Below are 71,768 nucleotides of genomic sequence, written 5' to 3' on the forward strand. Positions count from 1 at the left end.
AAAACTTGCTTTCAAAGCACAAAGTCACAGGAAAGGTTGACTCATCTACTCTTATTGCACGTGCACGGCGCGCTGACGGCCACTTTGAGCTTTGATTCCGTAATTCAAACCTTTGACGCACGAACCGCGGAAAGGAAGTCCACGTTTGGCACAGGATGACTGTGAAATGTAAAAATGCCTAAGTGTGTTTGTGCGACTTTTGACCAGTTATAACATCACTCACGAGGGTATATTTAAACTCTATATTTATTACAAGTTATTGTTATTAGCACCGAGAAGTTTCAGTGGCTCCTTTTGGCGGCCTGCCAGAGTGAGTCAAGGAGACATTATTTCAGCCGAGTCAACTTGCGAACAGTTGGGTATCGGCTGCTGTTAACTGGGAAGATCCTTTTTGCTCTATTTTTCGATAGCGTGATTGTATTTTGATTCGTGCGATCATAATCTCACGAGAAAAATCTCGGTTCTCCCCATGACGTCACGGTGGAAACTGTAGCGACGCTTCTGTTCGTTTTTACGGCCGATATTGTTCGTTTATTTTTCTTTCTTTATAAAGTATGCACAAGATATGTAAATTATGTTTATAATTGCGTTGACATCATTTTCTCGCTGACAATGAAAAGGCACATTACTATTGCAATGTTACTTTAGGTCTACGATACAAATATGGGCATGTTGTAATTTTTCCTGGAGCACGTTTACAACATTTGCTTGTTCGTTCCTCCCAGCTGACGGTATCTCACGCGGAATCTTTTTTTATGTTTCATAATATCCTATTGTATGTCTGGAGTTCATATTATGTGATTAGTGAAAATCTGTGATACTGCTGACCAACCTTCCTTTTTTCTATCTACATATATACCGGGACACGTGGGCTGGCTTGTGTGTACGTGTGTAGCTTTTATAACTTTGGTGTCGCTTCCAAGGCTGCCTCAGCGACAAAGCTACCGTGTCATCGATTTATAGGTTTCTCAATGTTACCTCTGTTACGTTTACCTCGACCACTAGTTCTTCCTGAAATTCCTTTCCTAGGTTTTCTAAGCAACTGGGACTGCTTTGAATTAGAGTTAATTTGCGCCATCAATACGCATGTATCTTTCATATATCGCATTTATTGCCCTATTCCTTCTAATTGCAGACTCCTCTCTGGTATTTGGTTTCTCCATAATTACGTTAATCATTTATGAACACAGGAGAAACGTATTCGTGTCAAATAATGCATGTACATAAACAGTCCGTGTGGTGAAATAGAATATCGGTAACAAAAACTCGAGAAAACGTCACACAAAGGATACATTTTTGGTTCTAGCTTTTTAATTATCTGTCACAGTTAGTGCGCTCACTTGTAGCGTGTTTATATCATGGTCTTATGACGGTGTGTTAACTGTGTTTATTTATTCATGTAATCATATGCACGACCCCTGTATAGTGCCTGCATGAGCCCTCAAAGAAAATAAATGGTGATGATGATGATGATGATGTTTATGGTAGTATATTTTTTTTTGCTCCCCCAGGGGAAAAATAGTTCCGACGCCACTGTCCCCGTGTACACGTGCACACCATGTCCCTGGTTTTTTTATGCGGTTTTAAGACCATCGGGAGCCTTGATAGGTCCAAATGTTTAAAGCATATTCTAGAGTTGTCATTTGGACACCAGTTTGGGTTGTCTTCACCACTGGAATGAAATGTGGGTAATTAGAACCAAACTCTGCATGCCAGAGAACAGTACGCACATTGCAATGGCTGCCAGATTGCAACTATTTACAGACCAGTGACACATTTGTATTATGACATAACATTTCTCTGCTGCAGTATGCAAGCCTGGTGTAAAAAGGTGACAGGCGACGAAGTGTACGTATTAGATGGATATTTACGCTTCGCATGAGCTTTTTCTAAAGAAAAACTTTTGCATCCTGTTTTCTGCACGTCGTCGGATTTGTTACCAGACTCGGCCTTAAATTTGGTTGCCGAAACAAACAAAACCTTATGTGGTACGAAAATCCACTATCTGAGAACTCGAAGGCTTGGAAGGTTTTAGTTGCGACTGCGCCTGCTGAACGCGATGCACGCGTACAACTATATGAGTGCCGGAAGGGGCCGACGGGGCTCTGGCTTGAATGTCTGATCGCCTGATTCTCGACCTCACAGCAAAGCAACAATCGGCCCGATTGTTCCTACCGTATTTCTCTATGTGGCTGTCTAAGTGACTAGTAAAACAACTTGTATAAATATGTTATTTTGCTGAGTAGTCTGCAAAACTAGTTCGTCAGGCCACTTTCCAAGTCTACACATCTATTTTCGTTCACTTCAACAATTAATGTAAAATGCCCTTGTTTGATGCATAGCACCGCAGTAATCCACTTCTGTCGCCGTGTCGCTTCCCAAGATCTCGAAGGGAAGCGGTAAAGTTTGACGCTTGAGTTACCTTCGCGACTGTGGCCGTCTTTCACGCACCAGTAACGACGTTTAGTTTGAGGGGGACTCTAGGAGTAAACGAGATGTCACAGGAACCCGGTGAGGTCATAGAGACGTGAAGCTGGGACTTACATTTACGAAAAACGGTTCCCAAAAAGGCTCATGCCAATCCTAAATGCCACGTTCACACGTGGTTTCTATATGCGCCCGGTGTAATATAGGCCAAAACAGTGGTGTAATAAAACACTGGCCTACCAAGTATTTTATTTTGCAGCCGCTAGATGGCGCAACGTGTAGTGCCAAACTGCATTGCAGGTTGCCCATAGATAAAGAAGTGCGCACAACCACGGGGGCTTCGAGCGACAAGCAAAGCGTCTGCGCACACGGCGTTCCACAGCCAGCAGCACGGTTTTGCGGGAGTCGAGAAAGGATGTATAGACACTCGCTATATGTTCAGACTTGTGTGTACGCGTCACGTCTATATGGTATCTAATGTATATATATATTGTGGGGGGGGGGGGGGGGGGCGATGTAATGAATTAACGAATTACCACGTGGCTCAAAGGGATCGATGGCCGTTGAAGGGACAGTATAAATCAGGTTCTTAAAGGGGTCATGAAACGCTTTTCCAACTTTTTCCTTTTTAGCTTTCCTCCTCAACTCATAAATCGCGCATTCCACCCAACAGTTCAAGAAGACGAAAAGAGGGGAGGCCCCTCTTGCTCGGAATCTGGTTTCAGTACCCGGACAGAGCCATTGTCCCCCTAGAAGATTAGCCCGTCGCTCAAACTTCAAACAAAAGTTGCTTTCCCCAACCCGTTCACCCCGGAGCCGACAGTGCTGTTGAAGCTACGTGCTCGTTGGGCCAGCCACACTTGCCACATGATCACGCTTCTCCGCGCATATCCAGGCGCAGAGATTGAGGTCAGGTGATAAAGGAAGGCGGCTGATTGGTTCGGCAAGCGCGTAGCTTCTACCACGATGTCAGCTTAGGGGCGAAGGGACTAAGTGAGGTCCGGTTCTGTGTGACGTCAGTTTGGACCCGATGATGCGCTTTTGGGACCGCGGATGTATTACAGTGAAAAGGCAGAGAGCTAACGAAGGGGAGGAGGTACGAAATAGTCCGCTGTGTTTTCAAATTTTCGCACTGAAAGTCAGGCTTTTGACTTTCTACCTTTTTTCTTTTGGCCCACTAAACGATGTGCTATTAGTAAAATCCCAATCAAAAATGATTTATCCCAACCCAAAATCTGTTTCATGGGCCCTTTAACGTATCGCGCTAAGATTTACTACGGAGGTGCCTGAAGTTGGGTAGCTTTCGCTAAAATCGTTGAAAGATTGACTCACGTGAGTAAATAAAAAAAAAGCTGAAACTATGTTTCTTTTTACTTTACATGTACGCAAAAATAAATATGTGTTACTGCGGCACCTATTTGAGCCAAATGAAGTGCAGAATAGGTAACTCAATTTTATTTTTCTTCCATTTTACAAATGTTTCAATTGCAATAAACGCCAATATTAGCCCCCAGAAATTTGCGTGGCGCCCCCTTACGGCAAACGGGGGTGACGTCACGGCGAGGAGAGAATTTTTCCCCGTAGTATCCCCGTCTCGCCTCGCTCGCCCTGTGGCGGCTGTGACGATGCTAGCTGTCGGCGCGCGCGCTTCTATTTAATTTTTTTCTGGCGTGTTTTTCGTAGGAAGTATAAATGTTTATATGTGCCTTTATTGAGGTATGGCCTTTAGCTACAGGCGAAACTTCAACCAACATGCATGGTTGACAGGGCAGGCAACGGATGAATCGCAACTGGTATATGGAAATAAAGAAATATGGCCACAATTGCAGGAGCATCACTATAGATTTACATCTCACACTATAAATGCCGCTGATGGTCTGAATGAATTGGCAGGTACTAATTACCCAAATAAAGTTGTAATCGAAAGTTACTAAGTTACTCGGAAAAGTAGTTAAACTACAGTAGTTTGAGTAGAGTAATTGAACTACGTCCAAGTCTGGGGTGAAGTTCTCGTACCCGTTGCGTTCGAAAACCTACCCGCGTCCAGCGTTGTTGCGTCTGTCTTGTCACGTAACTGGATCCACCGGAAAAACTCGGCGCCATTCCAGTAAGATTCGAACGCAGCCCCAGAGTGCCCATCTGCTGACCGCGATCTGGCCAATCTAATCTGGCCTAGAGCACTATATAGCTCCTACGGAGCAGAGTAGCGCCATCCTTTGAACCCCGTGTTTTGCCGACAACTTGGCCAACAGAGCGGCTCGGCGCGAGTCACGTGGTACTCAGGGTTCCAGGAGGCGGCCCCGCCCTATGGGAGAATACATGGAGATCGACACAACACGGCTGATAAAAACATTAACGGCGAGTTCACACTTTTAAAAACTAGTCTGTCGTGAAGTTAGTAAAGCGCTAAACACTTTATCAAAGTTTTAATAATATCGGATGCGTGTGCAAATTTTGAGAAGGCAATTTCCAAGGCAATGGCGTTTGAAGCAGACGATTTTTGCTCGCAGCGGAGATGGGCTTTTAGGGTTGGCCGGAGCGGGTCACGTGAATGGTGTGACGTCGCCGTGTCGTCTGCTGCATGATGCCGCTCAGGCAATTTTTTAAAAAAAGTTACGTCCTTGCGTGGCACAAAACTTAGCGCAAATTATTCTAAAATGTTTCATGATTATGTCAAAAACAATTGCCATTCCGTACATCGCCACAATGCAGAAGAAACAACGATTTTCTCACGCTCTCCATGCATTTCTCACCGCAGTTGAAACCTCCGGGCGTTCGCCGCTAGTCGCCGAAAGACGGCGTTCTAGATTGCGCTTCTGTGCTCTGGCCCACGGTGCAGCCTGTCCCTATGGGGAGGAGTGGTTCCCTAGATACCTTGGAAGACGGGCCCTTCCCGACATTTGCAAGCTGAGATGACGTGCCACGTCACTGCCGCATGTCGTAAATAGCGCGGACCTTAAATCAGCAACGGTTGTCGTCTACCAAGTTAAGCGAATTCGAAACTAAACTGTACACAGAGAGCTGGAGTCACGGCTTGTGGTTTGGGCGCCGTGGGACTCGGGAAGGCAGGAAGCCAGCCTTTTGGGGGGAAAGCGTTTTATGGACTTCTTCCAAAACCGACGCGCCCCATCGCGGCAAAATACCACGCAGTGCACTCTGGGAACTAGTTGGCCACTCAGTTTCGGTTTCGAGTGAGCAGGTTCATATCATGATATCACGCCACAACCGAACGCGCTGATTGCGTTTTCGATTATCTGACTTTTTACGAATGTACAATACACTCATTCTCGAGCGATACAAAACGAAGACCGGGGCACTTTCCTTGGTTCCCGAAACACCGGATATTAACCATGTTGAATATACCTGAGACTGGGGTAGAAAAACATAAAAGTCGAAGAAACAGAACGGGACAGGACGACGTCTCAATTCAACATGGTTAACATCCACCAGCTCGCCTGCACCCTTACTATTGTATACCGGATATTGTCCGTGCGTATATAAACATAGACGTTTCTTAGTCACCTCACCCCACGAGTGCATCTTTGAGATCATTGTTAGTAATCCCGTATAGTACCAGTGAACCACAACTGAAATTTGGTCACCTTGAGCCCTACACGTATTTTGTTGGCCAAACGTCCGCTTCTTGTTACTTAATTGGGCGAAAAGCAAGCCGCATCTTCACTGGATTATCAAAGTTGAGTCCAGCGTTGGCGCATGAGCTTTTAAGGAAACGCAATAAATTCGACCTCACTACTGCAAAAAAGTGACTATGATGTCTTCCTCGTGTCATCACATATCTCCCACTCAAATTTTATGCTGATAGAAGGTATAAGTTTTCGCAAACACTGAGATCAGCTTGCTACGACGGAGGCCCTAACAAGCGTCCCCTACTCCTCACTAAGCCTTTTTAGACGAGCTTTCCCTGACGCCCAAGATCTGTGCCTGAACGGTGTGTCTGAAATTATCTCGGCATACTCAGTCAGCAAGAAAGCAAACAAACATATCAAACATAACCAATATTAGAGCCATTAGCAACCGTCAAATGCGCTTTGAATAATTTCGTTCGTTTGGCGCACCGCATAGGGGTTCATGCCCGTCCGGCGCACTTCCGGCGAACGGTGCGACATTCTTCACACAAGTGCTCGACTTCTGCTTTCTTAAAACGGTTTGTATGTGCGAATGTGCTTATATTATTTCAGGATAACTTTATGCCCATACGCGATGTTGACTGTTAGTGGAATGCAAGCGGGTGGAAACTTAATTCACTTCGTGCAGTGCTGCGGGGCAGTACAGATAACAGATGAGAAGTTTGTTCAAATGGAGCTTTTCAATGGCGCCTCCGAGATTTACCTCGCGTACTCAGACGCATTAAGAAAAACAGTAAGCGCAAAAAGTTATATTTCGTCTATAGACGCACGAAACAAACTGATCAACAATACTAATGTAAAGGCTCGAGCTCGATGTATGCATACTTATTGGTTGCTACAGCTTGCTGATTCGCACACAAGCAAGATCCCCGAGCTTCGCAGCGTCGAAATTCCCAGCAGTGGCTTGTCCACATACCTCGAAACACTAAAAGAAAGGCCCAAGTACAAAAATACAACAAGTATGCTTTAATACAAGCTATACGTCTCGGGCTTGTGCTAAAGCTTCGAGATCTGGCCATTTAGGTTAGTTTAGAGACCACAAATGACGCTCTCGGGACCAGAAAGCATGAGATAATAATCCGGTAATATTCCACGCTCTGTGTGTGACCTCTTGTCGACGTGTCGATCGAAACCGAAACCAAATCACTCTCCTCCCTGGCCAACTAGTTCCCAGAGTGCAACGCGCACCGTGTTGCATGCAGGGCTTTATGGAAGTAGTCTATTCCGGTTCGAAGTCGTGCTTGCACCAGCTCCAGCCCACCGCGTTCCTTTTCTCTCTTCGTGCATCGTCTCCAGCCTCGGTCCTTTCGTCGTCACTTCGTCTTTTTCTCGTCGCACCAATCAGCGCACACCACGGGTAACAAAAATATAACAATCACGAAGCCCGATAACCCGTCGGCGACGGCGCGCGCTGAATCCGCTGCCTCGTGCATGCCACATGCATGACAGCTGGTATGAAATTGAGTCCGCCGAAACCAGGTGGCCGGACATTGTGCTAACCTCTACACAGGTTAGCGTACCCGACCGTACATTGGGAGGCCTAGAGTTCAAATCCTGGCTCCGCCGCTTTTGGCTTTCGGCGGGTTCCTGAAAACTTTGATTCTTTGACGGTTCATTCATCTGCACATATTCGTTTATATATATATATATATATATATATATATATATATATATATATATATATATTATGGGAATGAGTGTAACTCTGCGCAAGTAGCCCTGGGAGTGCCTGCGACCCAGGTCAGTGTGGAGCGAGCCTTTCTGCACTGAAGTTCATTTGATCGTCTCAGGGGCGCCGTCTTTCCCCGGATATGCTTGACGACGTCCTGCTTCTTCGGTCAGCTGCCTGACACTGAAGCGCGCTTTCACCCGCGTGCCGAGGTGCACCAACACTAGCTCGTTCGTTCCACACAGTAATGCGAGACTTTGCTTTTTATATGTACCACTTTTATAAAATATGCATAGTCTATCCTTTGCAGTCATCCTTCGTTTTTGTAGCATATGGGTGCGAACCGGTTCGAACCTTTATTTTTTCACTCCGGAGTTGAAACGGAGCTGAACCGGTTTCTCTGAACCGGAACGAAAACCGGAACGAAAAACATTTCGGTTCCACACCCTGTTTTAATCTACAATCTTTAAGACGATGCATTTAGTTCCCGAGGTAAACTATTCCAGATACTAACTCGAAAAAAAGCGACAGACCATTCATTCCGAATCCTGGTCATTTAAAAACAAGGTGATGGTTTATTGATCTGAGCTCCGAATCCTTGATATAAGACTCCCGCACCGATACGTATATGTCACAACATAATAATATTAAACAGCGTTGTATGTTGTATGTCACAACATACAACAGGTGATTTCTAGTTGGCTCGGGATTGAACCTAGTGGCCAGTAGCTATGGCTGTAGTTCATCGCAGGGCAAGACAAACTATGGTGAAAAAACATGTATGAGTCATTTCCCATATGATTTATATCATGACGAAGATTAAGATTGTGACAAACAGGCGTCATGGTAGCGTTGTATGTGCAATAATATCTTGGGTTGGAAAATGTGGTTACCTATAGTCATGATAATATTAAACGGTGCAGCTACATTCTACTATAGAGCAGAAAGAGAAATGGCGTGTTCTGTAATTTGTGGAAGAGAGGATGCGCAGTTCCCGGGTCATGGAAGTACGCTAGAGACACTGGCAAAATAAGAACGTAGGGGCGTGCCTTTCGAACGCCCGGCCTCCAGCACGTGCTTCGTGCCTTCCGTCGTGCTTTGACTGCTGGCGCACGCTCAAGGTACACGAGTGTTGTCGAAGGTAACAAGCTCGCTCTAAGACTACGAAACACTATAGAACATATCGAAAACAACTGATTGGTACTGATATTTATTTGATCTCGGAGGAAACGCGACTCAGCAGAAAGGCACAACGCCGGTACAATGAAGCCCTGTGGCGCCGCGTCTAATAATAATATAATTCAATATTTACTCCTTCGGCACTAACCAGTTGTTTTTACCACACTGAATAAAAAAAACCACAACAACAACAAAAACACTTAATTGTCATTGGAGGGTGAACAATGCAAACTAATGCAACCTAAAGCAATAGCTGATCAAACACAGAAGACAACAGTTTCGGGCAATTTCATCACATATTGTTTCCGTAACACCAGATTTTCAGCTTGTCTCTAGTTTATTCATAGGGGATAAACAAACAAAGTAATTCATGTATTTGAGGTTCTTATCGCGTATATTGATTTAATTATATATAGTTCGAAGATAACATAGATTGAGAAATCTGCACTCTTAAACATGTTTTTAAAAACAAACAAAAAAATGTTTTTAGAATATTATGTAAACTCACACTGACACCTCGAAGCCCCAAAGGTATACAAAAAACAGTGCTTTTTTAAACATTTTCAATTAACTAAGACGGAATGCATACACATCTGCCGTGCTACTCCACGCCGATCGTTTTCTTAGTAATCGTTCAAGGCACCCGTGTTAAACGATAAATTAGACATTCCTTTAATTAAGTGAGCACATTACAATAACTAACATGTTTACGAATTTTCGAATGAAGTGCATTTTTTCATTTATTTTTTAATTCCTTGAAGTTATATATTTAATGAAAGATCTTTATTATTTATGCCAGGGGTCGGCAACCTACGACCCGCGGGCCGCGTAAAGCCCGCTGGGCACTTTCATGCGGTCCCCGGCACAACCCCAGAATATTCCCCCACCTCCCCCCCCCCCTCCCCTCCCCTCCACCCCTCCCCCCCACTGCAGCTTCCTCACAGACCCAAGAAGCCCACGGAACTTGGGACCACAAATGGGGTTAGACAGGAACAATGAGCAATTCCAATTAGCATTGTCCGACATCCCCATACTTGGGCAGAGAAGGTCTTTGATTTCGTTTTGCTTGTTTTTTCTCTCTGCACTTCGTTACTTCGTCTAAGTTGCCTCGAAAAACGTAAGGAAATCGTGTCCAAGCTATTCCTTTCAGGCATTCACGCGAATAGCTTGGTGAAATTTTTTTCTCAAGCCTGGTTCATTTTACGAGTAACTCCTGAGAAACAAAATCAAACGCGACCATCGCGGCGAATGCCTCGACGATTCCTGTGCGCGTACGGCTTGGACAATTCGGGGTTTTCCGATTGCCTATTTGAATAATAATTTTGATTACTGTGTATGACATCATCATCGGTATAAGAAATACGTGCCGGGGTTCTCTGAGAGTGAATATATATACTGAACTTCGATGGATTACTGAAGAGATGCAAAAAGGACTGGTATCTTGAAGTTCACGTCTTCATCAAGCAGCCGAGTCCAGACACTCGCTCATTCGACGACAATTTGCTTGGCTCTTTTTGGGAGTTGCGAATTCTTCTCTTCAGCTGAATCTTCCAACGATGGCTTCATATTCTTTCCAACCTCACCCAAACTCCATCCTCGCAGTAAGCTAGAATGACTGGTGCAATGTAGTTGAGAGTCCTCTGCAAGAAAACCAATAAATACGATGAATTTAACCCTCTCATGCATCACGTCCACACATGAGGACCGATGTTTTTAGTTTCTTTTTCTCAACAGAATATGTTCTCATGCCTTACCTTCATGCATGGTGTCCTCAAATGAGGACAGAAAAAGCTTTTCTAGACGGCCGACAGATGGCAGCACTTACCGGATCTTGCACAGAGGGCATCGTACCTCGTCTTTATTCATGGAGAAGCCATATGCAACGGTTCGTAAAAGTAATTATTTTTTACTAGCAAAACGTTGTAATAAAATTGCAAGGAAAATTGTTTTCAGATTGTTCTAGACACACTTTATGTATTAGCAATCAAAGTTTTGAGATAGTTTCTCCCGATTTTTCCTTTTGGTGCCCGCTATATCTGTCCTCAAATAGGGGCACCATGCAGGAACGCTCCTTTTCTCTCATTCCGCTTCACGGGCTTTCCGGCATTTGCGCGCGAAAAACTTTGAGCTACGCTTGCATATTTTTTCTTAGTAACTCTTCAGTGTCTTTAGCTGAATGAAAAGTTCTCGGCAGAAGTCCTCTCCTCTGCAGCCAGTGAAAAAACGGGCCAAGCATGACGTGCCACTTGAGAAGAGTCTTGACGGTGGTGCACATTACTCCAGAAAAATGATTGAAGAATGAGGAGCGCTGTCGCAGTAAGAACTGTCGCAGCAAGACGCGGTACACCAGTGGGCGTTGCGATGTTCCTTTCCGTCCTGAGTGCTTTGAAGATTTTCAAGCCTCTTGAGATGTTCACTTTCGCCTTTTTTTAGCTGAGAGCTCCTTCGTTAGCATTGTGGAACAGAAATTAAATAGTATTAACGTGTTCTAGACCGAATATACTCAATATTTTGATTACAATGACCATTGCACAAATACCAGAAATTGAATCACTTGACCACTGGAATGCACGTTGTCCTCAAATGAGGACATGTAAGTTCTGATATTGTAAATAGGGTTGAATTTTTTATAGACATTTTTTGACATCATTGGCGGTTCACATGAATGCCACAACACGGTATAAAATTTTTCTGACGTAGTGATCATAACTCATGCATGAGGGGGTTAAAAGCGGCATATATTCAGTTTGCTCTTAAAACTAAGACATTTTGAGCGTGGCAACTTTTGAGCATCTAATTATCACTCTGGAGCCATTCATACCGCTCCAGCAACTAAAAAAAATAAAAGTTAAAAACGAATCACAGAGCCAGCGTGAACATAATGCCTTGGGTTCCTCAAAGAGACACTGACACCCCCCAAAAATGTTTTTGTTATTTTTCGCCAGACGATAGATTATGGTGTCGGGAGACTAGCCAACAATATTTTGCTGGAGAGTCACGTTTGGTTTTAATAAAGCCAAAAAACGCGACTGCTCCAAACCGAAACACGAGCACGGAAGCTCATGGCCGGAAGTCACGTGGCCACACCCGACCAAAGTTTGTTCCTCCGCCTTTTCGGCGCGTGAAGCAGACGAGGACGACGACGATGAACTTGCGTGTACCGTTTGTAGAACACATGTTTCGCACTTCTGTCCCTTCCGCTCGATGTTCTGCGCTTGACGAACCGATTGGCCGGTACAACGAACGACAGTTCCGAAGTATCGTCCCTACGTCCGTCGCAACGTTGGTCCGTCATTCACAGAGATGGCGTCGTCCAGCCCACGGTACGTCGCCATGTTGAGAATGGCGTGTACAGGTTCTTCCTGTAATCGTCTTGGAGGCCACGAAAATGGAGTTCATATTCTGTTCTATTTTTAATAATAAAATGTGTGCCTTTAATGACCCACGACTTTGAGTATACTATCTAGTGCACATCGTTTGAACGCCACATAAACATGGAAAAGAGCGTGAGCGCAACTGAAGCCGGTTAATTCGCAACCGGCTGTTGTCGGGCGGAAAGAAAACGATGTTCGAGCCGAACATTGTATTCTGGATAGTGGGGTTTTAGTCACGTTTAAATAAAAGCTCGGCGAGCTTAAATACCCTGTCAGTGTCCCTCTAAGCTGTGATTCATTGTAGTTAGGCTCATGAGCATTATGGGGAGACATCGCACGTCCTTCTCAGTAGCAAAGCGGAATACTGGGAGTGCACCGCACGGTAGTTTTGAAATTCCCGGCTCCGATCGAGAAACCGAAACCCTGTTTTTCGCCGCGTACAAATAAACTGTACGCATCGCAGAACGCTGAAGCACCACGAGAATGGGTCGCTGTAGTTACGTAAAATGAATACTAAAGTAAGAACACGACATTAACTAAATCAACAAACGAAAAAAAAGCAAACTTTTTCTAAGAGCCGACGTCCACCTAAGCCTAATATTAATCAAACAAGGATATTGCAAGATGGCGTGAGTAGCATTTATTTTAGTAAAAGTACTTCGTCAGCATCGCACTTTATACTCTTATCTATCTTACCGATAAGTTGATTTCAATAGAGGAATGCGACAGGCGTCGGGTGACGTGACGTCAATTTCCACGCTATGTTTGGCGGGAATGCAAGGACGCGCAGACAAACGGACGAATTTTAGTGACTATAGTCACCGACGGAAACGCAGGACGTGGTGAGTCCTGGCCATCTTGTTATCCCTCCGCAACGAATGAAATTTCGTCATTAAGCGACACAAATACCGAAAAAGCAATCATGAAGCAAGGTGTAAAGGGCCTCTGACACGCCAAAAACATTTTTTTTTCATGCTAGGCGTTGAAATGGCATGTCAGGCCTAGACATTACAACAACAAAAAAAAATTTTTTTTCACTGTAGAGTTGCGTTTTTTTTTTTATAAAAAATAGAAATACGAAGCCCAATTCAAAGTTCCCGCCAGTGCACTGTGACGTAACAGCGTACCGCAAGGTGTCGGGGCGGTCAGAAGGGAGGCACCGACCTACGTCACTAAAAGTGGGTTCGCAGGAAGTCACGTGAGTTTCACTCATCGTGCTCTCCGCGACCGTGCCTACGACTTTTTTTTTTCTGCTCTTTGTACGAGCGATTGTCAAAAACGAAGTTTCAGTTCCACTAGCTCTTTATCGCTGCACCGTTGGTTAGTTTGCGTGATGTAAAAGTTGAGGACGAAGAATCAGTGGATTGACGTGATGGAGGTCAATGATGAAAGCGTTGCGAGTACAAGCCAGTGTACGAGTGCATGCCGTCAGTCCGATGATACAGAGCTATACTGGGCACAAAAGAAAGAAGCTATCAAGTTTTGAAAAAAAAAAAAAATAGAACGCTCGCAGAGATTAGGATTGCTAGCGTACGACACGCCAAATTGCATTGCTGAAAGTTCGGACACTGAGGTCGTTGAATAATCGTATACTCTCCAGGCTGAAGATGCCTGCTGTCTCTCGGAAACGCATGCAGTGTGATCTCTTCTTCAGTTGCTGAAACACCGGGACCGTCCCTCACACAGCACCTTCTAGGCACTGTAGTTGATCACGTCAATTCACCGACTCCTCTTCTTCTACCTTTACAGCAACATTAAGCGATGAAAAGCAAATAAAAGAAACCTTGTATGCTTGGATCGCTCGTGGAGATGCGGAGAATAACAAAAATATAAAAAAAAAATATTACACGCGCTCGCGGTAAGCACGAGGAGGGATACAACTCATGTGACTTCCGGCGATGCCTCCCTTTAGGGTGCCTAGATTAGAGTGCCTTCATACACACGCGCGCTTTTGCTTGAGTGGTGACATCTCAGCCATTTTTCCACCCAATCGTTCTTTTATGCATTTTGGAGCGCGCGCAATCTGCTGTCACTCAGCTCGAGCGCGTAGCTTTGGCTAATGCATAGACGCCATTTTACCGCCCAAGTCACGCACCGAGTGCGCGAGAGAGTCACGCGCTGGCAGATTCAGGGCAACAATGGATGTCTTCACCCTGAGACAGACAGACATGTAGGCACCCTAGCCTAGATGTCTGTCTGTCTCAGGGTGAAGACATCCATTGTTGTCCGGAATGTGCCAGCGCGTGACACTCTCGCGCACTCGGTGCGTGACTTGGGCGGTAAGATGGCGTCTATACATCAGCCAAAGCTACGCGCTCGAGCTGAGTGACACCGGATTGCGCGCACTTCGAAATGCATAAAAAAACGATTGGGCGGAAAAATGGCTGAGATGTCACCACTCAAGCAAAAGCGCGCGTGTGTATGAAGGCACTCTACCTCCCTTCTGACCGCCCCGACACCTTGCGATACACTGTTACGTGACAGTGCACTGGCGGGGACATTAAACTGGGCCTCATATTTCTATTTTTTAGAAAAATAACTACGAACCTCTACAGTGAAACAAATTTTTTTTGTAATGTCCTGACATGCCATTTCAACGCCTAGCATGAAAAAAAAAAATTTTTTTGGCATGTCAGAGGTTTTTTAAACAAATTGAACCACACTCTGCGTTATTTTCTTCTTCTTTTTGATGTTACTGACTTCAAGTGATACCGTTAAAGTATAGTGCCTTGCTTTAAAATACCCCCAGAGATTAAAACTGACTCACCTTTTCTGGTTCGTCGCAGAGATGCAGCTTGAACTTGGCCACAGTCTTGGCAATGACTAGCGAGAGCTCAAATTCCGCGAACCGGGATGCGGGGCAGTTGCGAGTTCCGATGCCGAAAGGGATGTACGCCATTGGCTCAATCGTCGACTTGTTTTCGGGACTGAATCTGATGATGAAAGAGGGAGAGGTGACGAGAACACGCGGGGCGACGTTACTGGAATTATTGGCGGGTAGGAGCAACATTGGGTTCCTTTGTCTCGAATTCATGTCCGAAGGCGAACGCCGACCTCCGGCGGTCAGCCTTCGCTTCCGAACAGCGAGTGGACAGGTCGGTTTCCTTTTGGCCAGTCTACCCGTTGCTGCTGTGGTATCGAGTGTTGGGTTCATAGTCATGGGCTCCGGTATACGATTCTTGTCGGATTAATTGTGTTTAGAATTTTGCTATTTCTTTTCAACTGAGAGCGTAAGACCGTCTGCTGCTTGAGCAGGGGTTGTGGTGACGTCGGAATGCCGAGTTCTGATTGGCTCCCATCAGAAGTATGGTGGGTAGATCTCAAGCGAGGTAGCCTCGAAGTCTACCCACTATATCCCTCCGTAAAAGCTAATGAGAGCTTGGCGTTCTGATATCAGTGCAACCACACAGCGGATTCGTGCCATCTTCCTTCCCAAAGGATCAATAAATAAATAAAATGCGTTCTTTTGTGCAGATTTCCCGCTGAAGTACGATCTGCACATTTTGTAACCGTTTTCGTGGTGTTCCGTACACAACTCTGGCACGAAGATCATGATACCGCAGTCAGTTGCACTCCGCTTCAATCCGAGTCCGAGAGCACCCGACGCGGCAATCTGATGGAGCCGATCCAGTAACACCAAAAGGACATAATCGCGGCGCTCGTGGTCTACGCTCGTCTGGTATGAGCAGCTAAACCAATCGCGCGAAACAAACGTTTCTTGATCTCGCGTTTTTTGGGGGCGAAGCTCCTTGGGGTCCAGCCTTGTCCGTCCGGCGTCCGTGCTCACATCGATTGCCATCTAATCTGTCTTCTTAAAAAAAGAAAAGAATGTTTGCGCAGTCGACACGGTTCGAACCTGTGCGGGGAGACCCCAATGGATTTCTAGTTTATCACCTTAACCACTCGGTCACGACTGCGGGATGAGTGGGGGGGCTCTGAGATGTGGTAGTAACTCAAGAGCTGGGGTTTCTGTCATGGATGAAACGTTGCATGTAGCCGCTCAACGTCTATACCGGAGAGGGCGCTGCGGTCAAATGCGTATATCATCGCGTTAAGCTTTGCATGCGTTGGCTCAACGTTTATAGACGAGAGGACGCTGCGGTCAAATGCTCAACTGCGTATATAACCACGATCCATACCACACATTCTCTTTCTGACATGGACCGTTCACTTAAGCGCTGGAGATGCGTTCCCACGGCTTCTAGAGGATCCAAGTTGATCCGCTAAAAGAACCACTGGCTCTGAATTTCACCGACCATAAAGCAGTAATAATAAAGTCGAAACGCAACCCGGAACTCAGCACTACCTATGAGCAATAAAAAAAAAAAATCAGCACCACCAGCACTATGAACAAAATCAGTATCATCAGCACCACCAGAGCTTTGCCCCAATCAAAGTCATTCACCACGTAAAGATGCGGTCATTTTTTTTGTTTAATTTTTTTTTTTTTTTATGCGCGATTGGTTTAGCCGGCGATAGCAAACGCACGAAAGAAGCGAACACCGCGACTATGCACTCTTGGCGCTGCATGACTGTCTCGATCGAATAGTAGCGTTGGACACGCTCGAACTTGGAGTGAAACGAAGTGAAACGGAGTGAAACGGAGTGAAACGGAGTGAAGCTGGGTATTCGGGTGGGGAGGATCCTGATTATTGGGACAGTGATCCGTGTTCTTTTGTGCATGATGTTCCGCGCTGCGGAACGTGCATCCATGGTGCCTCCAATTGGAGAAACTACACCTCAGCGCATTCATTAAAAAAACACAAACACACACACACACACACAACGATAGAGAAGGTGAGGTTATGCAGAGTTTAGAATACTTCACGGTATACGACACGGCCGGAAGTTTATATCCCAGCTCTGGCAAGCTTTGTTTCGGTGACTTTGCAACCTCCGTTCCCAATTCATCGGTACGTTTTATTCGTGTGCACGTTTCTTTTTGCGCAACTCGTAAGCTGCGACTTGTCTGTACCTGCAGGTAAAAACGGCTCATACTCCTATAGGCCTGCAGCTCTCACGTAATGAGCAGCGCCCCTAGCGAGAAAGCAATTATTTTTAGGTCGCGTTTCTGTTGTGCGTCGCGTAGCGTCCTTTGAAACGCTCTGGTTCGTGGACAGACGCCGAGGGACGCCGAAAGAAGCTTCTTTGCGTCCATGAATCGTGCCAGATGCGACGCTAGGACGCCGCTTCACGTCAGCATTAAACGGTCACGCCTCGTTGACGCTACAGCATTTTGTGACCCAGAGTAAACAGCTTTAGTCAAAGACAGCAGCATTATAAAAATGCTTGTGGACATTTTACCTGTCAGGGTTGAATTTCTCGGGGTCCACCCAGTATCTTGGATCGTGGTGCATCACGCGTACGGGAACTACGACGTTCGTGTCCTTTGGAATGCGAAAGCCGTTGAATTCGAAGTCCTTCACGCATCTTCTTGTGACGTTTCTGCATGCCAGAGTTGTTTGAAATATTCAGTATGCACTCAGATTTTCGGCACCCCCGAATCTGGAAGCAGCCGACGCTATTTGCTGGTGGTACCAATCCGACATGCAGCGTCAAAAGCGAACTCGCATGGTGCCTATCTTATTTATTATTTTATTTAATTTCACGTGCCCGAAAACAACTATTCGGGTCTCCTCTTTGGTGCACAAATGAATAAATATAAACATAAAAAAATAAAAAAAGAAAAACACAATTGCAGGTTTCCAACAGAAAGGAACAACCACACAATATTTAAAGTTCGGCAACGAGCACTTTAGCAGCGTTTCTGAACACCTTAATGACACTGTGTATATCAAGTTCGGCAATTTCAATAATGGTAAACAGAGATTGTATCCGTAACAGAGGAAATGATTTACAGATGGTGGGAATGCTAAAAGTATTGCGGGTCCTAGTGGAACGAGCAGAGATATGAATGATTACAACACGCAAAAAGCGAAACACTCTCAAATACGCTAGGTACAATTGTGTACAGAAAAACTAAGTCGCGCTCTGCTCTTCTATTGGTCAATGGTATCAACAAAATCGTATTAAGAGGAAAAGTGTTGTCAAAATAGAAACGATCTAGAAGTAGCGATCATAAACAATACGCATTAGTTTGTGTTGCACATTTTCGATGATCATTTTTTTGTGTCCTTATAACCAATTTCAGGCCGGAGAACCGAACTGAAGCTTAGACCTAACTGGGGCACAAAATAAACGAATAATGGAGGCCGGGGTCTTAAATGGCTGAGTAGTGCGGCATGTAATACCCAACATTCTCGTCGCCCTACCAACAATAAATAAACGACACGTGAGCAGTACATTTGAGTGCAACAGCGAGATACACGCCAACGTATTTTACAACAGATGCACGCTCGATTGTCACTCCGTCTATAATGTAATCGTAGTGTAGTATACTGCGACGCCTGCAGAAAGTCAAAACATTTGTTTTCAAGCGATTCAGTGATAAGCTATTTGCTGAACACCACTGGACAACATGTAAGACATCATGTTGCAGAAGATGACAGTCAGCGAAGGAGTTTACACTCATAAAAAGCTTGACGTCATCAGCAAACATCAGTAAGTCAGCCCTCTTTACACAGGCCGCTAGATCGTCTACGAAGATTAAGATCAAAAGGGGGCCAAGAATAGATCTTTGAGGGACACCATGTGTTGAGAAGGTCGGAATAACTGTTATGAATACGAACACTGTTTGGACGAGAGGATAAGTGGCTTTTGAATCAGTTATACAGCTCTAAATAACAACCGTGTGACAATAATTTGTGTAACAACAACTCACGACTTACTTATCGAACGCTTTTGACATGTTAAAATTAATACAATCAATTTGGCCTCTGTTTAAAACAATGGGGGCAGAGTAGTTTAAAAAAAGAGCAAATATTGGTTTCAACCGACCGTCCTTCCAAAAAAGAAAACAAAAAAACCATGCTGACAAGATACAAACTTTTGGCGAAACTTTTGCCGGGCCCGTTCAAAAGCTTTAGAAAATTCCGTCAATAAAAATATGGGGCGATAATTACTTGTGGCGGAGCTATCGCCTCCTTTTAAGATCGGTACCACAACCGCTTTCTTCCATAGTGATGGGAAGACATCGGAACTCAGAGAGAGGTGAAAGATGTGGATTAGAATGACTTCGAAAACGTCACTGCGGCCCTTTATAATAAACGACGGAATACAGTCTGCGCCTGTAGATAAGTTTGGTTTTAACTGTTTAATTTTTTCTTCGCTTTCTGTCGTATTTACTTTGGTACCAGTCAAGAAGTCATGGCATTTGGTTTTCACCCCTACAGGCGGAGCAATACCCCGGCTGGTTAAGTAACACCTATACACTAAAGTAAGTAGCAAATATATTCGCAACTTTTAAAGGAAATGTAACATAGCTGGCATCGTTATCTGCACGCAAACAAATGCTGTGGTTAGAATTGCGAGTGTGTTTTTTTACAAATCGCTGAAAGGTTTTAGGGCGCCCGTTTCAGCTATACTCTGCTTGGTCAAGGTGTAGACGCTTGCTTCTCGAATATAATTTTTTCGCTAAGTCCCTGCATATACAAAACTCAGTTTAACACAAGAAAGAGCCCGTTTCTTTGAAAAGTTGATGAAAGTGGTCTTTCTTCCGCATGTACGTTTTCAACTCTTTAAAAGACCACTCAGGATATCATATATTGAAGGTTTTTCAGTGTGTTGCGGCACAAATGTATCAATCCCGTCTTTAACCACCAGAGAAAATGTTCGTTAGTGAAAGTGTTCGTTCAGATTCTGTAAGAGTTATGCCATCGCTGAACTAATGATGTACATGATGTAAACAAGTTCTACTCTTCTACACGGGAGGGAGCCACCTTACCGAGAGAGAGCACGAGTATCGTGCAAACGGCTTGGGACCGTTGACCAATGAGAGACACACACACGGCAAGCAACGTTAGCTGCCATGTCTAGGCAAGCTCGTCGAACTCGAACTCAGTACTCGGACTTCTCAGTTGTATTAACTAGTCGTTAATAAAAGCTTTCATAACATGGTGTCAGAAACGGAACACGAAAACGCTCGCACGTGAAGTCAAGACCGATGTGAGTCGCACGGCGCAAGAGTGAAGGCAAGCGAAGACCGGCAGCGCAGAAAATGGCGGAAGAAAGCGGCACCGCTACTACGCAGCAGTCGGGCGGGAGTTCGAACGTCCAACTTCCCATGCCGGGAGGGGTCTTCGCAAGTTTGCTGCCTCCTCCGAAGCCACTCGACATGTCCGGAGACCTGGAGACATCCTGGAGAACATGGTGGGACGAATTTAAGTTGTTCTCAACCACCACTGCTCTGAAGTCGCAAGACACCGAAGTACAGGCCGCGACGTTCCTAGTCGTCGTAAAGAAGACGCCAGGCGCGTCTACAAAACGTTCACGTTCGAAAACCCAGGTGACGAACTGCGCGTTGAGAAGATAGCGGAGCTTTTTGAAAAGCATTGCAAGCCAGCTATCAACGTGAGCTATAGGGACTTTGTATTCGGCACACAGAACCAGCATGACGGCGAACGATGCGATGACTGGCTTACCGAGCTGCGCACGCTGGCGAAGCAGTGCGATTTTGGCGAGCTACACGACCGCATGTTTCGAAGTCGCATCATTCTTGGAATGACCAACAAGCGACTGCAACAACGCCTCATCAACGACGATCCGACTTTGGAACAAGTGATTCAAAAGTGCCGCACGAAGGAACATGGAGCCCTACAGTTCAAAGATATCCAAGCTGGAGCATCGCCTGCAGTTGTACATGGACTCAAGCCCGAGACATGCCCTCAATGTGGATACTCTACGCACACAAGCGGAACATGTCCTGCCAAAGGCACGAAGCGTAAAAACTGTGGTCGGAGGGGACGTTTCGCTCGAGTGTGTCGCGCGGAGAACGACCCACCTAAAAATAGAGCATCACCACGGAAGAGTGTTCGCAATGTTGAACGATGCAAATCTCCAAGTTCCAGCTCCGAAGAAGAGAAGTTGGTTTGTGGTCTATCCAACAGTGTTGGTGATGAACAGTTCTGGAGAGCTGAAGTCAGAGTTGCAGGAAAGGCAGTTGACTGCAGGGTGGACACAGGAGCAAACTGTTCTGTTATGTCTGCAACGCAACTGCGACGAGTCACGAAACAGAAACCGCAAGCAGTCGCTACGAAAATAGGTTCGTTCTTTGGCCATGTCAGCAAAGCGGAAGGCCGCATTATGCTGCCAGTCGCCCATGGCAACCAGAGTACCGACGTACAGTTCTACATCGTGAAACGGGAAATACCCACAACGATAAGCGGTACCATTGCGGAACGACTGAACCTGATCAGGCGAGTGGCGTCAGCGGAAAAGCACTGCAACCAGACAGTAAAAGAACACGAGGACGTCTTCCATGGACTTGGTGAAATCAAGGGTGTCAAGTATCACATGAAGCTCAAGCCAGATGCTCAGGGTGTTACGCAACAGCCACGTACAGTCCCAGTAGCCATCCGAGACCAGCTGAAAAGTCACCTAGATGACATCGTGCAACAGAAGGTGATTGCACAAGTGACAGAACCAACAGAGTGGGTCCACCCAATCGTGGTTGTGAAAAAGAGGGACAAACTCCGACTGTGCATAGATCCACAAGAGCTCAACAAGGTTCTCATGCGAGAGAACTACTGCATGCCTACACTGGAGGACATAGCAGCACGACTGGAGGGAGCCAAGTTCTTCTCGACACTCGACGCAGCCACGGGGTTTTGGCAGATCTAGCTAGACACACCAAGTTCGTACCTCTGCACATTTGCAACACCTTTCGGGAGATACAGATTTCTCCGAATGCCTTTTGGCATATCGTCAGCTCCCGAGGTGTTCCAGAAGACTATGCATATGGTGTTTGAAGGTCTCGACGGATTTGAAATCATGGTCGACGACATTCTTATCTGGGGAAGGACGGAAGAGGAGCATGACCGTCGACTGCAAGCCGTGCTGCAGAGGTGTCGTGAGGTCAACCTCAGACTGAACAAAGAGAAATGCAAGTTCTCTCAAAGCCAGGTCAAGTACTTGGGACATATCTTGTCACCTGAGGGACTCTCGATTGACCCGACGAGAGTACAAGACATCCTTGCGCTCCCAAGACCATCAAATGTGGGGGAACTGAAGAGCTTCCTAGGAGTCGTGAACTAGCTTGGCAAGTTCATCCCGCACATGTCTGACACAAGTGCACCGTTAAGGCAACTCTTGAAGAAAGAGGCGGCCTGGTCCTGGACAGAGGAGCATGATAAAAGCTTCACAGCACTTCGAACAGCGTTGACTGTCGCACCGACTCTGCGGTTCTACGACAAGAAGAAACCAGTAACTCTGTCAGTGGATGCAAGTTCCAGAGGAACGGGTGCAGTGTTGCTTCAGGAGGGCCAGCCAGTAGCCTACTCATCGAGGTCGTTAAATGACGCCCAAAAGGACTATGCCCAGATCGAGAAGGAGCTGTTGGCGATTGTCCATGGATGCAGCCGATTTCACGACTACATTTTCGGGCAGACCGTTACTGTGGAGTCGGACCACAAGCCACTAGAGGCGATCTTCAGAAAACCTCTGAATCAATGTCCTCTCAGATTACAAAGGATGAGACTGACTTTACAAAAATATCACCTGCTGGTGAAGTACACTCCTGGTAAAGAGCTGTACATTGCAGACACGCTGTCAAGAAACTCTTCGAAGGAGGAAGAGGCTGAAGCCTTCGAGGTGAATGTCTTGGAGTGTCTCCCTGTAAGGGATGAAACACTGGAAGAGTGTCGTCAAGTAATCAGCAGGGACAAGGATCTGAGTACCATGCTGCAGTATGCAAAGAGCCAATGGCCGAGCAACAAAGAAGACATTCCAGGCCCGTTAAAGACATATTGGCCGTACAGGGATGAAATCCATGAGGAGGAGGGCTTACTCTTCAGGTCGAATAGACTCGACATTCCAGAAGAAATGAAGAGCACCATCTTGGCAAGGCTTCACAAAGCTCACAGCGGAGTAGAGAAGACACTCCATCGTGCTAAAGAAGCTCTCTACTGGCCTGCAATGCAGAATGACATCAAGCAGGTGGTAGAAAATTGCAGTGTGTGCAAGGAGCACAAGCCGAGGCAACAGAAGGAGCCACTTGTGAACCATCCAGTGCCAACCGCACCCTGGCAGATTGTTGGAGTGGACTTGTTTCAGCACTCGGGACACCACTACATTGTGTTGGTGGACTATTACTCTTTTTTCTATGAAGTGCAACAGCTTCAAAGGTCCACTGCCAAGACGATAATCAAATGCTGCCTGGCAACGTTTGCCGTGCATGGTCTACTTGTCAGGTTGGTTACTGACAATGGACCACCATTCAACAGCGTTGACTTCAAAGAGTTCTTGCAGCACCGAGGAATTTCACATGTGACATCCAGCTCAGTCAAACAAGATGGCTGAGAGAGCGGTGCAGGAGTCGAAAAAACTCATGACCAAGTGCAGTTACGGAACGCCAGACTACTACGACGCCCTACTCGATATGGGCATAGTTCTTTTGGGCGTCATTTAACGACCTCGATGAGTAGGCTACTGGCTGGCCCTCCTGAAGCAACACTGCACCCGTTCCTCTGGAATTTGCATCCACTGACAGAGTTACTGGTTTGTTCTTGTCGTAGAACCGCAGAGTCGGTGCGACAGTCAACGCTGTTCGAAGTGCTGTGAAGCTTTTATCATGCTCCCAGGGATGGAGTTCTAGGACCACCAGTTGAAAGGCTCATGAACAGACATACCAGGACAGAAATCCCTATTCATCCATCTCTACTGCAAGGGACAAGCGCAGACCCAAGCAAGGTACAACAGCGGCTGAGAGACAAACAACGAACTCAGCAACGGTACTACAACAAAGGCGCCAAACCTCTACCTGAATTACACGCGGGAGAAGACGTCTACCTTCAAGATAAAGAACGAGGAACCTGGAAACCGGCCGTCATACTCGCTAGAGCCCCGCAGCCAAGGTCATACATTGTTCAAGACGACGAGGGCATACAGCGCTGAAGGAACAGCATCGCTCTTCGCAGGAGCCAGAGAGCGAAACAAAAACCAGCCCGCTACCGCGACACAAATTTTATTTATGAGTGAAAAAGGGAGATGTAGACAAGTTCTTTTCTTCTACACGGGAGGGAGCCACCTCACCGAGAGAGAGCACGAGTATCGCGCAAGCGGCTTGGGACCGTTGACCAATGAGAGACACACACACGGCAAGCAACATTACCTGCCATGTCTAGGCAAGCTAGTCGAACTCGAACTCAGTACTCGGACTTCTCAGTTGTATTAACTAGTCGTTAATAAACACTTCATAACACATGAAAGGCCCAGTGACTTGCGCTTTTTATACTGTTTGATTGGTCCCATTATTTCAAAGCCTCGGCAGCGTTCAGACATAGGGTGGAACGAAGTAGGACTTAGTTTACTAACAAGAGAAATCTAAGTCGGTTGCGGATATATTACTCAAAAATAACTATAAAATACTTCGACAGGACTTCATTGTATTCCAAAACTAAAAGTTGGTTCTAAGTACCAACATCCCGTTGAAATTGTTTTATTAACATTGTTGTTATTTTTTTTAATGTCCGGAGTATTTGCTCATTTGGGCTATGTTTTATTTGAGCAACGTTTTTTTTTATTAGTTCTAATATTATTTTTGCTGCCGAAATATTTTTAAATCGTATAATTTCGGACGCTGGTAAATAAAGAGCTGAAATTCAATTGGGTCACAGTACCCTGGCTGTGCGGGATAGAATCTTGAGGATTCTGCGATGACTTGTTTCAAGTACTGCAGGCTGAAGAGATTGTCGTAGTTGAGATTTCCCTGAAAAAAAGATTAACCAAGAAACAAATTATTGTTAGGATTTGGGGGCACACTCAAAGACACTTACAGTGATACCCAAAAGATCGAATCATAACTTGTGAGAATCATGACTTGTGAAAGCCTAAAGCTACACACCCCCACCAAAAGTCATCGGTTCATTCAAACATTTGTGATCTATTGAGTTGAGTGGATTGTGCTCTTTTGTATCCGCTTAACACGCTGGCGCAACCTTTTGGGAAGCCTTAGAGAACTCCAGACTTATACATAACAAAACTGAATGTTTTACATTATTTGCAAGGTTGAATGTACATATACAGCATGTAAACTAATGCTTATAAGGCACTTTAGAAGACCCGCAAAAATGGGTGCTCTACGTATCGCCCTGCAATTTAGCACAAAGGTGCACGCAGGTGGTGGAAGTCTACCGCGAAAAAATAAAGAAATAAACTTACGTCGTCCAAAAGAAAGAAGAGCAAAACAGGGAAACCTCTTCTGGACAATCTACGCCGCCACTTCGCAGACGATGCACCCACAGTGAGCAGAAGTGCCGAAAGATGGCGTACGCCGCGTCGAAAGAGCGCCGACCGATTCGGGTTATGATAGCAGACGATCCCGGCAAAAGAACCGCAATCGGCCAGCGCTCCCTTTACCAAGCGTACGCCATCTGTCGGAAGCATTTCTCACTGCGCGTGCTTGGAATGGCCAGAACAGGTAGAACAAGTGGCGGCGCAAATTGCCCAGAACAGGATTTTTTTTTGAACGGGACAAGATTTTTGTTTAAATATTTTCTTTGTAAACTTTTACCACCTGCTTACACCTTTTTAGCAGCTTGCGGCGCCATACGCTGAGAAACCGATATTTGTGGGTTGTCTGGACTCTAAAGCGTCTTAAAACGTTAGTTTAAATGCTGTATATGACAAGTGGTCGCCGATAATCTTGTGATAATTATTTCATGCCTAGGATGGAAGAATGATGCGTAAACAAATTCATTATAATATACAGGGTGATTCAAGGAGAGGCCAGGCTCTTTAAATCGACCGCAAAATTCGGTTTCTTAACCTATCGCGCTACGACTTTGTGCAGGGTTGCCCACAGATGGTGTATTTTTTCTGTAAATTTGCAAAGAGCGAACTTATCTGACTAAAAAGTAAAGAAAGAAAAAGGCTTAGCTCCTATAGAAACGCAGCGACGCCGCCGGTCTTCAAACAACACGGCGCAGCTTTGTACGGGAGACGAGAGATGGCGCAATGAACGCTGCCAACGAACGAGCATACGGCGCCGATGGCCGGCGTCTTTAGCAGACGAGCTTTTCGACTCAAAAGCGGCGCGCGTTCCGCAGGCGGCGACAGTCGCAGAAACAAAAACAGGCGCGGTAACAACAAGGAACTATGGTGCTTGGAACGCGTCTCCGACTGGCGTGTTTACCGAGCCCAAAAAAGCGGTCCCTCGATTTCCGCCTCATGACGTCATAGAAGTGTCGTGCTTTCGCCGATCGCGATCCTGGCGGCGTTCCAACAGCTGTTGTGTGTGTAGCAGACGTCTGTTTTGCTGCACGTCGCTTTCCACTGTGACAGTTCCCGGAAGATACAGCAGCCGGAAGTTGGGACGCCTAAGACGCTGTGACGACAGCGTCACTCGCGTTCGCTCGTGCTTTTCGCCAGAATTTCTACGGCCAACCGTCAGGATCGCGACAGGCAACAGCATGACACTCCGCCTTCTGTGACGTCATTTGTTGCCACCTGGGGACCACTTTTGATGTATGGACGGCATAGGACGCTAAACACACCAGTCGGAGACGCGATCCAGGCGCCATAAAGGAACTGCAGTTCCTTGTCTGTTAAAGACGCCGGCTCTCGGCGTCGTATGCTCGTTCGTTGGCGGCAGTTGGCGTCGCGACCGCTTGCGCCATCTCTTGTCTCCCGTGCGAAACAGCGCCGTGTTGTTTGAAGGCCGGTGACTTCGCTGCGTTTCCATAGAAGCTAAGCCTTTTTCTTTCTTTACTTTCTCCTCAGGTAATTTCGCTCTTTGCAAATTTAAAAAAAAAGCACAATTTGTGGGCAATGCTGCACAAAGTCGTAGCTCGATAGGTTAAGACACCGAATTTAGCGGTCGATTTAAAGAGCCCGGCCTCTCCTTGAATCACCCTGTACTTTGAAAGTGCTCCAGAGCTAGCGGATAGATAGAGCCGGTGTGCCAGTGTGCGAATCGCTAATCGGGTCATAATAGAACGCCCCCCCTAGCCTTCGACACAAAATAACGAACCTGCGTGAACCAGTCTTAATTCCGGACGTGGTACGACTTCTACCGAGCGAGATCGAAAACAGAATCGCGTCCTAAATGTTTCCCTATATGGCCACGGACCGCAGGGATGGAAGAGGGTTCCAAATACAAGGCCATGAAAAACGTATTTAAAATAATTGGGCTATTTTGAACGTAGAATATATATATATATATATATATATATATATATATATATATATATATATAGGGTGGTTGAAGTCACCAGGCTCGATGTAAAATGGACCGTAAAAATCTACGCCTCCACGTAGACACCTAAACTTTTCGTCAAAGGTGTATTTCACAGGTAGTTTTTTCTTGTAAAATTACAAAGCGTAGTTCTCTTTTAGTAAAAAATAAGGCCAAGAAAATTGCCAGGATCTACGGTGGGTGGTGACCCAGACGACCAAGTCCAGTAGCGAGCTGTGTTTGCCGTTCGTATTGATGGATGGCGCCTGGAGCAGCAAGATGGCGATGAAGATGAAGGTCACAGATCTTAAACAGGAGCTTAAAGCAAGGGGAATTTCAACGGTTGGTTCTAAAAACGAGCTATTAGAGCGACTACAAGCTGCCACAGAAGTCTCTAACGATCTGCTAACAGCTGTACAGTGGGAGGAGACATCACGAGGCAGCGACGGCGAGCTGAGCGCGGATGCGGTGCTGCCGGTGGGCCTTCTACCTACCTCAACCGACGGCAAAGCTGGTGCTAGCATGCTCAATGACTGTGAGGGAGCGTTTGTAACGCCCCTAGAGACAATGTCTACCTCTGCTGGGATTCAGGACAGACCGCTGCCATCTACTTCAGAACGGGCGATGGTCGAGGTGACGCAGCGTTGACCGAAGGACAAGATTCCTAAGCAGGCTTCACAACTAAATGGGCGGAAAGGTGCGACGAAAGGGATCCCCTCATAAGCTGTAACAGGTGCGGACGGTGGGCCTAGATTTCAGAGACTGAGTTTGAAACTCATGAAGAGATTGAAGATGCTCATTTCGTTTGCAGAACATGCAAGGCCTTAGATGGGATACACAAGTCACACAGGAGGATGATGGATGAGCTGGCAGACAGTGTGAACGTGATTATCCAGAGGTTAGAAGATGCCACTCCTCAAGGTGAACCAAATAAAACAACCACAATCCGAAAACTTCAAGACCGAGTGGCCGAATTAGAACATCGCGTGGAAGAGCTTCAAAAAGCCTTGGACAGCCTTCTTGATGGGGTTAGTTTGACTACAACTGTAGTGAATTGTGAAAAGAACAGTGAACGTGACGCCGGAGACAATAGAAGGGAGGATCATGAGGACCTTGCAATCTTGACACAGTACAAAGACTTACTGTTGCTCAGGAAGGATGGAAAACAGCAGGACATAGTGAACAGGACACGTTTAGAAACAGTGGATGACTGCAGTCAGACTGTCTGCAAACTAAGTGCAGAAAATGTCACAACTTCGGAACAAGGAGAATCAAAGGAAGTGCAGGATAACTCATGCTCGCGCAGTAAAAGCAGCCCGGCGAGAAAGGGAACGACGAATGCTGGAAAAGTGAAGGACAGACCTCCACGCGGAGTTAAACGAGAAGTAGTGCTTGTGGGGGACCGCAATATGGAGAGAATTGCCCAAGCTTTTATCGAAAAGATGGACGATAAGCGAAGCGTTGAGGTGTTGCTCAACAGAAAGAAGACAACTGAGGATGCCCATAGCATGATTGCGGGATACGAATGTCAGGCGTGGATGGTCTCCCGCATGTATATTTTGCACGTTGGCCTGAATGACATACTGCGAGGAGACCAACCTGACCATGTTGTGGAAACCATCAGACGAAAGTGGAGCAGGCGTAAAGCATCCCTGGCTATCTGTTCCGTCCCAGAAGTCACCAGCAAAGGCAAGGTGGTGCAAGCGAGCGTGATGTTGCTAAACGCCAAGCTAAAAGTATTATGCAAAAAGATTCATGCTAAGTTCGTGGATCTCAGCAGGGACCTAGCTGCTAACAACGGCTTACAGAAAGACGGACTGCTCTATGGGCATAAGGTTATTAGTCTAGTAAGCCATCGCAGAGCGGAGATGGCGAGCCTTTTTTTAGACAGACGAAGGGGGAGACGGTACGCCGATACGGGAAAACAAAGAGGAAAAGAGCAGGGAACCAGCGAGACGCAGAGAGGCAGGATGAGTGCGCAAGATCAGTCGAAGACAATGCCTCACCATCAAAGATGGCAGCATCAAGGAGTCGCACCGATGTCGTGGACGCCTCCGGTTCCATTACACGAACAAAGGGTGCTGGATGGCACTCTCTTCCTCTCTACAACGGGCGCATTGCCAGCACCTCCACGGCCAAGACATCAGATGCAGGACATCGGCTCAGCAGATTGTTTCCGGGCACACGGGTACGCAGCGCCGCCACGAGCTCACTTTCTTGGCAGAGAGGGTCTTCCGCATCCGAAAGGATTCTCGCACCCCAGACTGATGGACCAAGTGGTGTCAGTGTGTTCGCCGAGGATACCGCGACAAGAAGCTGGCGGATTCCCGGGGCTTATCACGCCGATGCTACCACAAGCGCCACCAACGCAACATACCAGGCAAGTTGGTAGACTGACGCTGTCCCCAACTGCCCTGCATGCAATGGTGACAGAGATTGTGCGTCAACAGCTGAAGGACAGGGAACAGTGGTAGGAGGCATTGGCCCACTCCGGTCCCAAGTGGTTGAAGACGGGGAAAGGGCGGAGCGGGGTCATGGAGTAAGGCGCAGACGACGGGGACGCAAGGGTGAAAAACATACACCTGTTAGAGTGGGGTTTTTAAACCTCCAAGAAGCAAGGAGGGAACAAAAATGGGAGGAATTGTATAGCGCACTCGAGTCTGAGGACATTATCATTTTTGGCGTGACTGAAACACACTTCCTGGGCTTTGAAGAACCGCCGGTGCACCAGGACTGGTGTTGGGAGGGGCGCAATCGTGAAGAGGGGCAGCGACGTGGAGGAGGTGTAGGAGCATTGAGCAAACAGATCATCCAGGAAAATTAAGGACGGCGGACATACGTACTGTTCTTGGCATTCGCTCCAGTGGAAAAGATGCTTCGAGGAAGTTTTGGAGCTACATAGAAACGCTGGAGGGTCGAGAGCAATCGACTCCCGTCCTCGATGAGTGCACAGGACAAGAAGTAGAAGACCTGGGTGCACACCTCACGACGTAACTGAAAGAGATGTTTTCTTCCGAGTGCATGACCACTGTCAGAAAAGCCGAATGGACAGCCGAGTCCCCTTCCGACGGCAGCCGGTGGGAAATCGGTGAAGTGAGTGTAGTGCGTGCGCTATTCCACCTTAAGAAGAACACCTCCCAAGGCTTAGATGGTGTCCCGGCAACGGTACTCAAAGCCTTGGGAAAGGACGCCCGACAACAGCTCGCGTCTATCCTAAACGACATTTTTTGTGGCACAAAATCTATACCAGATGATTGGAGGCTCGGCAAGGTGGTCTTGATCCCGAAAAAAAGGAATGATCGCCAACGTCTCCGCAGCTACAGGCCTCTGACGGTTACGAGCACGATATACAGAGTATTCGCATACATGCTCAAGGAGAGGATGGTTGCATAGGCAGAAGAGGCTGGGCACCTTACTGAGCTACAGGGAGGCTTTCGTCGAGGGCGTCGACTTGAGGACAATCTGTTCACAATAACTCAGTGTATCGAGGTAGCCAGATAGGAGGAATGACAATTACTGTGCTGCTTTCTGGATATTGCCGAAGCGTATAACAGTGTCCCTCATTCACTGCTCATTCAGTGTTCGGAACAACTACACCTGCCACCAACAGTGTGTTTATGTAGTCCAATCTCTTTATAAGGGCAATAAGGTGAGGGCAGAAATGAAAGGGTTAGAATCCGAAGACGTGTTAGTGACTAGGGGCCTTAATTCGACCAGGGGTGTCCACTCTCCCCGCTCCTCTACATGCTCTACGTGGCTGGGATGGAGGAGAGGCTAATTCAGTCAAGAGTGGGCTTCTCTTTAACCCACCTAGAGGATGGCGAGGAGGTGAACTGGGTGCTTCCAGGGCTCACGTTCGCCGACGACATCGTTTTAATGGCTGAGACAGCGGAAGATATGCGGCGGCTATTGGATATATGCACTGCGGAGGCTGCTGTGCGACACCTAGGCTTAAACGCAAAAAATTGTGCGCTTGTACAGTTCTCAAGGGTCGAAGACACGCTTTGCTGTACACTTAAGTTGGGTGACGAGGTGGTGCCACTTGCGGACTCGTACAAATACTTGGGTGTCGTCCTTGCCAATACGTCGGAATACCTTCGAGATCATTACGCTCGTCTTCGCCAGTCAGCAGGGCGAGGGGCCAACGTCCTCCGAAAAAGAAATCTCTGGAGCTGCAATAGGTTCCTAGTTACACGGGAAGTGTGTAAGGCAGTAATGGTTCCGGGCTTGACTTTCGCGAATGCTGTAGTGTGCGTCCCTGGTGAATTACGAGAATTTCTGGAGCGACGACAACGAGCAGTGGGACGACAGGCTCTGGGCTGCCACGAAAATGCGGCTAACGAAGCCGTCCAGGGAGACCTAGGATGGTCTAGCTTCGAAGCCAGGGAAGCCACCAGCAAGATAAGCTATGATACACGACTCTGCCACATGGATCGAAACCGATGGGCCAAAAAAACTTTTTGTACACACTCACATGACTGGGACAAGAAGAAGGTGGCAGAAGCGCCTTTATGAACTCCAAAAAAGTATGGCTTCTTTGCAGAACCCTTAGAGGTAGTGAGGGGCGAGAGGTTGGAGTCCAAAGTGAGAAGCAAAGTACGTGAAAGGGAGGTCTTCCAGTGGTTTGAAGCTGCTCAAGCGAAGCCAACGCTGCTGGTGTACAGTAAAAACAAGCAACTGATCGCGGCTGAAACCCTGCTCTGTGGCAACAGCTTGGGGAGCCGCCTTCTGTTCGAGGCGCGAGCGGGCGCTCTACGAACTCTGGTATATCGGGAGCGGTTTGACCCCAAGGTGGTTTCCACGATGTGCCGCGCGTGCAGAGAAGAACCTGAGACAGTTGAACACCTAGTGCTCTACTGTGAGTGCCTGCTGCCAACCAAACTGGTAGATCGCCGGCTTCACTCAGAGGCGATGCTAGCATATGCACTGATTTTTAAAACGACGGCTGACTCAGACAACCACTATACGGGCGGAGCAGACGACCATCCACAAGACAGGCATGACAATTCTACCATGCAGTGCGTGCGAAGAACGAAAGCGCGTCTGGAAAACTGGTGGAAGAAAATTTAGAACAGATAGCTTATAGATTTTTTTTTTTTTACTAGGGCATGAAGACTCTTCGAGCTGGCCCGGTATAAAGGGAAAAGCCACATCATCATCATCGTCATCATCATGAAGGTGCAGCCGACCGGCGAAAGATAGCAGACGACACGCAGACGAAATCCGTTGGCAGCAAAAGCGCCGCCGTTATGCAGACGCGTTTTTTTTAGTTTAAGTTTTGCTTTTATTGTTCGCATTTATTTTTTAACCAAAGGTACATTTCAAAAAGATTATATTCATAATAATGAACCACGGTGGTCGCGAGCCCTGGCGATTAGGAGGTAGCGCCATCTATCAATACGAACGCCAAACACACCCCACTACTAGACCCCTGTCGTCTGCGTTGCTGCCCACCGTAGGCCCTGGCAAGTTTCTTGGCCTCATTCTTTTACAGAAAGAGAGCTACGCCTTGTAATGTTACAAAAAAAAAAAAAAAAACGACCTGTGAAATACACTTTTGACGGAAAGTTTAGATGGCGACGCGCAGGCGTCGATTTTTACGGTTCATTTTAGATCGATCCTGCTGACTTGAACCACCCTATATATATATATATATAGAGAGAGAGATTCCTGACGAAGGCAAGAAATAAACCTTCCGTGTTTTTGTTTCTCTGAGTTGGGATTTTCAACTTTGTATATATATATATATATATATATATATATATATATATATATATATATATATATATATATATATAGGCAAAAGTAGGCTGCGCGGACGCAGCAGCCGTCCGATGATAAAAATAAAATTCAAATTTAATGGCGAAAGAAGTCACGCTAGAAAAAAAAGGGTGAAGTGCCGAAAAAAAGTTGTGTGAGTTTACGGGAAGAATGAAGGCTGGGCACAAGAACGCTGGTTACGCGGGAAACAAACTTGAAAAAGGACAGTATAAAAGTCAAAGTTTAAACACAAGAACTTACAAAGACAAATTGTTAAATGGAAAAGAAAATAAAGAATTAAAAATAAGAAACAAAAAAAAAGAGAAAAAAAGAAAGGTGCCTCACGTCCGTTGGTGTTTCGGCAGTGCCACTGTCTTCTTCAGAAAAATGAAGAAGCCACTGCCAAAGCGTCGACGGTCGTCACGTCCCTTTCCCATTTATATTTCTTATTTTTTTTTCTTAATTTTTTAATTTTATTTTTCATTTAACAATTTATTGTTGTAAGTTCTCGTGTTTTAACTGACTTTTATTGCGTCCTTTTTCAGGTTTGTTTCCCGGATAACTAGCGTTCTTGTGCCCCAGCCTTCATTATTTCCGTAAACAAATACAACGTTTTTTCGGCACTTCACTCTTTTTCATTGCGTGACTTTTTTCGCCATTAAATTAGAATTTTATTTTTATCATTCTACGGCTGCTGTGTCCGTGCACCTTATATATATATATAGACATATAAATTGGAGAATGTATTTCTCACTCGTACTGAAGTACTGAACATTCAGTATTTGAAATCCGTGATTTCAAGTACTGCCCAGATACGATTTTGGACGCTCTTCTCTTAGCGAGGCATGCACAGAGCACGAGATGCGTGCTCTTTGAACATAATAAACTTTGAATAGTGAAAATAAAGAGTAGTGCAGGGAATAAGCGAAATGGGTGTAATTGCTGATTTTTGGTTGAGTGTTCATGTTTTTGATTTTTTTAAGCGTTCGCGATATGTATTTGTTTCATGCACTGAGACTTTGAAATTAAGTAAGCCCTAAATACAGTGTATTGTACCCGATACACCCGCATCCCTCATAAAAAAAAAAAAAAAAACATTTTTTTCTTGATGCCCAATTTTATTTAGGTACTTGTTTCTAGGGGCACTGTGTATTCTTAGCACGGTCTTTTTTTTATCTTACTCCAGGTTACATTTAAGTTTCAGATGTTTGAAATGTAATGAAAAATGTATTTCTAAACGTGTTTCAGTTGATAAAACGCACTTGTTGTATTTAAGTCTCTTATTTAAATAGATGAGAGATCCTATCCGTACTGAGAAACTTCAGTCCTACGACCTTGCTATTTAAAAGGCGTTGGCGATACACGACGATGGCACGTATACAACTTAACTATGCAAGCAGATCTGCGTGCACAGTTGCTCGTTCCGGTACAAAGTGAAAACATTTTTTTTTTTTTTGTTATTACTTCAGGTTGCTGCTTAGCACGTGGAGAGCTTGGTGATATCTGCAAAGCAATTCCAGGGGCTTACGTCTTTCTCGAGTAGCAATTTCACTTCCGCCCTCAGTTTGTCTTGGACGTCTTGATGCTTGGCCAAAAGGTGGGCGGTGAAAGACAGTGCCGAACTGACCGTCTCAAGCCTGGAACAGAAACTGAGTATAAGGGCCCGTTCACGCGTTTGCCTTTGTCTAGAACCGGGCTCTTGTGATCTCTTACGATGAGGCTGAAGCCTAGATTAAAGAGCCTAGATTGAAGAGCCCAGACTGAAGAGAGTGTTCATCTATGACCGTGTGGAGCGCTCATCGCCTTGGTCGCTTGCCCCCGTTGCTATCACGCGCTTTTAAGCTTTTGACCCCAAAAAAGAATCTTAGCTCCTTCAATCCTAAAAAAAGACTGAAAAAAGAACGCCATCAAGCGGTTTGCTTCGTCACGCGACTGACCGAGCGACAGCGAAGCGGGTCGCCGGCTCTTGTCTCGCCGCACGCCGCATCGCTTACAGACGGTTTATTGACCATTCCATTTAGCTACAGTGTACTAGAAGCTCTCTCGGCGCAGTGCCATTTTGTTAGAACGCGGCGCCCTCTCCACACATTCGGGAAGTTCAGCAGGGTCGGCGGGGTAAAACGAGAGAGAGGGCACGCGCCAGACTCCGCTAGCAGACGACAAACCGGGAGGCTGCCGTTCTCCATCTTTGGGCTGTATCGGCGGGCTGTACCGAACATCGAACTCTCTCGCTCGTGGCTGCTGTAATGCGCGTTCTTAGGATATTTATAGCTACTTGAAAATGAGCATATAGCGCTCCGTTGTTTTCTTCCAGTAAATGATCAACTAGCGTATCTTTGTTCCGTTATATCAATAGCAGTGGAGTCAACCGGTAGTAGTATACCCTCAACCACTGCGTCTATAGCGTCAGGACCAGCACGTTTTTATTTATTATTCCAGACTTCCACTCATTGTCGTTAAAGGCCTACACTAGTACGAACTTTGTATAGTAAAAAAAAAGCTACAGCAACCCGATTTACTTTTCGCCGGAGAGAACGGCCACACTGACACAGCTTTCCCATTTTTTTTTCTATTCGCAAGCAAGAAACAACGCAATTGGACCAGGTTAGTCTTTTAGGGGCGAAGCTCTTTAGGGTCTAGCCTTGTCCGTCCGTCCGTTCGTCCGGCGTCCGTGCCCACATAAAAAGAAAAACATGTTTGCGCAGTCGACAGGATTCGAACCTGTGCGGGGAGACCACAATGGATTAATAGTCCATCGCATTAACCACTCGGCCACGACTGCGGGACGAGTAAGGGGCTCTGATATATGGTAGTAACTCAAGAGCTGGAAATGTTACGGATGAAACGCTGCATGTATCCGCTCAACGTCTATACAGGAGAGGCCGCTGTGGTCAAATGCGTATATATTGGCGTTAAACTTTGCATACATTGGCTCAACGTTTATAGACGAGAGGGCGCTGCGGTCAAATGCTCAACTGCGTATATAACCACAATCCATACCACACATTCTCTTTCTGGCATGGACCGTTCACTTAAGCGCTGGAGATGCGTTCCCACGGCTTCTAGCGGATCCAAGTTGATCCGCTAGAAGAACCACTGGCTCTGAATTTCACCGACCATTAAGCAGTAATAATGAAGTCGAAACGCAACCCGGAACTCAGCACTACCTATGAGCAATAAAAAGAAATCAGCACCATCAGCACTACCTATGAACAAAATCAGTATCATCAGCACCACGAGAGCTTCGCCCCAATCAACATCATTCACCACGTGGAGATGCGGTCATTTTTTTTTATCGAGCACAGCATTACACCTATAGCTTGCATGTCGAAAATCCGCGCATTTTCGCTGAAAATTTCCAAAATGACGCGATATTAAACAGAGTTTGAACGCCGGCCGGATGTTAGGTACAGGCACAGCCCACTCGGCGGAGCAGACGACACATGGGGGGAGAGGGGGAGGGTATTTTATCTCTCTCCGCTTTTCCTAGTGGAACGGTCTATAATTTATGTACAGACGTAATCTCATTCATGATGGAAAAATGTACGCCTAAAACATGCCCGCAGACCGTTTTTGTACAACCATCGAGACAGGATTGTGATAGAGGGAAGAGACACGACTCATGACAGTCTATGCAGGCTGTCTTTTGTATGGTGTGTAGGCGGTGTGACCGCAGCTATGTCCTTATGCCCCTTACGTGAAGGTATACCGTCGCCAACGTATACCACGCCGGAAGAGTTAGACAGTCGTCTGTAACCCTAAAACAGCGTGACGTTCCGTGAGGTCATGATGTCGCGTGGCACCCCTGCCTCACCTGACGCCGGGACAAGCACCTGACATTTTGACTTCACGTGGCGTCGTGACGTCGCGTGTACGTGACGTCACGACGGCGACAATGCCGAAACATACTGTATGTCTTGGCATTGTCATTCGCTGAGTTGCCTCCCTAATTTGCGGGGATTGGATCTCGGAGTGTTATGCGGGAAAGTCGACGTCGACGCATACGCTTTAATGGGAGTGTATACAGCATCATTTCGAGTGGAGGGAAGAAAACATAACAATTATCGCAGCAAAAAAAAGACAACGATAAATTGTTTTTGTTTATACAGTCGACTCTCATTAATTCAAACTCGAGGGGGGCCGAAAATTTGTTTGAATAAAGCAAAGTTTGAATTATCAGGAGTTTCTTCCCATAGAGACGGATAGGATGGGACCTGCACGTTAGTTTGAATTATCCGAAAGTTTGAATTAAGAGATTTTCAATTAACGAGAGTCGACTGTAGCTAAAGAAACGAAAGGTCTGGCTTATTGCGTTAGGGGTCCTTGCTTCGCGATTCGTTCATCTGTGTTTTTATTGGATAATGCGACAATTTGATTGGTTGCGGGACGATAATAAGACGCTCTTAATTGGCCACATCATGCGCTCCTTAAGCTGTAACTCAAGCTAAAAAACATACTGTTACGTTAAACGACTGTTACTTAAACACCCGCCGGCAATATGAAGGTGAACACCTTACCTGGTTTCTTGCCTGTTTTATGGCTCCCTGAAGCTATATTAACTCTCTACGTCTCAAATGGTACGTGGCTTGGGGTCTAAACTTTGCGTTCTAGCCTTCCTCTGGAACAGAGCTTGTTCCAAATCTTGCAGGAGCGTCAAAAACAAGAAGAGAGCTGTTTACCTTCATATCGCTCATGGGCGTACCTTGGTACCCTGTCACTTATTCGCGTGTTCTGTATAATATTTTACGCTAGACCTCACCCTGAAATCATAAAAAGTTCGGCATTGGCGACTGTTGCAAACGGTGTCATCCTCGGGACCCTACGTGGTGTGTGAGCTGCAACAAAAAGAAAACTGAATCAGTATATGTGTAAGACTACCGTGAGATGTAGGTTGTAATACTCAACGAGTTACCGCAGGATTAAATACTTAATAAATTGGTCGACAAAACTGCCTGCAATCTCGGTCTCGCGGTATTTTAGGAGTGCAAATTCCCCAGGACCGATATTTTTTATTTTTTATAATTTTATTGTTAAATGTATTGATAAGACTTGGAGCACAGTAACTGGAAATAAAATATTTGATTTAGGTTTTATTTCGCAGTGTTGTTCTATTTATTTTTATCTTGCGAGTTTAGAAAAAAAAATACTCTTAACCAATGTTGTCTTGTTTTGGCGAGCATAAGCATAAGAAAATGACACAAACAGAAATGACTAGCTGCTCAATATTCCACGCATTTTCTTGGCTTTATATCTATTTCTCTTACAAGCCCTGCCCTATAGACAAAATATAATCACCAAGAATATGGTGTCTATCGCGCCTCCAAGTTTTGCATCAAAAAAGATGGTCCCCCGATTTCTGCCTGATGACGTCATGAAAGTATCACGCTCTCGCCGGCCGCGATCCTGGCGGCGTCACAGCAGTCGTGGTAGATTTGTCAGACACCTGTTGTGCTACACGTCGCTCTCCAGTTTGACAGGACACGGAAGCTTCAGCAGACAGAAGTGTGGACTCCGTGACGGCAGCGACACTCCCGTTCGCTCGTACTTTCTGGCCGGGACATCTTGCACCAACCTTAAGGATCGTGACATCCATGATCCAACAACATGACAGGCGGACTTCTCTGGGGTCGTTTGTGTCCACCCCGGGACCACTATCGATGCATGGGCCGGACAAGATGCTAAACGCACCAGTCGAAAACATGTGTCACGCACAGTACCCAAAGTTAAGTCATCGCAAATACCTTGTGGTATACAAAATGTGCTACACAATAAATACCCCAATTTCTATTTCAAAGTGTTGCAATGTTTTCTTCATCAACATCAAAATCGGAAAACATTTGCTGTCCTCCAGTGCTAAATACATTTAATTTGGTTAGTTATTCCGCAAACATTTGGTAGAGCCAATTGCTTCAATCTACGGAGGCAGCTAGATGAATGACGAGGCTGATTATTTTACTTAATGATTCAATCCATCAATTTTATATACAATAAGCACATAACACAGTGCACAAACACAGCTGAGTGCGTATCGTCCTTGGCTAGTCTTGGATCTATTTGAAAAGTGCAAATGTTAGACCTAAAAAAAAAAAAAACAGTCTGCTCTGTGGCACTGAGCATGTTGTTTCAGTGTACTCAGTGCAATAAAGCAGACTGCTCCTTTAGGCATTGACACAATTTTAGCATTGAATTTTATACAAACAAAAAAAAAAAAGAAAATAAAGAAAACACGGACAATGCGAAGCAAGATTGGACAAGACGGGGCGCCCTTTCTAGATCTTCCTTCGCATTGTCCATATTTTTAGCATATTATCAGGTGATGAGGAACCAACTAGCCCAACTTGCCATCTTGCTATTTTTGGCCTCGCCATCCACCGAGCTCTCTTGTTACATTGCAACGACTGGTTTTCCCAACCTTTTTTTCCGGAAAAGTGGATTTCTTATAGCGTGTGCTTTATGACGTCGCCTTACCACGAGCCAGCCTCTAGGCTTGGCAGATATTTTAGCAAACTTTGTCGTGGCTGTCTCTCGACTACGCCATGCCTCAATTTCTAGTCAAGAAGAAATAGCCTATTTTATTATGCTGCCTACATTTATCCGGCCCACAAAACGCAGTCACCTAGCGTGTTTTCTATCGCGAGGTTGACCGAGCCTGGGGTGCTATTCTGGTCGCAAACGGGCACCTTTCGAGTTGTGACGTGTCGAGAAGGAAGGGGCGGAGCCTCAAACTAGAATGATTCTTGTTCGAGGCTCCGCCCCAGCGTTCGGGCTCACGCACGCGGCCAGCTAGAATCTGACGATCCCCCTACGGCATGCTGACGTGTCCGCACAGTTGGGGCGCAGAAATCCCCACATTTCCCCCTGTTCCTTTTGTTCTTTCTTTCCTCCGGAAGTTAGAACGAGCGAATAACGGAAAAAAGGCTACCTTCCGGAAAATGGAAGGAAACAGAGAAAAATAATATCCTTTTCTAAAATACGAAAGATTATTTTAATAATTATGATGTAAAGTAAATTTAGCTAATATATCTCTACAACGAAAGACTTCTCGAAGTCTTTCGCTACGGTCTTTCAAAAGAAACATGGCGAAAACCGCGGTAACAACCTTGTGGTGTTTGTGCCTCGCTTGTGTCGTTGCTTTCCCTGTTTCTGCACGATACGGATGGCATTACGAGAATAAAATATTATGAGAAGGCACGCTGCGACACCGATCATCTTTTGTGAAGCTGTCGTGAATATAAGCTGCAGATGAAATGTCCTGTTTGCCTGTGAAAGAGATTCCAAACGGATACAGCGCTGACGACGACTCTTTGGTAATTTATGACAAGTCGTGAGATCGACGCAGAGTGCACCGGTTGTGAATACACTGCGGATGATGCAGAAAAGTCTCTTCGGACAGTTTTAACAATGCTTTGCTCCCTTTGCTCACTGCAGTGATTACGACGGTAGTCCTCATAAGCCATGTTATTTTCTTTCGGCGCTGAAGAAATGCACGCGACCGCATAATCTCGGGCAGCCTTTTTTACTTACCTTTTTATTTGCAAAAAAGCTCGTGCGAAAAGAAGAAAAAAAAAAAGAAACGGATTTTGCGTTTCTCCCCGTCCCTACATAGGTACTGTACATCGATATCCCATTGGCTTCATTGCGCGTGACGACTCGACGCTCTTTGCCATGGGAACGTTCGTGAAACTAGAAAGCTTCTGTTTGCCGCTAAAGCGTGTTTCACATGCAGCGATTTTGGCCCTAAAGTGGCGCGATTTCTCCCGTCGCGGCGCTCGTGCCACTGAATTGCTGGTGCTGGCCAGAGCGCCGCGACGGCAGAAATCGCGCCGCTCTTGGGCCAAAACCGCTGCATGTGAACCAGGCTTGACAGTCGCTTTTCGAGTTCGGGTTGTGACGACAAAATGACGTAAGTACAAGAACGCACGGGAGCATTTGCATTGTTTTAACTCGACAACCGTACCCTTGGCGTCATGAACTCGAAAGAACATGGCCGCGATGCTCGTTAGATCGACCGCGGCTGGGGTTTGACATGCGATCGGTAACTTGAGCAACGCGCGCGAGAATGATTTCGTGCTGTTGGATGAGTCCATTCGGTGGCAGGACCGGATTGAAGAGCACGGTGAGCTGGCGTTCATTGTCTCCGGTTTAACACTTGGCGAGATGCAAAACTTGGCTTCTATTTGTGCCGGTGTTATGAAGCTTAAAAGTTGTGGTGTTGTTGTGGCTCACAACGGCAGCCTTGCTGAGATTATAAAGACGGTTATAGACCTTCATTCAGCGTTGCCATGCGTCAAGAACGCTTCCGCGAGCACGGAGGCACGAGCCAACGGTCTGAGAAATAATTGTGCCGCCGCCACGACCGCCAGTGATCGCCCCAACGGCAAGAAAACAAACGACAAGCTCATTGAGGTTTGTGTAACGCTGACTGCTGATTCGTCGGACGACAAAGGTGGATGATATAAAACGCAATGTAATTTTGCCAGCGTTTTGCAAAACTAAAGCGTTTCGTTGAAAATTTAATTTGTGGAATTTGTTAACACCTTGAGAGTTTGGCGGGGACTGCATTGTGAAGGCAGCCTTCACACAAGTGTTTTCTGAAGTGTGTGCTTTGCCTGCATGCATATAAAGACAGAAACACTGCCTATATGGTGCATTAAATAAAGGAAATTTCGCTTATTCTGATAATGTTAACTATATATTGAGTGCCATTGATAGTAGTGGCGTAGCCAAGAACTTCTGAGGGGGTGAGTGGGCAGGGAAGTTAAGGTGACAGGGATGTTCATGACTTGAGGGGGGGGTGTCCAAATTTGTGTGCATATTCCAGGGCCCGCCGGATTAGGGGAGGGGGGGGGGGCAGAGCCCCATAAGGTCCCCCCCTGGCTTCGCCACTGGATGATACCATAAGGGGAGCATCCTACATTCACAGTCTGCCATAAGCGTGTGCATAGCCACTGCGTTCGTACCACAACGGTAAGATAGTTGCTGACATTCTTCACGTAACGTAGCGATTCTTTCTTTAGTACATATGCTCGATTTTCCTTCACACATCTACTCTGCTTCAGCTTGTCGTTTATGCTTGATGGTGACAAGTTAACAGTGCTTATTTGCTCTGCATCACAAGCAAATTTCAAAAAAATGCAGTTCACACTACTCTTTAATTTCAATGAGTTACTGACACTTTTGAAACGACAATCTATTTAATTTGTAGGATAACCTTTACATTAAACACACGCGTGTTTAATGTAGGACAATTGCATCTTTCATGTTTTCCTTGGTCACGGAGATGACAACTATCCACAAGATAGCACTGGCTAAATTTCTCGTCTACAGTGGGTAACATTGTTACCATACTCTGTCAGACTAAACTCCTGCAGTCTAAACAACTAACGATTCATATTAGAACACACCTGTTCGTAGTTCATTGCAGAGCATCGAACAGTGTTTCTTATGACTGTCCGATAACTGACATGCAATTCCAGAAGCTTGGCATGAAAAGGTAAAATATCTCATTAATACACTAAAATGCCATCAGCAACCCATCCAGATTTTATTGCGTGATTGACAGTACACAAACCGCAACCAATGGTCAACTGTAGACATAGGTACTAAGCGTGCACTAACTTCGAAACGGTAGAAACCCTGAAGCTTTAACGTCAACTTATCACCACGTTGTTAATGGCAAAGTAATGTTTGCGGCAAAGTGTTGGAGTCCTTCAGAACGATGACGGTCTCCTTCAGACCCATGATGATGGTGACGAAGGTTCAGTTAGATCCTAGGATCAGTCAACGCACCCCACGACGTCGGTGTGCTTGTCGTGGTGGCGGAGAAAGCCATCTTTCGCAGATGCCTCAGCTGCCTCGGTCCGGGGTTTTGTCGACCCAACCGTCTCTTTCCAGCCGGTTGACAGCGACGCTCACGACGGCCGTCACGGCTCTGATTACCATCCACTGGGCATTAGCTATGTGATCATCGGTGGCAACCGCGCCCTTGTAGTTCCCCGTTGCGAAAAATCTCAGTTTGAATCAGTAGCTGCTGTTCGACGATCATCATCTCTCATCGTCGCCGTCTCTCGTCGCGCAGCTGGGGGGCTATGTTGCGCTTTTTGCACTCCCAGGAGACTAGGGAGAGGGAAGTGACGTCAACAACGCAGCAAATGCAGATTGGATGTTGATTTTGTTTTCTTCTTTCAACATCCAATCTGCATTTGCTGTGTCGTTGACGTCACTTCCCTCTTCCAAGTCTCCTGGGAGTGCAAAAAGCGCAACATAGCCCCCCTGGTCACACTGCGATCACACGGTGTTTTTCGACGAGCGGTATTGTCGTCAGAAACAGTCGTCGTGCATCGCGAAGGCTACCGGGTACTCGGGGAAGACCCGTCATTGTGCGCGTTGGTCGAGCCATCGTTGAGCAACAAGCATCGCCGCCATTTTCTACGCTTTACAATCCTACCCAAAGCTTCTTCCCCCTCGTGCAATCGAGAGATTAGTTAAAAGCACGAGCACATCACCCTGAACGATGCTTGCACGAACGTTGGCTTCCAGTGCGCAAGCGCGCCTGCTCGACAGGGACGTTGAAAGCCCGGTGCACGTTCTTGTAGCTCCTACACCCGCATTAGCTCGCACTCATAGTGAAACAGAGAGTAGGGTGTTTCGAGTAATACCGTACTTAATCTAGTTACGCGACTTCCGCTATGTGCTACGTAGGTCGGACCTGGACATACGTCACTTTGTCGTCACGGTCCGTTCTCGAAGAGCGACAGTTACGGCAGACGGTTGCTGTCGTGTTTCGCGAACGTTCCCATGGGAACCGCGTGGAATTATCACGCGCGCTGTGGCCAATAGGAGCGCGCGGTTCGTAGGGGGGAGGAGTTTTGGAGAAACACGAACGTGACCGTTTGTGACCAGAATAGCACCCCAGGTTTGAAGAAATCAGTGTTGTCGTCCGTCGTGAACTTTGCACTCTACTTCGTTTCAATCTATCTGCGAGCGAAGCCAAAGCTAGAAGCGCGAGACCAGCACTTTGTGCGTTTCTCCCCAGCTTGCGCGCTCGAGCAAAGCCTGAACGCACGGAGCTTCCGTGCTCGCGCTTCCAGCTTTGCCTTCGCACGCGCATGAGTTGAAACGAAGTATAGAGCCACAAAAAGGTAAAAAAAGTTGAGAGAATTGGGACTTTGTGGTCCGATTATCTTGCGGCCGCCTTCATGTTTGTGGTTACTGCAGCATTCTCAAAAATTGGCATTAAAAGTTAAGAAAAAAAAAAAAAAAAGCAATCTCCGACTCTATACATATGGTGTCGGGGAGCTCAGCCGATATTGTCGCGGATTAAAAAAGGTACAAAAACGTAAAAATAAAAATAAAACTTAATCAGAAAACTTGTTCCAGAAAAAAAGAAAAAAAAGGAACGAGCGTCGAGAAAGCAGCAGCAAGCGTGGCGGTGACAGCGCGTTAGCGCGAGAGTCTTTGAGTCGGCCAGGCCACGCTGGGCTCCTTATCTACTGCCTAAAATGTTCGAACGTCGAACTAGGACGGGATTCACTCGGCAAGGACATGCTGACCTCCTCATCTTTTACACTCGGTGTCTCGAACGACATGATTAAAAACAAAGCAAAAGACGGAACAAAAGTAGAACTCAGAACGGACGCTGCCCTCCTGTGTGCTCCTTCTAACTTTGTCTCGTCCTTTTGCATTGTTTTAATAATGTCGCTCAACAGCAAACTAGCCCAGCAATCTACCCTTTTAAGGCATCGCGAACATTCGTCCAAGAACGTTCGGGCGTTCCTCACATTAGGGTTAAGGCTAAACGCGAATCGTCTAGACTAGAGTTATGGGGTAACGTTCCCACTGAACACTGCACGCGGCAATATTGTTTCTTTTTTATCGGTCACGGACGGTTTTAAAATTTCTACAGGGCGGAAAACAGTTTTCTGAGATTTCAGATAAGGCTTTAGATAACTGGTGTCAAGGAGTTTAAGCCCCAAGATGGCTGAAGTGTAGTTACTATGAAGCGTAGCGAATTTAGTGACTATTCGGGACCAACAGCAAGTGGGAGCAGGGTCCGCCGCAGGCACGTAGCCAGGGGGGGGGGGGGGGGGGGGGGGCATGGAACCCGCCCCCCACCCCTCCTCCCCCCGATACAAAGTCCTGGCTACGGGCCTGGTGCGCTGAAAGCTACAATTTCAAGCATATTTGTTTTCCCTAAAAAGAAAATGGTAATATGTTTATGCCTATTCTCAGTCTGATATTCGAATTTAGGTGACAAAAATATAGACAAAGCCGATCCCAACTCATTTTTTTTTTTAAGTGCTCCATGCTCCCTTTAGAGCCTGCTATTTTATTGTTTTGGTCACTGCCTTATTGCTGCTGTTTCGTCCTTGGTATTGAGAGCAGTCACTATAAAGCAACGCAATTGGCATGTTCACAGAAAGCTCAGAGCAGAGCTTAGTGTTTGGTTCTTCGGCGTTCTTGTCGGCTAATTCTACAATCTCATTGGCTGCGGAGCCAAAATAAGATGTTCGTCATTGGTCGCACTCTGTGTTTCTTAAGCGGTGCAGCGACTATAGATGGCGAACAATTCCTAGGCCAATATAAATTAACCCGGCGCACTTCCTCACTGTGGTCACCCGGCATAATACACATCAAAATGTATACTTACAATTTGCCGAGGGATCAGCACCATTCGAATGATTCGTGCGATTAGGCTTCGTCTCTGCGTCGCTTTGTTCCTCGGCGTTCAGCAACAGCTGGAGCAAATCATCATTCCCTGACTGTCGAAAAAGCACACGTTAGGGATAAGGACTTCCTTCGAGGTGTCTTCGGTAGCCCCATTTCAAAACCCCGTCAGGCAACATTTGTGGTCGCACGCAGACGCAAAAAACACTCGTGTCCAATGCATGTTCAGAGTACGTTCCCGAACAATGGCGGACACGGCTACTTGGTTCAGCAGCTCGCAGGTGGCTCGCACTTTTGAAAAGGGACAATTAGGAATGCCTCCATGAGGACCTCGCAGCATGTATCGTTCCCGTGCTCAACTGATCGACACTTTAGTGCGCCATATGGGTTTAGCGTGTGTAAGCCCCAGCGATCTTCATTTTAGTTTTGTTTTATTACCCTGCTTTTGGAGTGCTCTTTTTTTGTCACAATCATGGTGCATTTTATTTCCATGAAGTAATTTTGACCACCTATCGGTTTTGTAAACCGATTAAGCAATCGTGATACCAACAGACATTGAACGCTTCAGGCTGGTTCACACGATCACGACTGCTTACAACCGAGTGCTTTCAAAGTACTTAAAATTTCTTACGATGGGTGGATGGATGAATGGATGGATGGATGGACAAATGGATGGGGTTGAGCCCTTTGAGTCGGGCGGCGACTTGGGTCACCTTGCCAGTGTTTCTTCGTTTGTTTTTTCTTAACATTTATTTAACATAGAGTTATATATCTTCATACTGATTGTCTAGATATATAATTATGAGTGAGCACACTAGCGCATCCATTGGGTAACCGTGAAACACTTGCAGTTACTACATATATGACCTATTTTTTGTGCATCATTCTTTCTTGGCTTGAAAAACGTTTGAGAATTTTACAAATGACCATTTTTTATAGATTGAATATTGCGAACACAGCCAAAACCTTAACTCTGTTGAAATAGATTTCAAACGTCACCTCATAGATGGCACACCGTGCCCCAGTGCATGTTCTTCTCCCTTTCTTGAGATCACAAGTACTCGGTCCCAAGAAAACACAAATGTGCATGAACGAGCCACACTACTTCAAAATGAAAAAAAAAAAAAAAAAAAAAAAACAACAACAAGAATAGGAAGCAGAGATTTCAAACGTCACGCGAACGCGTAAACTTGCCTTATAGGTGCACCGAAGGGGTTACTAAGATCGTAATTTTATGACTGTAACGCGATTTACTTGCTGAAAGCACCCCAAAAATCTAAAGATTACAGTCGTACGTGGTCTATTTCTCTACTAAAAACTTAAAAAAATAAAGACGTTTACAATTCGTTGTAATGCCGAATTCGAGCACAGTTCTTGAGGAGGAAAAGGGGAGGGTGCAGAGGCGAGGGTCACGTGTGACGTCAAACGTGATGTCACGTGTGACGTCACAGGGATAAAATGTTTCCCAACATTTTTTTCGCTTAACTCAGCAGGAAACATTTCCCGCTAAGTTTAGCGGAAAATTTTCCCTACAAATTTTGCGGGGAAACGTTTACTCTCTTGATGTCACGCGTGACGTCACGTCTGACCTCACGAGGGTAAAGGGTAAAGGCCTACGAAGCGTCTCGGGAGTAGCGCATCCTGGGAACAGTCCGCGGCCACGCACACACTCGCTCAGTCGATCGCACGAACGTTAAACGTGCACACCAACACAGGCACACGATAACAGCACACGACAGATGGCAAGAACGTCATGTTCAGATCGCAGAAAAAAGCGCCTCACACACTCCGACTGCTCCAACTGGCTTTAACATCCCCAGGCCCGAGTATGAGGCGCTCGCACAAGGGCTTTTGGGAAAGTCACTGTCGTCGGTGTGCGGGTGGTGCGCGGTGTACGGTTTGCTTTTCCGTCGTGGGCTACGCCAGCAACGCCAACGTGCGCTGGGCTGCTTTGCGCTACGTCGTGTTGGACGTGAGGCTGGAGCAGGCTTGTACAAGATACTCATTAATTTTTTTAAAGTTAAGTTACTGAGTATCACGAAAAATAATAACTGAGTAGAGTACTAAATACTCAAATTTGGAAAGTAATTGAGTAAAGTACAAAATACTCCAAAAAAGTAACTCGTTACATTTAAGATACTTTCAAGTTACGATTTTTCAGGCAATTCATTGTCAAGCACACCCAAGGTCAAAATGGAAAACTCGAAAGGCGGCTACGCTCGCAACGTTCGCTGTAACAACGTCGCACAATGTTTTTTTTTTTTTTTTTTGGGGGGGGGGGGGGGGGGGGGGGGGATGGGGGTGTTAAGTGCAGGTGCACTTGAGCCCGAATGGGTGCCCTGGAGCATTGAGTGGCGCTTGCTACGCTCGCTCGAGTTACGGTAATCCAACTGCCTCAGCTGACGCGTTCATTGGACGCGCGGCGCTCGGCTCGCAAGGGCACCTATCGTGTTGATCATCGTCTTCGTTCGAGCCTATCGTCTTGATCATATCTGCCCCGTGTGATATGTGCTATTGAGCTCGGCTTGGGGAATACCTGTGCCATCAGATTGCGCCAACCTACCAATTGTAAAGCGGACCGCCCCTGAAAAAAAGTTGGTCTATAAACCTTTCCATTCCTTATCACCAGGGTGAAAAATGCAGGGTCACTGAGCTGTGGATGCATGCGCAGCGTCTTATGTACCGCACAGGAGAGCAATAGCGCATCCTCAGAAAGCGCTCCACAGCACAGCAGACAAAGACGGCAGCGCACAGGCGATTGTTGCAAATGTTTGTTAACGTAAGGTCCTAATAACCAGGGTGTTCTTAAAATGCTGTACAAGTTTTATTGGCTGTTGTATGTTATGCAATAAAGACAAAAGTTCTTAATTTGTTATACTAAATACCTGGATTAACATGTATTTTTCCTTTTACATATTCAATCTCGTGTTTATAAAACAAGAAATAGCTAATTTATCAGTGGTAACGCGCTCATGGAGAGGTACAGAGGGCAGGCTCTCTTAAATGAGGAAAATAAATAAAATACAACTATTTTTCCTCTTTGGGGACAACCGTAGGTACATTTGCACACCGCGTAGGGTCAAACAGGGACTTTTTGGCGCAGACGTGGAGACTATCCAGTTCGGCCACCTGACAACACTGTCATGGTGGGCGCCGGCAGCCATTCGTGCTACCGAAAACAAAGCTGCGTACGCCGCGGGCGATGCGCCGCCGGATTGGAGCCGTGTAGTCGCTCGCGTTTTACGAGTCTTGTGGGCGAAGAGAGCCTAGTGAAACGAACGAGCAGTGTGTGCGACTGTGTGCGGATGCAAAGACATTTCTGAAGCTGGAAGGCTTTCTTTTATATGCTCTCACTCTATAATATAGAAAAATAAACTCCGGTTTACTGTTGACTCTTACCAGACACTTGTAGACCCCACCCTTTTTCCGACACAAGTGCCCTCCCTCTGGCTTGTAGCCTTGTACACATCTTATGCTTTCACCCACATGCCCTTCTGCTCCGGAATCTCTGCCGGTCTTGGGCTTGGCCACAAACAAATTGTTAGAAAATGTGCTGTGACGTTTTGCCCAATTAGAAGACACAACACGCGTCCGCCCGGCTTGAGGCTGCGACACCTGCTTTTCTGTGTCATCTCTTTCAGCAGAAGTACGGAAGTGCACTGTATTACCTGGCACAAAATGTAGCTGCAATGGCAGGGCGCCTAGCCAAGATAACGGGAGTTCAATATTTTCCAAGCTTCCCGCCTCTAAAGGAAATGAAAAATAGAAAGTAACCTAAAAGTAACTTTAAAATGAGCACAAGTTACTTGAAAAAAGTATTTAAGTTTAAACACTAAATACTGACGTCCGAAAGTATTCGCAAGATACCAAGATACGTACAAGTCTGGACTAAAGGGAAGACTCCCATTCGTGGCCAGCCTCGGCCGACGCGAGCGGGCGTGTGCGTGCACTCGTCGACGCTACAATGCGCGACGCCGACGGGTGTAGCGCGTTGAAGACGTACCGCGACGGCCCGCCGCGGCTAGATGGCGCTAGCTACCGCCCGTTATAAAGAGTACCATCGATGCCCATCGATCTATCCATCCATCCGACGGAGTTGGGCCCACTGACAAGAAGTATAAAAGGTTAGGAGAGTGCATGGACGTCAGCCGCGTAGCCTCCACAAGCCATGTTCACTTGACGCCTCGCCTCTTTCTCATTTTCCTCCTTTCTCTCCTCACTTATCAGCCCAACATGACCACATCACGTAACCATAGCTAGCCTTCGTCTAGCCTTCGATCTGATAAAACCTACCGGACGGAGCGCGCGCAAGCCTGCAAGGAATCCTCCTGCAATCGACCATCCATCTCGCACGTGACACATCACGCGCACCGATCGCCAGAGATATCTGCGGTCACCGGTCACGTTGGGCACAATATCGTTTAAACGTTTTATGACTAGACTTCACCAATATTGCAACATGCCCACTCCTATACTCCGTTTCACCTTATGTTGTACCGCAGCGAAGGCTAGAAGCGCAAGCTCATAGCGTTGGCAGCTGTCCTCGGTGCACGGGAGCTTGTGCCGCCGAGATGTGCCCTTGAGCAAGGAACACGCGCATGTAGCCTTTCCTGCGGTACAACACAAGGTGAAACAGAGTATAGTACTTATAACCTCCTTGCTTACTGATCAGTGATTGATGATGATTTCCATGTCAATTGCTGGATCGCGCTTCCCGCTCCGGCGAGTGAAGTCGCCGGAGGGCCATCATGCTCGTAGAGGATTTCCGGTTTTGCTAGCGTTACAGAGGCTGGCGGCAGCGTGCTGAAGACACGGTTTCTACTCGTTTGTCGTCATTCGTCAAATACGACTTTTAAGACCCTATGTAAGGTTTGAGGCTTGCCGTTGAGAATACGTGGAAATTTTTTCAAAACCGCAGAGAAGCAGTAAAAGGCCACAAAAAATAAAGATTCTGTACTACTGATTTGATTGCCAAAAACTTTTAGGAAAAAAAAAAAAAGCGCGCCGGTGATGCCGTTTTTTTCCACCCTCTTTTGTCGTCAATGGACACGGGATCAAGCTTATTTCTGGGTGGACCGCGAGTGCCGCAAGTTACAAATACAGTCAGAGTAAAAGTTAAACGCTGCCCAAAGGTGCATACGGCTTCACGCACACTGCACTCGCAAAACACATCCACACCGCGCCGAAACGAATCTTGATCGGTATACAAGCTTGCGAAGGCACAGAGACGCAGTACTGCGGCGTGCCAAGGAAGATTTGATCAGGCCGCGAGACCGGTGACACTTGCTTTCGACGAGTTGTGCCTTTTTCCTGCGGCACTGCGCTTTCGTAAAATTTTTCGCGTGTTCACAAAGGCAAGTCTCAAAGGTCATACAGAGTCCTAAAAAAACTTCTTCGGCGAATAACGACGAACGAGTAGAAAACGTGTCTACAGCACGCTGGAAAACCGCAGCAGTTTAAACGCTAGCAAAACCGCGAATCGTCAACGAGCAAGATGGCCGTCCGGTGGCTTCACTCGCGCTGCAGCGAAAAAGGCTGGGAGCGCGATCCAGCGATTGTTATTTAGATCAGGGCGAATAGTTCCGCAACCGCCGCGAGGCCGCTATCGCCTCAAGTTCCACTGCGTCGAGCGCTTTAGATTCCCTTGCGAAAGAAGAGCAGATCGCTCGCCTGGAAAGCCACAGTTGAGAAGAGAAGCTCCTCTGCTTTTCCTTCTTCAGCAGAGTGAAAAGGCAGATTTTTTTTTGTGTGTTTTTTTTTTTGCGAAGACTTACCTGTTTTTTCTCTTTACGTAGGCGCACCAGCCCTGCGATGTGTCTATGAAAGATTCTGGTATTTTTTACCATTATGCATCCTTGCACATAGAAGAACACTTTTTTTATCCAGAGCCATAACGGGATGACGTCTGTGAAATGAACAGGAACAGTACGATGGGATTGATATGAGAAAAAAAGTCAAATTTGGAGGTTTTACGTGCCAAACCAACGACGGGCATCTGGCACACCCCAGCGGAGTACTGAGGATTAATTAGGACCACCTGGAGATATTTTGACGTGCAACCGAAAGCTCAGTTACATGGCGCCTCCTCCGTAATAAGCCTCTGTCAGATTGCGGGCACCTCGGCCGGCATTCGAACCCGCCACAAGGGGATCCGTAGGCCAGCGCTCTCGCCTCGGAGCCACCGAGGCGGCTATTGATATGGGATACAACCATGCGAATTCGCGCTAGTGGTTCACCATGTCTGCACAAAACCAGCAGCGGTGTTACAAGCTGTGCTTCATTACTTCACCTCAAAAACTTCTGCAGTAAAGACAAAAGCGCACGCGCGTGTGCCTCTCTCAGCAGCATGCTTTTGTTTGTACGAGGACTCGTGCCTAAAAGGCACTTTCTAAAGCCTCGCGCTCGCGCCCATGCCTTTGTCTTCACTTCATCTGTTTGTGAGATGGAGTAGTAGAGTCCCAAGCCACTTGTCCTTACGAATACAAAAAGTGCCGCTTCACATAAGCATATATATGCTCCTCACGAAGCAGTGCGTATTGCCATTATTAACCTTTTGGGAAAGTGTGGAAAAAAAAATCGCGCGGGCGGTCACGCGACGCGATACGAATGAACAACGTCAGCTGGTGAGACATTTTGATGATATCTCGCCGTGATTGAGTACGCCTTTTGGTGATGTTGCGTCCCGCGGTAACTTCCCCATCCGTCCTTTTTTTTTATTGTTTTTGGGTCGCACGGTGATTGCTTCGTGTGTACTACTTGTCTACTCACGAACAATACGTAGGCACGTAGCACACTCCTCGAAGCCAGTCAGGTCACTGTCCGGGTACGACGACTGAAGAACCTCGAGGCAAGCCGCCGTCAAAGACACCAAGTTCCGCGTAAACCAGAACCGATCGTACAGTGAACAGCTAGCACCAAACATGTTCTCGCGAACGCGCTGCACAAATTTTATGGTCAAACCAGCGTGTCACCTGTTCGCTCCGTAACGCTCTCTTCTAAGTAGACTGCATGATCTCGACGTCGAATCAGGCACATCATAACCTCCAGAGTGATACCGTCGGCGCCAATTTCGCGCGGAAAGGCTTAGAGGGCTTAGGCAATAGCCGACCGAAGGCGAGAAAGAGCAAGTGGCGAGGAGGGCGATCACACGATCCCCAGTGCAATCGCGATTGGCCAGCAAGCTGGGCCTCAACCGCGAATATTATCAGCGAAAGCGCGAGGCTGTCAGTCTGTACCAGGGCTGCCAACACGGAAAGTAAGATTTTCCCCAGCGGACGCCTGAAATTTAACTATTTCTGCCAAAATTTCTTTTTCTAGCCCAAATAATTGTCTAATATTAAATATTCGTTGTTTTCTCATCACCTCCATGGTTATCATGGTAGACCTACATATTTCCGCGCGCAGGGCTGAGAAAGCAACGCTCGATCACGAACCTCTAGGAAGTTCCCGTTCATTCTTGTTCCAGACGTAACTTCCATCGTTTATCCCTGCTTTTGTTGTTCCAGAAAGTGCGTGTTCATTCTCGCCCCGAGCGCGCTACGCTCGAACCTTCCCCTCCGAATCTTCGAGATAGTGACTCACCTTAGATAAGAGGCCACCCGCGACCTTGTCGAGTCAGTTTCGCCCCAGCGTTCGACTCTTCAGCTACGCCCACTTCGACGCCCGCGACGCTCTGTTATTATCTTTTGTACCCTTTTATTTTTGGCTCAAGTTCGCCACATTAAACGTTGATTTCATCCTGTTTATTTCTTATTCATTGGTCACCACCCGTGACAATATTATATCGCCTTTACGCCACACATGCGTTTAGCAAAAATGAGTTTATGGGGTGAAAACCGTGGCCAAAGCCAATCTGGTGAAGGGCGATTCAAACTGTGGAATGAAACTCTATTTTCGCCATAGATGTTAGGCGGGTCATCAAAACAGCATACTGCTTTAATAACTTCATTTGCGCTTTTTTATAATTGTCAGTCCAAAACAAGAGGTGCAACACAAGCGAGAGCTCTCAAACTCGAACACATGGAAGACGACCCACAGTAAGTACTACTCCGTGCACGGCACTTCACGAAATGCGATGTCTGCATCTTCAGACATCGCAGTATTTCTTCTTATACTCAAGCTTCCTTTCTCGAGAAGGCACATCGGCGCTCTCATAAGTTTCGACTTGGCTTGTACCTTCCTCAGCATGTTTGACGGGGCGAGTGGGCGATGCAAACTGATTTGCCGAAAAAGGTTGTGGGAGTTCTTCGCAGTGTTATAAGATGGCCGCACAACAATCCGCGCCAAACGGCTGTAGGAAATAAACTCAGGTATAGCCAAAGCCGCTGACATTCAATGCTATCTCGGAAAAAAATCACAATTAACCTTTAAAAAAATCCAGATATATAAGGCGCCCAAACTTTCCCTCAAATCAGCATGATTTCCCTTATTCCCACATAGACCTGAATATTACCTTAATCTGGGGATTTTCCCTCAGGTTGGCAGTCCTGGTCGGTACTCACCCTTTCCCGGCGCCAAAGTAACCCGCCATAGACGCACGCATGCTCCAATCGTTTTCGCAAACACCACCCATGCCCAGTACAAGCCCACTACAGCTGATGCTGTAAAAGTCTCCTATCGGTGGACATCCCGATGTACATGGCGCCTCACAATTGACGCCGCAATGGCATTTGCCGTTTCTGACAGTCCCTGCGGCGGCCGATTGAACTACCTGAAGAATGTTTGGATTCCGAATTCTATCCCATCCTGAAAGGCATCCCGATCGTTTTGGTGACAAATTTAACAGTATGTAGCCGACACCACCTCAGTGTTTGGGAACCCAGTGACGGCGTTAAGTATGGAGAGCACTGTACATAAAATACTCACCACGCTGGTCCTCATGAAGAGGAACAGCTCGGCCTCGTGTGGCAGGCGTAGAAAATTGTGATCACTTCATTTGTGTACGATAATAAAGTGAATCTCTCTCTCTCTTTCTACAGACTTATTCAGAACACGCGTGTGTTATCGCATGGGAGTGCTATTCGCGACTCCAGCTCGTTGCTCGCCCTCTCACGGCAGAAACGGGAAGTGCTCTTGTGAGGGTCCCCCCTGTTCAGAGGACACGACGCAACTGCGCGCGATCATGGCTTGCGAAATGTCATTTCTGAACGCAGACAACACTCTTCACTGTTCCCACGTAGTGCTGCAACAGGCATGGCATTGTACCTTACTAGAGAGTTTTAGTATTGCGTATAGAAGTAAACGAAAGCGCTGTGCGTTTGCGTTAGAGTTGCGTGCCCCACGTTGTGCGTCCGCCTCATCGCCATGCGCAAATCCAAGACCGCAATTTCGGGCTCCGCGCACGCTCTAACGCAAACACACAGCACTTGCGTTCGCTCGTATACACAATACTAAAACTCACAGCTGTTTCCAACGCCAACGCAACTTCAGTGAGCAGACTTGCAAGCAAGTTCACTCGAACTGGAAAGGCTGAGATTGGCAAAACGACGGTGCGTAAAAATGAAAGTAACTAAATGTTATGAAAAATTGCTAATTAAAAAAAAAAATCTCCCTTTTTACTTTTTTATTTTGGGATGTTTGGTCTGGAAGGATTTTGGTGGCGTCTTTGTAACTCTGGCCGATTGTCGGGAGTGGCGACTTTGATAGCCAATATTATGCTTTATCCAGAATTAATGTATTTTTACATGAATTTCTCACACTAGCGAGGATGTTTTGATCGATTTTAGACTATTTTTAATCTATAACTTGGCAAATAAAAATTCTGCATTTGGCACTACTGGTGATAATTAGCACACTTTTGATTGCCATACTTGTTCCCGCGCGTTTAAAATTCGATCGATTCATAAGCAACAGATTATATTAGTTCTTGAAAATTCCGTATTAAAATATCTGAATTATAATATTATTATTATTAATACAAATCACGGCAAATGCATGCCCTCAATTAACGCCACGATCACAAAAATATGCCATTTGAAAGATATCATATTTTGCTTGTTTTTCTTTTGAGCATATGTTAAACTCTGACATCGTTATCAAGATGGACAAACACTAAAATGCTGGATCCGATATAAAGTCCTTTGCGTCAAGCGTTGCATTAAAAACACACACACACTTCAGCTGTCTGACTCGGATTTTACCTTTGGGTTGTTGTAGCGAGAACAGCGTTTATTAAGTTATGCGTTTTGTGGGCATGTTGTAAAAATTGGTTTTATTTTGTTTTTGTGCTAGGAATAATGTTAAAGCGAATAATCGTCTCAATACCCGAACCATCAAAATTCCCGCAGTTCATTATTTAACATGACAATCATCTGAGCGAGAAAAGGCAGCGAGAACGCACAAATATCAGTACCGATTTTTTCAACAGCTACATTATTCTATGCTACTTTTAAGGTGTATGAAATACCCCGTCTTTAAAGGGACACTGAAATCGAGAAAATATTTTGAAATGCTTGAATCGAACATGTATGTCACAGAAAAACGCTTCCACGAACAACTACTTGAACTAAATAATTGCGATGTGATACGCAATTGAGTTATGAAAGAATTCGAAATTAAAACCGGTATCTAGAAAATAAATGGAAAACAGGGGTTAGTTTCGGTTTCGCTCTAGAATTAAAACGTGCCTCCTGGAGTAAATATGACGCTAAACACCGTTTTTGTTTTCAGGATAAAGAGGTGACCTGCTCTCATACCAACTTAACTTCCCCGTATTACCAGAAATAATTTGTGTCGCTCAGTGAGGCCACCACACTAGACAGGCTCAGCAGCGGCACACATCTCCGGCCCTCACTATAACCGCCATTTTGAAAAACGAATGGCGCCACCTGTAGTTGGAGTCGCGAATTGTGGCGTCAGCCGAAGAACTGGCATAGCGCTCAATGAAACAGTCCGAGCAGGAAAGGCCACTGGCTCAAGGTTAAAATCGCTGCTGCACCGGGGATAGCTCAGACATTTGGCTTGCAAAACGATCCACGTCTCGCGCCCCATTCAGTAGAAACGTCAAATGCTTACCGATTGAATCATCCGATTACTGACGGTTTCGGTAGTCACCTAGGCATCCTTGTGCGAAAAAAGCGATAAGTATATAAATTGACCAGCCGGCAAACTTACTTTATAGTCCCCGGTTCAGTGAGCGGCCTTCTCTGCTAGGGCGTTTCTTTTGCGACACTGAGTGACAGAATAGTCCTTCAGCTGCCACCAGGATAGCGTTCCTATGTGAGCAGACGCCGTTTGCGTGCTCCGGGTAAGATTGGTGAGTGCTGTCCTTGAGAAATCCACCAGAGCGTCGGTATTCCGTAACTTTATAAGAAAGTACTCACTCGAATACAGGATCCAGTTGTGGTCAGGCCCTCTAATAGCGGCCCGGACACGATGCAGAACGTCTTCGGATTGTTCGGAAGCCGCCTGAAAACCTAGCCCAGTCCCCATCGTAAAACGCAAGAGGATCTCCGTGGAAAGTCTGCAGAAGCGTATGCTGATATCCACGCCTTTGCGATCCCCTACAGTCTTGTCCAGTATCTCCAGAAACTCATCAGTGCATTCGTTCATCATCGGAAATGCCTATGAAAAACAAACAAAAGAACAACAATAAGGGATCCGAGTTTCTGGAGTTTCTTTACATGCGTGCCAACAACATTGGGTAGGAGTGTTCCTCACTTTACGCAAACTTACTGCTACCAGTAGGACCCAAATATACTCACACGCAACGCCAAAAAAAAAGTTTAGTTTTTCTATTTTGGCGAAGAAGGAATACCAGCGGAGCTGTAATATGGAAAGTAATGGCCGGCCGCATGTCGGAAAGGCTGTCGCCATCTATGAGCGACGGCGGCAACCAGATATGTGGCTTGCCGTCGTCGCTCATAGATGGCGTTAGGTGTCCAGAGTTCGGTGTCTTCATTTCTTTGCGGGGACACGATCCTGGGGAAACTAGCACTTAACAGCACTGCTGTAAAAAAAAAAAAAAAAAAAAAAAAAAAAAAAAAAGCTTTTTTTGAGATTGTGTCGTGTAATTTCAAGAGTATAGAAGCTGACGTTTTCTTTCAGTCTCCACAAAACTAGGTGACAAAACCTGAACTGAGCGCGTTGGTAACAGATACAAAAATACGAAAGCGTCCGTCCTCTTTATCTAACTCTTTCGCATTCTTAAATTGGTGACGAAGTTGCGGGGATCACATTGGTGGCGTTGTCAGCAATGCGGTCACCGGAGTTTGGTCAGCGAGATTTCTGGTACCAGCGGTGACAGTATTTCAACGCCGCTAATACAGTGCACACGAGCACTGCTAAAGCATTCGATGTAGGCTCGGGAGTCGGGACAATCCATGCCTCAAGATGCTTTCTGGTACAGTCCGTTCACTCTTAAGTTGAGAGTGGGTTGTTCGGGTTGGTTGAGGTTTTATGGCGCAGAAGCATCTTAGGCTATGATGCGCCAGGTACATAAGCTATTGCAGATAGGGTTTCGAAGAGGATAGCACTTTAGTAGTTGACGATAGATTAAAATTATGTGTATGACTTGTAAGTAATTATGGGCATGAAGTTGGGGTGTAAAATCATAGTGGGTGTAAAAGGCCGATAGCTTTCAAGAAGCTAAAAACGCAGTGATATGGAACTAATGGTTCGTTGCCAAGCCAAATAGAGAGGTTTAAGGGCGTATGCTCTTTATATAGCTGAGAAAAATGTTTCCGTCGGTCTAGGTCGTAGGCAGGGCATTCTAATAATATGTGTGCGACAGTTAAAGGACTATTGCAGTGCTCACACTCTGGGGCTTCCTCCCTGCGCAAAAGATGGCCATGGGTGAGGTGCGTATGCCCTATCCTTAGCCGACACAGGCACTTCATAAAATCGCTCACGGTGTCGTGCACTCTCCCACTCACTAAGCAGTGGCTTTACAGTATGCAGCTTTTTATTTACTTCTTGGCCCCATTCTTGCTGCCACTTCTATCTTATACAATGCCTTAAAAAGCTGTGACAGTCCTTATATGAAATGTCATGTAGTCCGACTTCTTTGTCACCAGCAGAACTGGCTGCAAGGTCTGCTTTCTTATTACCCGGTGTTAAAGAAAGGACTAGAACCGCTCCGTACCGTTTGCGTCCATTTTATCTACAAGAAGAACTCGATCGCCGGTGCGCCGGCTCGCGAGCCCGCGCTGTAGCCGGGCTCTCCTCTTCTTCTAATATTCAACATCCTCCTCCTCCCCCCCCCCCCCCCCCCCCCCCCCGCCGGCGTTGCGGATGGTGTTCCCGCCTCGAGGAGATAGAGGCGCTGAACAGGGCGGCGCAGTTGCGAGCCGTTAGAAAGGCGTAGCGCATGCTCGAGTTACGCCGTCCCTGCCCGGGAACGTAGTCGTCACCCGACCAAGTTTCCATAGCAGAGGAGGTGTGTTGTCGTCCTCTACGATGACCACGTCGCCGATCTGTAGTCGAGGCGGTGATGTTGTGGTGCTGATGTGGGCGGAGCGTAACTGCAGCAAATATTCTTTTCTCCACCGCTTCCAAAGGTGTTCCAACGTCCGCTTCCAAACTTGAGCACGGCGGCGAAGGTCCACAGGTTTTCAGCTCAGCGATGTAGGATCTACTTCCAACGGTAGACTGATAGCGCGTTTTCCTAGGAGGAAGTGCGAAGGTGTCAATGCCTGAAGATCGTCGGGTTCGGAACTTAGATAAGTCAGTGGGCGGGAATTTAAAACGGCTTCAACTTCGAGGAGCACGGTGGTCAGTTCCTCGTATGACAGACTGTTGCGACCCAGACATCGTTTCAAGCAGTCCTATACAGAGCGGATGACGCGCTCCCACCATCCTCCCCACCAAGGGGCTCGCTCCACGTTGAAGCGCCATTGAATTCGGAGTCAGCTTGTGTAGTCTTGTACTTCAGGAGAGGAGGCGAGGTTGAGGAGTTTTGCGGATTGGTGGAATGTTCGAGCGTTGTTTGAGTAGACTATAGATGGCAGACCTCTACGAGAGACAAAACGACGAAAGGCGAACAAAAAGGCTTGAGACGTCGTGCGCGAAGTAAGTTCGAGGTGTATGGCTCGGGTGACCACGCAAGAAAAAACTGCAATGTAGGCCTTCGTATCGACCGCGGTGTTAAGAACATATTGCCGCGCGCAGGGCTGAGAAAGCAACGCTCGGTCACGGACCTCTAGAAAGTTCTCGTTTATTCATGTACCGCACGTAACTTCTATCATTTCTTCCTGCTTTTGTTTTCTAGAAAGTGCGTGTTCATTCTCGCCCGATCACGCGACGCTCGAGCCGCTTTCGCCGAATCATCGAGATAGCGACGCACTCTAGATAAGAGGCCGCCCGCGACCTTGTCAAGTCAGTTTCGCACCAGCGTTCGACTCTGCTGCTACGCCGACTTCGACGCCCGCGACGCTCTATTATTATCTTTTGTACTCGTTTATTTTTGGCACAAGTTCGCCACATTAAACGTTTATTTCTTTCTGTTTATTTCCTGTTTTTTTTGGTCACCACCCGTGACATTTTGGTGGAGGTGCGGGGTAATCGGCTGAAGGAGACCTGCTGGCTTTGACGGTGGTTTCTTGCGTCGCTGGCACTCATGGCACGATCGTGTGTAGAGATGGACGGTCTTCGGAAGCTTTGGCCAGTAGTACTTGTCACGAATCCGGGCAAGGGTCCTGCTGTAGCCGAGATGTCCGGCCGTTGGGTCGTCGTGGCACGCTTGAAAAATTTCTTCTCGGAGGCTGGCGGGGACAACCAGTAGCCAGGGGGTTTCGCTGGTTCCGAAATTCTTTCTGAAGAGCACGCCTCGCCGCAGGACAAAGCTCGGTAGGTCCCGAGAAAAGACCCGTGGGACAGAGCCTCCTCGACATTCGAGGCTGTCGATTACGGAGCTAAGTTCCGCGTCGTCGCGTTGTAGTGCCCTCATGTCGGTAGCATTAACTGCGCCTAGAAAACGGGCGTCGTCATCGTCGTCCGCGCCGGAGATTGGAGGTTCGACTGGAGCCCTAGACAAACAGTCAGCGTCATTATGCTTGCGGCCAGACTTATGCACAATGGTTACGTCGAATTCCTGCAGTCGAAGGCTCCAGCGGGCGAGGCGTCCGGACGGATCCTTGAGGTTTGCGAGCCAGCAGAGGGCGTGGTGGTCTGTGACCACGCGAAACGGGATCCCGTACAAGTACGGGCGGAACTTGGTTATCGCCCAGACGACAGCAAGACATTCTTTGTCGGTCGTTGAATAATTTTGTTCTGCCTTAGACAGCGCCCGGCTTGCGTAAGCGATTACTCTTTCTGCCCCTTCTTGTCGCTGAACGAGTACCGCACCGAGACCGGTATTGCTGGCGTCCGTGTGGATTTCAGTCTCCGCCGACTGGTCAAAATGTCCGAGGATAGGGGGCGACTGGAGCCTTCGCTTGAGTTCGTCGAACGCTTGCTCTTGCTCCTCTCCCCACTGGAACTGCACGTCGTCTTTCGTCAGATGCGTCAGCGGTGCAGAAATTTGCGCAAAGTCACGAACGAAACGTCTGTAATAGGCGCACAGCCCAAGGAATCTTCGAACGGTCTTCTTGTCTGATGGCTTCGGGAACTCGGCGACAGCGGACGTCTTGGCGGGATCAGGGCTTACACCCTGAGCACTCACGACGTGGCCCAAGAATTTCAGCTCAGCATTTTTCGCTGAGACCGCGATTCGTCGTCGCGGTCTCAGCGAAAAACTTCTGAAGCGCTACTTTGGGCCCTACAAGATCATCCGACGCCTCGGCGATCTGAACTACGAAGTTCTACCCGACGGAACGCGCCCATCTGCAAGACGTCAGCCGCGACCCGAGGTGGTGCACGTCGTCCGGCTGAAGCCGTATTACGAACGATAGGACTCTCCACTCTCGTCGACGAGTGAACTGTGGACTGTAAACTCCGGCTAGCAATTCTGCTGTCCTTTTGTTTTTTTGTTTTCCGTTTTTGTGCTGCATCGGGACGATGCACTTTTAAAGGGGGGGATAATGCCGCGCGCAGGGCTGAGAAAGCAACGCTCGGTCACGGACCTCTAGAAAGTTCTCGTTTATTCATGTACCGCACGTAACTTCTATCATTTATTCCTGCTTTTGTTTTCTAGAAAGTGCGTGTTCATTCTCGCCCGATCACGCGACGCTCGAGCCGCTTTCGCCGAATCTTCGAGATAGCGACGCACTCTAGATAAGAGGCCGCCCGCGACCTTGTCAAGTCAGTTTCGCACCAGCGTTCGACTCTGCTGCTACGCCGACTTCGACGCCCGCGACGCTCTATTATTATCTTTTGTACTCGTTTATTTTTGGCACAAGTTCGCCACATTAAACGTTTATTTCTTTCTGTTTATTTCCTGTTTTTTTTGGTCACCACCCGTGACACCACAGAAAGAGGTCCACAGAAATCGATGCCGACGACATTAAACGGACCTGTTTCTGTGATTCGCTCACGCGGGAGAGGAGCCATGGGTGCAGTTTCTGGTACGAGCTTCCGGCGCTTGCAAGGTAAGCAGGTGTGCATGACCCTTTTGACGGTCTGCCGTCCCCTCGGTACCCAAAATCTTTCCCGTACCTCCGTCAGGGTATCTTGTATTCCACCATAAAGCAGTCGGTTGTGTAAGTCCAACACTAATAGGTGTGTAAATCTGTGCTTGGGCGGTAACAAATAAGGGTGCCTCAAATCTTGTGATGCATTCAGCTCCTGTAAGCGGCCTCCAACACGCATTGTACCTTGTGGTCCGATGAACGGAAGTAGACGACGGATGCCTGAGCTGGAAGGCAGGGGTCGATTGTCTTGTAGCGCTGCGACTTCAAGTGGAATGGCTTCGATTTGGACGACGCGAATCCAGTAAGTCTCAGCAGATGTCACTTCTGTCGAAGTTAAGGGTCCCGAGACAGAAATACGACTGGGCGACGCATTGTTCATGAAGCGCCGAATCCACGCAGTGAGACGGATGACGCGAGATAGCGATCCGTAATTAGACAACTCGAGTAACGGGCTCGTGTTGTTTGACGTCGTGACCGTTGAGATCGTGCTCGACGATGCTACCGTCTCTGGGAGAATGGTGAATTGGTTGCGAGTTTCGTCGACGGGCCAATCTGTCGACGACTGGGTTAACCAGAGGGGTCCATTCCACCACTTCTGACTTTTGAGTAGAAAGGTAGCTGATACCCCTCGTGTGAGTAGATCTGCGGGGTTATCGTGACTCGGGCAGTGGGACCAAGGGAATCCTGCGGTGAGACGCTGGATTTCGGTCACGCGGTTGAGGACGAACTGTTGCCATCTTGCTGCGTCACCGGCGATCCAGCATAAAGCAATCTCGGAGTCCGTCCAAAATTGGACTTGCAGGTGGGCAATTCTTGTTGTCTTCTTTACGTAGTCGAAGAGGCGAGCTCCTAACAAGCAAGCTAACAATTCCAAGCGGGGTAGCGTCACTGGTTTGATGGGCGCGATGCGGGAGCGGCTGATTAGGATGTTTGTCGTGAACGAGCCCAGCTTGACGGGTGTTCGCAGATAGATTGCTGCACCGTAAGCGCGGGGGCTGGCATCGACAAAAATGTGCATCTCCACCGGCGTATCTCTCTCGATTGTTAAGGGTAGGGCGTTTTGTGGTAGACGCAGAGAGGAGAGCGACGGAAGCTCGGAATACCAAGATTCCCATTCCCCTTGTTCCTTGGGGGTAAGGACCTTGTCCCATGCGTGGTTGATAATCCAAAGTGTTTGAAACAGAGGTCGTGCACGGATCACGAATGGCGCGAGGTATCCTAGGGGATCGAAAATTCGTGAAAATGCCTGAAGGAGTGTGCGTTTTGTCGTTCGATGCGGTGGGAAGGAGGCTCCATTTGTGCTGATAAGGACCTCGTCAGCTGTGCGGTCCGATTCCAGACCTAGCACCTTTGTCGTGTCTGTTTCCGTTGTCGCATTGTCGTACGAAACACCATCCTGCAGGAACAAACTCTGGAGGCGAGAAGAATTCGATGACCACTTACAGTTTCATCCCAGCCTTCGCCAGGATGGACGTGGCATCGCGGTAAATGTGAAGGGCCTCCGTTTCTGACGCAGCACCCGCAACTAGGTCGTTGACGTAGAATGAGTTCTGTAGCTCGGACACGACTGAGGGGTAGTGATTCTTCATTGATTCAAGGTGATAACGGAGCGTTGCTGCCAGAAGGAACGGACTCGATGACGCTCCAAATGGAACACGAGTCGTCCGCCATTCGACAATGGGAGGTGGAAGCCCATCTTCTGGTGGCAAGTGTTCGATCCAAAGAAATCTAAGGGCGTCACGGTCTTGTGCTCGGATGCCGATTTGAAGAAAGGCCTTGTGAATGTCAGCGGTCAGGATGACTGGACTGTTGCGGAACGTGAGGAGGAGTTGTACCAGGTTCGTGTCCAGCTTGGGGCCCTTGTCCAAACACTATTCAATGACGGCATGTTCGGAGCGTGGGACGAAGCGTCAAAGACTATACGCGAAGCTTAGTTGCGACTGCCCCCTTGCGCACCACGGCGTGATGGGGTAAGTACTATACACTTTCAGAAGGAGTGGAAGAGGCTGGAATTCGCTCAGCGTGCCCTTCGCGGAAATACTGTCGGATAGCGTCGTCGTACTGTATCAGAAGTTCTGGATTGTGCTGAAATCGCCGAAGTTGAGCATGTAATCGAGTGACAGCTGTCAGGCGATTGTTGTCACTGATACCAAGTTCTGGGTGCTTGAACATCAGAGGTACTTCAGAGCGGTTCCCTTTTTAGTGATCTGTTCTCTGAATTGAAGCAACGCTGGGTGAGTTGCCGGGTCAGTGGAGGGAAGGTCAGAGATTCCGATTGTATCCAGTCGCCACATCTCGGATGGATCAGGAAACGGTCCGGTGTTCGCTATTTCGTAGCTGATTAATGAAAGGGCTGTTGTGTTACTCCGGCAATCAGTTGAGCAATTGTAGCGCCCTTGTACCATCCGCCCAAAAAGGGTATGGACTGCTGTCAGTTGTTCGGTTAGACGACGGATTTGTCCAGTTACTACCTTCGAGTAGAGGTCGGAGCCGACAAGTACGCTTATCTCTGTGTCAGCCTGTAAACTCGGGGGAGCGACGTCAGCCACAATCAACCCTTCGGAATGTAGCTGATTCAAGATATCATTGTCGAGGCGAGGTGTTCGTACGGTACAGAGGTCGAGTACTTCGAGCGCCTCCATGGTAACCTTGCCCGTACTGTACTGACTCTGTAGCGTCAAGCTCACACGGCGGCAGCGATAATTTGTCGGGTGTCTAGTGTTTCCGAATGTGCAGACTGTGAGCTCTTCGGTACCGAGGACTTCGCATTGAAGCCCCTCGGCGGTGTCTCGCTTTATGAATGTCCGTTGGCTTCCGGTGTCCAGGAGAACTCTTACCAGGGTACCGTCAGTGGTGCCCGTAGCCCATGCCTTCGCGGTTTGGAGCAAAACCGATGAAGCTCCCGTGCTGCTAGTCGGAGCGCTGGTCACGTGGTTATCGGAGTCTCCTCTGTTCTCGTCTCTACGTGATTCGCTGAGCGCAGCGAGGTTCGGTCTGGACTCGTCTTGAGGGAATCGCCATAAGTCGCAGAGGATAGTTATATGACGTCCGCTGCAAGTACCGCAAACCAGTCGTGTCGATGTACGGCAATTACGGGCTACGTGGTTAATCTTGCCGCATTTGAAGCAACACCTTGCAGTTCTCAGTCGGTTCCGTTTCATATCTGGCGATATATTATAATCGCAGTCCTGGAGTTGGTGTCCCACGTTGCTACAAAGTAAGCATGACCCAGGCCCTGGCGTTATCGACGCAGTCGGCAGGGCGAGAGCCGATGGAGAACTGGGATGGGCGATTGAAGGTCGTGTCCCCCTTCGGTCTTCTTGTGGTGGCACAGACAAAGACCATTGACTCCCTCCTTGTCTCTCCTCGCGACTTTCTATTTGTATTTGAAGAAACTTCAAAATCGTGGAACTTCGGTTGTATCTGGGACGCTGATACCGGTCTGGTAATTGCCCGAGTCGTTCAGTGACTCCCTTTCCTTCAGGTTCAGTCTAAAGAGAATAGCGAGGTCATTGGGGAGCGATCTCATAAGAACGCGCTTGAGGACGACTGCTTACTGAGTAGATGGGACGCCTAAGCCTTCAAGACAGCTTGTGCGGAACTGTATAGAGTCATACAGATGTCGCAGCTGCGCGATGTTGTTGGAGCTGTGGACGGGTGCCAACGCTAGCAGTTGGTTGATATGCTCGTCTACCAGAATGCTGTTCCGTCCAAATCTTTCAAAAAGGCTTTTGATAGCGAGCTCGTACCCTTCGTCCGATAGCCTCACCCATTCAATTGCTTGTTTCGCTGGCCCAGTCAAATAAATCTGTAAATATTTGAATTTTTCTATGCGTGGAAGGTCGACGTTGTCGTGAATCGTCGCTCGAAAATGATCCCAAAACCCTTGCCAGTCCCGGAGGCTCCCCGAAAAAGGAGGTATTTGCAGCTTCGGTAGAGCGACAGTACGCGGTGTTCGTTGAACGGGTGTGTGAGAGAGGCCTCCTGCTCCGGCAGAAACTTGACCCTGGTCGCCGATGACGGTAGCGTTGTCCGTGACTTGGGATTAATCGCTGGCGATATGGTTTCGAGCTAGAGCACAACGAACTCGGGTGACGGCGTGACTGATGTTCATGTTGTACTATAGCGTGCCGGCAACCTCGTTCTCCAGGCCGTCGTCGTCCACCAGATCGCTGATCTGCTTGTCCAGGTCTATCAGCTGCGCTTCTTTTTGGAGGAGGAAATCGAGGTGTGTGATAATCCACGCCAGGCACGCTGCCGGAGTCAAGGTCAAGGATAACATTCCAAATCGAGGACGTAGACCGCACTGACTGGCCCAGTCAGGCATCGTCTTCGTCATCTGTTTATTTACCACCGTGGTGGCGCCCTCATGTGTACAACGCAAGATATCACACCCCTCCCACCCCTAATAATGAAAGTTAGTGGAAACTAAAATATAAGGAAAGGTTCGTGAAAATGAATCAAAGTGATTACGGAGAGTAGCGCTGCACAGGCCGACGCACCCTGGTGTCCCGACGGGGAGGTGTGGTGATAGTCGTTTGAAGAGGAGACGCTATGCTTTCTGCAGCCCCAGGCTGCTGTTGTTCATCAGCTGGAACCTCTGGGCAGGTGAGTTCAGGCGTATGACAGGAGAGGTCAGGTGCCAGAACAAGCTCTGCCGTTTTGGACATGTCAGGACCAGTGCCTGGAATGTCAGGGTGCTTCTCAATGTCTGCAGCTGTTCCAGCATGTCTACTGTGGTCAACTTGCGGCAACCGGTTCGCCTGCCGGAGATGATCATGGTGGCGCGTCCACTGTCGCCCGTCAGTCAGCTGGAGGTCCGATGAATATGTTCCCGGGGCGGTGACCACAGCCGGCATCCATGCAGGGCCTAGACGAAAGTTCTTGGCAAATACTTGATCACCAGGCTGTGCTTGAAACCGAGGTTTCGTTCTTTTGTCACATCTGATTTTCTGCTGAAGCTGCTTCTGCTGCACCGTGATCCTCAGGTCAGGTCGAAGCAGGTCCATCGCAGTCTTCATTTTTCGCCCCAGCAGTAACTCGGCGAGGCTGCAACCCGTGACCTCATGTGGCGTCGATCTGTAAGTGATCAACATGCGCGCAATTTGTGTACGAAGGTCCCCCGGTCCAGCCTTCTGAAACTTCCTTTTTACAGTCTGAACTGCATGCTCTGCAGCGCCATTAGACGCTGGGCGGTACGGTGGTACCAGTATTTGTCTCACTCCATTCTTCTTCAAAAATGTGGCATACATGTCGCTCACAAACGCTGGACCACTTTCTGACACCACAATGTCCGGCAAACCCTGGTTTGCAAACATGGCTCGCAGACACGTGATGGTGGCCTCCGCAGACGGAGCCGAAACCGGAAACACCTCAATCCACTTGGAAAAGGCGTCAACTGCAATAAAAAAATAAGTGTTGCGGTAAGGCCCCGAGTAGTCGACATGAAGTCTCGACCAGAGTCTGTCGGAGAACGGCCATGGCATGACGGGTATTGGCCGTGATGCTCGCTGCTGCTCCTGACAGGTGGGACACTCTTGCACAGCCGCAACAATATCATCGTCTACTTTAGGCCACCACACGTGGCTCCGTGCTACAGCCTTCATCTTGGATATCCCTGGATGGCTTTCATGAAGAAGCCTCAGGACGTCGCGTTGGAGAGGTGCAGGAACCAACACGCGGTTGCCCCAGAGCACACAGTTGCCTTGTACACTCATCTCTGAGAACCGCGTCTCGTACAGTTTTTCCTCTAATCCCAAATCCGACCGGCGGCCAGTCCACAAGGCCTCTCTCACTCGTGAAACCACTGGGTCCCGGGTGGTGGCCTCAGCGACAGCTGTTGACGACAGCACACGTGGGTACAACCCTGCCAGCATGAAGACTTCAGCAGGGCAATCCACGGGAAAATCTGTTGTTGGCAGTGGCAGACGACTCAGTCCGTCAGCATGTCCGATATGGCTACCAGGCCGGTAGCTCAATTTATAGCGGTACCCAGACAACAGCACGGCCCATCGCAGCACCCTTGGAGAGCACGACTCTGGAATAGGGATGTCGCGAACCACCCTAGGTTCGATTTCGAAAGGTTTCGATATTTGCGAAGCGAACTGAGGTTCGATTTCGAAAAATTTCGATATTTTCGTACCGACCGAGGTTCGATTTCGAAAAATTCGCAACTTTTGTCCACAGCGGAGTTTCGAATTCGAAAATTTCGAAGCTTTCACGGTTTCTAAAATTTCGAATTCGAATATTTCGAATATTTTTTTTAATTCAGGTTCGATAAATTCGAAGATTTCGAAATTCTTTGTAAAAAAAATTCGAAAACTTCGAACGCTTCGAATTTTTATAGACATGAAGTTCGAAAAATTCGAAGTTTTTGAATTTCTTTTTGCATGAAGTTCGAAAAGTTTGAGGGTTTCGATTATCTTTTAACGCTAAATTCAAAAAAAAAAAAAAAAAAAAAACTTCGAAGATTTTGAATTTCTTTCTAATCCAAGTTTTCAAAGTTCGAAGTCCGATTTTCAAGTTTTTCCAGAGTTTCAGTTTCAAATAACGTTTTCACGACTCACTGGTTTTCACAAAATCAAGTTTAGAAAAGTTAGGGTGTGATATCCAGATTCTGCGAAGTTGGTCAGGCAATTAAATGAGACGACGAGTGTCCCGGACGTGCTAGAATATTTGCCAGTGCAGAATTGTGACCGCCAGCTCCGGGGGGGGGGGGGGGGGGAGGGGGTTCTTTAACCTGTATCACGCAGTAGTGATTGCACGAACACACTGTTTTACGAGACTTATCCAGTTCGAAACGGCCAGGGGCGAGCAGGAGGTTGAGGCTCAGAAAAACCTTGAAGCGACCTGGCAAACTAGCTCGCCACCCCTTGCACGCTGGTAGTAATCCGATCCGGTGAAGTTTATAATTGTCCTGGAGGTTTATTTTCTGGGATGGAGGAATCGCCTCGCAAAAAGCACAAAAGCCGACACAACTCGAGGTCGAGGAGCGTTCTACCATACAAGTGGCGTCGGAAGAGGAAAAACGGGGGGAAAGAGGGTAGCGGGGGGGGGGGGGGGGGGGGGTTGGCTTCAGTTTCCTTCCCCCCCTTGCAGGTATTTCGGACTGTTAAAGAAAGCAATACGGGGAAAGAGGGCATGGTCGAGCTTATTTTAATCTGAAATTATTTATGCACATGTATAGCTAATGTCGCTCTTCACTGCATAAAAGGTTGTGTAGATGGTCATTGTTAGAAACTCGTTGTCAGAAGGCACTGCTCGTCACATGCTTTGTGGTTCGGAAGTTCAATGCTGTCTTTTCGACCTAAACACCTGTGCTGATAGTAGCAAAAGAAAAAAAAAAAAGAAAGAATAAATGCGGGAATAAAAAGCAGGAGAAAAAAAAACTATCAAGAATTCGTCGGAGGTGTTCTATTCTTGCATATTCAGAGGTTCAGAACTTCGAAACAAGTTTCTTTTACCAAAATGTGTACAGGCTAAAAGAAAGACGTCTCAGGAACGTGAAGCGAAAAAAAAAAAAAAGTTTTCTTTTAATGACGTGCTGAATTTGAACACTACTAGAAATCTTCTCCCATGAGTTAATTTATTCCTTGACGTGAAAAAACAATAAATACATTATTTTGTATTCTGCAGATGGCAATGATATGTACTGTCTGTGGTGTTAATTTAAATGCGATACCTCAAACAACTTAGACGAAAATCAATATCAAGTTTAGGTCATAATTGCATGCAGATACATGTTTGTACATTTCTTCGAAACTCACGTTGAATAACAATAATCACATCTTAAGACGGCACTTACCTAGGCTATACATAGATCATTCTTAAAAAAAGTATAACATATCTACCATAAATAGCTCCGGCTGCAGCGTGCTTCAAATCTGGCACAAACGATAATCGTCAAAAACCCGTCGTCCTTCCTCGCCCCTTCGGGGATTTATTTCTTTAAACCTAAGCATGCCAGAACATTGAAATAAACGACATTGTCTTTCGTAAGGAACGCAGCACCGCGTGTAAAAGTTAGAGAAAAAAAAATTACGAATGTAACCCACTACTTGAAATCAAATGAAACCGTCCGCCGGTCTTTCGAAGTTCGACGAACGTCGAACTTTTACCCTAAAAGTTCGAAGTTCGTCGAACTTCTGACTTTTCAGAATTCGAAAGTTTGAAACTTTTCGAATTCTCTTGATAAATAAGTTCGAAAGTTCGAAATTCATCGAATTTTTTGGTCAGTCAAGTTCGAAAGTTCGACAAGCATCGAACCTTGCAGCGCAATAAGTTCGAAAGTTCGAAAAAGATCGAATTTTTTAGCGTAATAAGTTCGACGGTTCGAAAAGCGTCGAACTTCTTAGCTTAACAAGTTCGAAAATTCGACCTCCGTCGAATTTTACGATATAGACAATTCGGAAAATCGAAATCTTTCGAACCTTTCGAACCGCTTGATTCAATCATCGAAACTTCGATTCGAAAAAAGTTCGCGGCATCCCTACTCTGAAACAGGCTTGTCCGACGCGAGCAGGCCCAGTGGCGACTTGTGATCTGTCATGGCTTCAAATGGCCGGCCCCATAGGTATTGCCTGAATTTCGTTACTCCGAACACGAGGCCCATAGCTTCTTTGTCCACCTGGCTGTAGTATTTTTCCGCAGTTGCAAGGCTTCGAGATGCAAAAGCAATGGGACGCTCCTCCCCCGACGCTTCCCGCTGTGCCAAGACGGCTCCGAGTCCACACGGTGAGGCATCCGTGATCAGCACCGTCGGCCTTGCAGGATCGAAATGTGCTAAGACTCCAGCGGATGCCAGCAGCTTTTTACTTCTCTGGAATGCTTGCTCTTCTTCAGATGTCCAACGCCAGCGGGCTCCTGCCCCCAGCAAGCAGTTCAAAGGATACAACACATCCGACAGATTTGGCATGAACCTTCTATAAAAGTTGATCAAGCCCAAGTAGCTTTCCAGTTCCTTCACATTCCGAGGCACTGGTGCCTCCAGCACGGCTTCTGTCTTGGTTGGATTTGGCTGAAGACCAGCTGAGCTGATGATGTGCCCCAGATACTCCACCTTGTCCGCCATGAACTCGCATTTGGACAGCTTCAGCCGCAGTCCAGCTTTCTTCAGTCGCTCCAGGACCTGGCAGACATTTGCCCAATGGTTGCTGCCGTTGGTACCGATCACGAGTATATCGTCGAAGTATACTGTGACATGATCAAGGTCGTGTAGGAGGTCCTCCATCACGCGTTGAAACAAAGCTGGAG

General features: G+C 47.1%; 2 protein-coding genes and 1 non-coding gene across 3 annotated transcripts; all 3 read right to left on the minus strand.

Moving 5' to 3' along the window:
• Positions 1–10,418: 10,418 nt before the first annotated feature.
• LOC115329374 (cytochrome P450 3A16-like) lies at positions 10,419–38,178 on the minus strand. Its single transcript, XM_040212518.1, has 6 exons — positions 38,105–38,178; positions 34,874–34,982; positions 25,031–25,119; positions 17,601–17,741; positions 15,064–15,229; positions 10,419–10,562 (listed from the first exon to the last, which is right to left on the minus strand). Exons 1-6 carry the CDS (start codon positions 38,152–38,154, stop codon positions 10,485–10,487), a joined length of 633 nt encoding a protein of 210 aa, XP_040068452.1. The 5' UTR covers positions 38,155–38,178; the 3' UTR covers positions 10,419–10,484.
• On the minus strand, positions 36,046–36,127 carry Trnan-auu. Its single transcript has one exon. It is a non-coding gene; the product is annotated as a tRNA-Asn (tRNA).
• A 7,309-nt stretch (positions 38,179–45,487) lies between the features above and the next one.
• Positions 45,488–57,614, minus strand: LOC115328937. Its single transcript, XM_040212510.2, has 4 exons — positions 57,333–57,614; positions 51,786–51,916; positions 45,995–46,106; positions 45,488–45,537 (listed from the first exon to the last, which is right to left on the minus strand). The coding sequence occupies exons 1-4, from the start codon at positions 57,562–57,564 to the stop codon at positions 45,488–45,490; spliced, it is 525 nt and encodes a 174-aa protein (XP_040068444.1). The 5' UTR covers positions 57,565–57,614.
• Positions 57,615–71,768: the final 14,154 nt, after the last annotated feature.

This window comes from Ixodes scapularis, unplaced genomic scaffold, assembly GCF_016920785.2.
Source record: "Ixodes scapularis isolate PalLabHiFi unplaced genomic scaffold, ASM1692078v2 PGA_scaffold7__128_contigs__length_106722199, whole genome shotgun sequence".
In the NCBI taxonomy this organism is placed as follows: Eukaryota; Metazoa; Arthropoda; class Arachnida; order Ixodida; family Ixodidae; genus Ixodes; species Ixodes scapularis.

What these genes read in the sequence shown, in the direction of transcription:
- LOC115329374 (XM_040212518.1), bottom strand. Translation starts at nt 38,154, where the DNA reads ATGACACCGTTTGCAACAGTCGCCAATGCCGAACTTTTTATGATTTCA. An exon ending in TTCTATCCCGCACAGCCAGG is followed by an intron (nt 17,742 to 25,030) that starts GTACTGTGACCC and finishes TCTGGCATGCAG; the next exon opens with AAACGTCACAAGAAGATGCG. An exon ending in GAGAAATTCAACCCTGACAG is followed by an intron (nt 15,230 to 17,600) that starts GTAAAATGTCCA and finishes TTTCATCATCAG; the next exon opens with ATTCAGTCCCGAAAACAAGT.
- LOC115328937 (XM_040212510.2), bottom strand. Translation starts at nt 57,564, where the DNA reads ATGATGAACGAATGCACTGATGAGTTTCTGGAGATACTGGACAAGACT. An exon ending in TACGTAAAGAGAAAAAACAG is followed by an intron (nt 46,107 to 51,785) that starts GTAAGTCTTCGC and finishes CTTTTTCGACAG; the next exon opens with TCAGGGAATGATGATTTGCT. An exon ending in TGCTGATCCCTCGGCAAATT is followed by an intron (nt 45,538 to 45,994) that starts GTAAGTATACAT and finishes TTTTCTTTTTAG; the next exon opens with GGAAAACAAATATGCTTGAA.